This window comes from Oryctolagus cuniculus, chromosome 9 (genome assembly GCF_964237555.1).
Source record: "Oryctolagus cuniculus chromosome 9, mOryCun1.1, whole genome shotgun sequence".
In the NCBI taxonomy this organism is placed as follows: Eukaryota; Metazoa; Chordata; class Mammalia; order Lagomorpha; family Leporidae; genus Oryctolagus; species Oryctolagus cuniculus.
In genome coordinates this window covers 31,903,422-31,975,510 of record NC_091440.1, presented here as the reverse complement: position 1 = coordinate 31,975,510, position 72,089 = coordinate 31,903,422, and the positions used below count along the sequence as shown (strand labels likewise).

Here is a 72,089-nt window from a genome sequence, read left to right as displayed (position 1 = left end):
TATTAAAGTGCCATATAATATAAATGAAAGGCAGTTAGACATTTGGGGAAATATGCACACATGCACACATGATGTGCAACAATTAAAAGGAACCTACTCACTCTAAGATCATAGTAAAACCTACATTTAAGTTGACATTTCCAGGGAGATGTCATGGAAAATGGCAGAGAAGGAAGCTCCAGGGATCAGCCCCTTCATCAAAGTACTAATAAGATGGAAAAAACTATCCAAATTACCTACAAGTAGTGATCCAACAAGAGGAGTGCTGGATAAAGCATGAGATTGGTGGTGGTGGGCCTTGTAGATCAGCAAGTTAAGCTACTACTTTGGATGCCCCCATCACACATTGGAGTGCCTGGGGTAGATTCTTGTCTCTGCTTCCAATCCAGCTTCCAAGTAATGCACCTGGGAGGCAGCAGAGGATAGTCCAAGTGTTTGGGTTCTTGCCACACATGCTGGAGACCTGGATGGAGCTCCTGTCTCCTGGCTTCAGCTTGGCCCAGCCCCAGCTGTTGTGGGCATTTGGAGAGTGAATCAATGCATAGAAGATTCTTTCTGTCTCTCCCTGTCTCTCTGTCACTCTGCCTTTCAGATAAATAGCTTTTTTTTTTCCAAAAAGGGAGAGGATGATGAAATTTTAAGTAACAGAGTTGCCTGCACAAACCAACTACCATTCTCCATTACTCAATCTGCCTCAGGAATGGGATGGCAGCCCATATCCCTAGAGCAGTTGGCTAAGCTGAAATGGACACTAAGAAAGATGCCTGTCTCAAAAAGTACTCCTTTGCCTTTGTGTCATCTCCCACTTCCCAGTAACAGTATCTAGTGGAAGATTTAAAGAGAAACATACTTTTTAAAAATTCAGATATTTAAGCAAATATATGTCAGATCACACGCCGACTGCAGAACTAATAGTACAAAATATTGTATGACCACATGCAACATGGAATACAGACTTTGCAAAAATAGGTTGGAGAAGTTGGTATACAACCTGAGTCCTTAACAAAGAATAAAAGCAACTTGTAAGAGAAAGAGAATTTTCAGACATAACACATTACAATACTCAAGCTATCCAGTTCCCCACAAAAAAATTATAATGCACAGAATGAACCTAGAAAATATGGCTCACTCACAGACAAAAGAGAATTTGACAAATCTCCACAAGGAAGCCTCATCATTGGAACACTAAGAAAAGACACTGAATCAACCATCTCAAGCATGCTTACCTTAGTTAAAAAGAAACCATGGGTAAAGGGAATCAGGAGAACAATATAATGAAAATAGAAAATGTGAGAAAACAGAACCAAATAGCAGCCAAATAGAAATTCTGAAGCAGAAAACTCCAATATCTGAATTTCAAAATTCACAATTAAGAGTTTTTTTAAAGATTTATTTATCTATTTGAAAGGAAGAGTTATAGAAAGGCAAAGAGAGAGAGAGAGAGAGAGAGAGAGAGAGAGAGAGAAGTGTCTTCCATCCGCTGGTTCACTCCCCAAGTGGCTGCAATGGCTGGAGCTGCACCAATCCAAAGCCAGGAGCCAAGAGCCAGGAGCTTCTTCCAGGAATCCCACTGGGTGTAGGTGCCCAAGGACTTGGGCCATCTTCCACTGCTTTCCTAGGCCATAGCAGAGAGCTGGATTGGAAGTGGAGCAGCCAGGGCTCTAACCAGCACCCATATGGGATGCCAGCACTGCAGGCGGTGGCTTTACCTGCCGGCCCCCATAAGTAAGATTTAACATAGTGCCGGCCCCCATAAGTAAGATTTAACAGCAGAGTTAAGCAAGCAAGAGAAAGCTAGCAAGCCTGATAAAAGGAAATTAAAATTACCCAGAGTGAGTAGCAGAAAGAAAAAAGAATGAAGGAAAATGAACAGAATTCCAAGGATCTGTGAGACACACAAACATATGCATCATGCATGTTCCAGAAGGAGAAAGGAGAAAGAAGCAGAAAAATGAAGAAATATGTCTGAAAAACATGAGTGAATATGAATTACATGGTATGAAAAATAGGAATGTCCACATCCAAGAAACTCAACATAACTCCAAACATGATAAACAAAAAAAAAAAAAAAAAAAGTTACATCAAGGCATCAGTTTTAGTTAAACTGTTAAATGTCAAAGGCAAAAAGAGTCTCCTCGAATCACTTGGAGAGAAAGGATTCATCATGTATGAGCAATCACCAATAAAATTAAAGGCTGATTTCCCATAAGAATCATGGAGGCCAAAGGCACTGGGAAAATCTTGTAAGTGTTGAAAGGAAATAAAATTGTCAACCAAGAAGCCTGTGTCTGATAAAACCATCCCTCAAGAATGAAGGACAAATTAAGACATTACCAGATAAAATGAAGTTAGGGGAGTTTGCTACCAGCAGATCTGCCTGACAAGAGATGCTACAGGTAGTCCTTCAGGGTGAAATGAAATGACACTGGAGAGTCATCCGAAGCCATATGACAAAATGCAAAACCCTGGGATTGAGGCAGGTGCTGGCATTGTGGTACAGTGGGTTAAACTGCTGCTTGTGACACAGGCATCTCATATCAGAGTCTGGGTTCCAGTCCCAACTGCTCCGCTTCCCATCCAGCTCCTTGTTAGTGCCTGGGAAGGGAACAGAAAATTATCTAAGTGCTCAAGCCTCTGTCACCTACATGGGACACCTGGATATAGTTTCTGGCTCCTGGCTTTAGCCTGGCCCAGCCCTGCTAGTTGTTTTACATTTGGGGAGTGAACTAGTGGCTGGAAGGTCTCTCTCTCTCTCTCTCTCTCTCTCTCTCTCTCTCTCTCTCTCTCTCTCTCTCTATCTCCCTCCCTCCCTCCATCTCTCTCTTGCATTCTTCCCCTCAAATAAATACAGAAATAAAGAAATCTCTTGGGTCTGATGTTGTGGTATAGTGGGTAAAGCTGCCTCTTGCAATGCCAGCATCCTATATGGGTGCCAATCTGTGTCCCAGCCATGTCACTTCTGATCCAGCTGCCTACTAATGGCCTGGGAAGGTAATAGAAGATGGCCCAGGTGCTTGGGCCCCTGCCACCCATGTGGGAAACCTGGAAGAAGCTCCTGGCTCTTGGTTTCAGTCTGGCTCAGCCCTGGCCATGGCAGTCATTTTGGAGAGTGAACCAACAGAAGGAACATCTCTCTCTCTCTCTCTCTCTCTCTCTCTCTCTCTTTCCTTTTCTATCCATAATTCTTTCAAATAAATAAATGAATCCTTTAAAAGAAAGAAATAAAAAAGAAAAGAAGGAAAGAATTATCTTTTAAAAAGCAGGGTAATGAAAAAATTATCCAACTATATGTTACGTACAACAGACTCACTGTATTGTGTTTTTACTTTTTAAAGATTAATTAATTTTTTTGAAAGGCTGAGCTATAGAAGATATGGGAGATAAAGACAGAGAGACCTTCCACCAATTGGTTTACTTCCACAAATGGCCACAACAGCCAGGGCTGGGCCAGACTGAAATGAGGAGCCTGGTACTCTATCCAGATCTCATAGGTGGGTGCAGAGGCCCAAATACTTGGACCATCTTCCTCTGCTTTCCCAGGCACATTAGCAGGGAACTGGTTTGAAAGTGGAGTAGCCAGGAATCAAACCAGGGCTCCTAAGGGAAGCTGGTAGTGCTGGTCCCAAGAGACTGATTTTAGATACAAAGACACAAAAAGGTTGAAAGTAGAGACATGTAAAATTATATTCCAAGCACATTGCAACCAAAAGAGAGAAAAAATTGCTGTATTATTTTCAAACACAATAGATTTTATGTCAGAAAGGATTAAAAGAGAAAAGGAGGCAGGCATTGCAATGCAGCAGGTGAAGCCCTTGCTGGGGCTGTTCATATCCCATGGCTGAGCACCAGCGTGAACACCAGCTACTCCACTTCTCATCTAGTGCTGGCTAATGTGCCTTGGAAGCAGCAGATGGTAGTCCAAGTAGCTGAGTCCCTGCTATCTGTGTGGGAGACCTGGATAAATCTCCTGGCTCCTGGCTTTAGTCTGGCCCAGCTCTGGCTTGTTGCAGCCATCTGGGAGTGAACCAGTGAGCGAAAGATCTGTGACTTTGTTTCCTTGCCACTCTACGATTCAAATAAATAAATAAATCTTTTTAAAAAAAGATTTATTCTATTTACTTGAAAGGCAGAGTTACAGAGAGAGGGAGAGAAAGAAAGACAGGCAAAATCCACTGGTTTGCTCCTCAGATGCCCACGACTGCCTGGGTTGGGACAGGCCGAAGCCAGCAGTCAGGAGATTCTTCTAGGTCTCCCGCATGGTACATGGGTGCAGGGGCCCAAGCACTTGGGCCATCCACCACCACTTTCCCAGGTGCACTAACAAGGAGCTGGATCAGAAGTGCAGCAGCCGGGACTCGAACCAGCACCTATATGGGATGCTGATGCTGCAGGAGGAGGCCTAACCATCTGAGCCACAGCACTAACCCCAATAAGTAAATCTTAAAAAGCTAAAGACTAAGAATGATATTATATACTGATAAAAGGCAAATTCCATCAAGAAGATATAACAATTGTTTTTAAAAGCCGATTTGTTTTTAAAATTTTGCATTTATTTATTTAAGAGACAGAAAGACAAAGACATTCAATCGGAGAGAACTCTGATCTTCAGATTCACTCCCCAAATGCCCAGGGGTTGGGCCAGGCTGAAACCAGCAGCTAGGAATTTTGTGTGGCTTCCTTGTGGGAGACAGGGATCCAAATACGTTAGTCATCTTCTGCCTCCTCCCAGAGTGTGTAATGGCAGGAAGCTGCAACTGGAAGCAGAGCAGAGATTCAAGCCTAGGTACTCTAATATGGGTTGGCAGGCATTCCAAGCAGTGTCTTACCATTGCACCGAATGTCCACCACAGCAGCCCTGCTTTGAATTGTATGAGGATTTGCTGAGTCTGTTTGTTAGCATAAATTCAAGTATTGTCAAAGATTGTCAAAGAGTCTTTCTGTGATTGTGAATTGGCACTGCTCTCACTCAGGAAAACATGAAGTTTTCAAACTCTGTGCAGAAGTCAGGACAAAGGCCAGATATATGTTTTATTGCACCACACATGTAAGCAAGTACTTTCAACAGTGAAAATTAATTCTCTGGTAGAATCATGTTCAGTGTGTACTGGAACATGAGGAAATACAACCACAAGTGAGGATTTGGGGGACAACCTCATAGAAGTGATGATGTTGCGACAGAAGAAAAAAATGGGAGGAGCTAAAGTTTTTTTGGTCAAAGACATCTGTTCAGCGTTATGAATCTTCATAGATGACGGGTGAAATGAGGACAAGACCTGAAGTTCAAGGAGGTGGAGAGCCTCAGATGAGGCTGGGAGGTAGGTGGTCTCGGGCTGAGATGGTCTCACCATAAGAACAAAGGGATTGGGGTCTTGTTTTAGAACAGTAGGAAGTCTGCTTTGTGAAAAGGAGAGTGTTATTGTGTTTGTTATTTTTACTTTAATTTACTTAGTCTTTATTGTATTTGAAAAGCAGAGAGACAGACAGGCAAAGTGAAGCAAGATCTTCAATCTATTAGTTTACTCCCTAAATGCTGACTGTCGCTCCCCCTCTTCATGGAGGAGCGACACTAGACCCTGCCTAGGTTTCCTATCCGAGTCACGGCACCATTATGTCGCTCCCCCTCTTCGTGGAGGAACGACACAGGACCCTGCATTGTTCTTTCGTCTGCTCGGCCCTTCCCGGGTTTGCTGCTGGTCCTTCCCGGGTTGGCTACCGACCCTTCCACCTCTGTGGAAGGGCGGTTCCCCCTGCCACTTTCCCCACTTCCGCGGGGGAGCGGCACACCGCTGGCCGGCTATCTCGGGGGCTGCACAGGTGTTCCTTCAGATGTTCCTGGTGCATGTTGTCTCTCTCCTCCTTTATAGTCTTCTTCCACCAATCCCAACTCTGCTACCCACACACCGAGTACGCTGCTCTCCTCCAATCAGGAGCAGGATCAGCTCCTGCAGCTCAGTCAATCAAATTGGCGAGAGGCAGCTGTGTAGAAGCTTACTCCTCTCCCAGCGCCATATTGTGGGAGAGCAGATGTATAGAATAAGTCTTAATTCCAGTAACAGTCTAGTCCGAGTTGCTCCCCACACTGACAACAGCTGAGGCTGGGCCATGCTGAAGCTAAGAGATCTCAAATCAATCTTGGTGTTGATTTGGGTGAAAGGGAGAAACTACTTGATCCAACACCTGCTGCCTACCAGGGTGTGCGTTTGTAGGAAGCTAGAATCCAAAATGGAGCCAGGACTAAAACTAAGCACTCCCATATGGGACATAGGCATTTCAACCAGAAGCTTAACCCACTGTGCCACAATATCCCCTGCTCTGTGCACTATCAAACCTTACCCAGGCTCTTAACCTTCTAACCTCACCTGTGCACTTCCTTGAAAAATCCAGTTTTAGTAAGAACTCTGCTGGGTCAGTTTAGCAAGAATCCCCATCTTCTATATCTGGTCAACCTCAGTAACTCATCAGGTCCTCACCTTCCACCATTTTCCTGGTGACATCTTTTACCTTGTCCTGTCTTCAGCAAGAATCCTGTTAGAATCTCCTTCATCCTTGATAGTTCAGACCTCTTAGCAATTTTCCACCTACTGACCCTCACTCTGTTTCTTGGCTAGGAATTCCCACCTGGCCATACCATATTTGGAACTGGGCCTAATCCCTCTCCCCCACTCCATGGTCTCTATGCCTATTGATATGGTTCTGAATGAAATCTGCCTTACTGGGCTCTACAAAGTATCATTGAATAATTTTTCCAAGGCACTTGAAATCATGTACCACTGTCCCTAGGATGGTTTTTGAAAAATGAAACCTATTTTTTAAAAAATGAAAAGTTATTCTGTATCCTTGTTGGTTTCGCTGATGTCTATTCTGGGAGTGAGAATGCATGCTGCTAGGAATCATTCTTTCCATACAGGTACATCCAGGCTGCTGGCTTTCCAATGTTCCTTGCCAAATTCCTGCTGTCATTTCCAAAAAAAATTTTTTGGTGGGGGGATTGGGAGGGAGTAGTTTTGCTTTTATCTAATCTTTTATCTAAACTTCCATGGTCTCTTGTGCATACCTCTGCTGTTTTGCTATTACTCTATGATGGAATTCCTGTGCCCCTCCTCTACTAAACTGCAGTGCTATAAAGGTATAGATTTTCCCAATATGCTGCCTGGCAGGAATCCAGGGCAGACAGGGAAGATCAGGCAAGAAGCACATTTCTTCTTGGTGTTCTTGTGGACTATGTTTGCCAGCTTAACAGGAGACTTCATCCTTCAGCAAGATTTGTTTTCATCTACTGTGAATTCCTGTCTCTGTTATGTACAGTTCACTTCTACTGCAAGGTGAGCCTGTCAAGTATGTTCTTAGGATGAAAATAAACACGGATCCGAAGATAGGTATCACTACATAAAGTTCATAAAACTTCAGAGGAATTGAGAGTAATTAACTGGTATTTTTTGTACTATTAGCAACAAGACGGTAATAACCTTTTTTATATTTTTAAGACTATTGAAAACTTTCTTAGAAGTATTTGTTGTTGCTCTGTCTCTTGGAATTGGCCTGATATCAGGAACAAAATGAGACACAGAGTTCAAGGACATGGCAAGTCACAGAGTATTGGACGGGTCTGCATCAAATAGATGAATGCAAGCTTTGAATGATGATCTTTGCTTTCTGACCTTTTGTTCAAAACTCTGTCTATGAATTTGCCGTATTATAAACGAATGTCTTTTTTCCCAAGATTATTTTGTATTCTCCCTCAGATATTATTAGGATTACATCTCTTTTTTAAAGATTTATTTTATTTATTTGAGAGGCAGATTTACAAAGAGGCAGAGGCAGAGAGAGAGAGAGAGAGAGAGAGAGAGAGTGTTTTCTATCTGCTGGTTCACTCCCCAGATGGCTGCAACTGCTGGAGCTGTGCCAATCTGAAGCCAGGAGACAGGAGCCTCTTCTGGGTCTCCCACATGGGTGCAGGGGTCCAAGGATTTCGGCTGTCTTCCACTGCTTTTCCAGGCCGTAACAGAGAGCTGGATCAGAAGTAGAGCAGCTGGGACTCGAACCGGTGCCCGTATGGGATGCCAGTGCTGCAGGCGGCAGCGTTACACACTATGCCACAGTGTCGGCCCCTTAGGATTACATCTTAATTTTAGTTTACATTGAATGATAGCATTTACTCTGATTTTCAAAAAAAACAGTACACAACAACCTATAAAAATCATTGATCAGGCAAAGCCACTGATAATCTAGGCCTTTACTAGAAAGCTGAATTTGTAAAAAGCTGGAAGAAAAATGAAAATTTCTTGAGTTCACTGGTTAATAACAGAATCTTCAGAGAGAGGTCCCAGCCACTTCTACTGGGCATTTTACACCCTGGTTGGTTCATTAAATGCCAGACTACACATACTAATTATTCATAATGAGGCCATGTGTTTTGCACTGCTATTTACTGGGTAATAAATATACGAGTATATTGTTTTGCTTTACAAGTGGAACACAAGGAGAACTTTTACTTTTTCCTAGTGATGCCCTGAGAAACAGAGTGAAACATCACTAGGCACAAGTAAGTCAGAATATTATTATGTGTAAACTACAAAGACATCTAATAAGATTATTTCAATTTAAATTATTTTCTGTGAATATGTTCTGTTTCCCATATTCTCCCTATGGTAGAGGAGAAAAACCTCTCCTATATTCTACTAACAATTGAGAAAAAAATTCTATCCTTTTGTCTGGGTAAACTATGTAACATTTTCCTCCTGCCAGACCCTACCTCCCAGACAAAAGCAATAAATCTATCCCTTTCATGACTTACGGAGCTCTCTTGAGGTATTCATGTACTTGAAGATCTAATACATCATTATTCTTCAGTGATTATTATAGCCAGTAAATAACTTCCCAAAGTCCACATTTTCACTAACCCTTTTGGTTCTAATGTATGTATCCACAGGAATTTTCATAGGGTGTCCTAATTCTGAAAACTGGGAAGGCTTTTTTAGATGCTCAGCAAGAGGCATTCAAGGTTAAAATTCAGCAAGCCTCTCTCATCGAACCTTGCACCTTCCCTCCCTCTCTCCCCCACCGGCCAAGTACTGGGTTTCCTCCTCTCCCCTCCCCCATAGAAGGAAGCTCATCAACATTAGCACACAAATGCAAAATAACTAACTGAGCTTCTTCCTAGGAATACAAATTAGGGGCAGGTAGTTGGAGAGCTTAGAAAGCTGAACTCGTTCACAAAGGAAGGATGAATAGAAGTGAGAGTGAAAGTGGGGTAAAGTGTTCAGCTTTTGTCATTTAAAGTGATGTCTTTAACTATTTGCCTTCTAGATACTACCCTTCAGCAAATAATAGAGCTTTGCAATCGAGAGTTCCCTGGGCAAAAAAAGGTACCCGACTCCTTTTATAAGGTATAATGATAAAAATGAGATATTGTTTTCACAGGCGCAAAAATACAGTAGAGACCTTGTGGTGTTGAATAATTTATTACCAGATTTTTTTTTAAGGTCCAATTAGCTGACTAGTGCATTTCCCTTTTTTCTTTTGGTCACTACTTTTAGCTAAATGCAAATTGTGTTTTTACTACATTCACAATGGACTAAGTTTTGACTTGGGAGGTGAGTTTGGCTGGAAGCTTGAATCTTATTTTCTAATTAGATCTGTCTTGTCTAGTAATCAATAGCATAGCCTTGTCACAAGTTTTCCTCATAATTGTGGCATCGATGACAAAGTAAATCTTCTAGATTGCCAAAGCTTTGGATATGTAGCTTGTATATCCAGAAAATAGAATTGCAGAGAGAACAACTAGTGATCTGCATGTACTTTCTCAAGCTGAAATCTGAATATTTAAGCATGATGCTGATTGAGTGGTTAAAAGAAGAACTTCAGATTGGACAACGCCTTAATGTCTCATTATAAGACAACAGAGGTACACAAGTAAGTACAAAGTTAACTATTAAAAGCCAGAGTTCCTCATACAGTAGCATGTTTTGAATTAGAACAAAAATTTTGTTTAAATCATTTGTATCGAGGGCATTTCCTAATTTAGAGAAACCAATCATAGCTTTAATACTGGTAGAGATAAAAGATCATATACTATATTTATTAAATACCTTCCATATGCTCTTCAACCAGACATGATCATCTCTTATCCTTAAATCCTTGGTGAGATTAATTTGGATAAAGTGTAGTTGTTCAAGAAGACACAATGTCATTGACAGAGAACAAGAGTATACAAGAACTAAATTCTAAGATACTCACAATGGTCATTTATTTTTTAAAAGATTTATTCATTTATTTGAAAGCAAAGTGACAGGGAAAGATGGAGAGAGAGAGAGAGAGAGAGAGAGAGAGAGAAAGAGAGAGAATCTTCTACTTACTGGTTCATCTGCAATTGGCTACAACAGCCTGATCAGGGCAGGCCAAAATCAGGAGTCCTGAACTCCATCCTGAGGTGGCAGGAACTCAAGCACTTTTGGCCATCATCCACTACCTTTCCAGGTGCATTAGCAGGGAGTTGGATCAGAAGCAGAGTAGCTGGGGCTTCAACCTGCACTTTGATGTGTTTCAATCAGCAGCTTAACTTGCTGCATCATGACACTAGCTCCCTAAGTGGCCATTTATATGAACTATTTAGCAGTAGCTGAGAGATAGACAAGCATATAATGAATTTGTACACATACCATGGCATTGTATTTACAATATTTCCATTGTATAATTCAGGAAGGAGGGCCACACAAAGCTTTTTTTTTTCTTTTACTGTGTTTATTGTACTATTTTTTTTCTTCAGTGAAATGCAATGTTTTGCCTTTCTATTCAAAGTTTCTTGAATAGTACTATTTACAACATTTGAGCTTTAGAAAAAAATAATGATTAGGTTAGGGGTATCATACCAATCTCCTATGTTTCCACAGATAAGAGAGAGGCATTTACTCACTACCTGACATCTTTGATTTCACATACAGGAAACACTGGTAAGTTTATGTCCTGAAATCTATCAACAGTAAAACTCTATGTATTAGATCTAGGAGACAATCATTAATATCAGATAAATAGTTCTAAGAAAGACTGCTTCTGAAAAGTATCATGACTTTCTCAATGGAATTCCCTGGAAGGTGTCCTCTAAGTCTTCGCTTTGGTCTGACATTGGGATTGGAAAGTAGTAGCTTCTCCCCTTCCTCTTTTGTTTTGTTTCTTGTTTGATTATTTTTACACATTTAAAGGAAACCCTGTAAAATCATGGTGAATACAGAGCAGTAGGATGGAAGTTAGGGGATAAAGGTATAAGCTTTGGTATTAGATTAACTTTGAATGGAAGGAGGCTTTGCCATTTTTCATGAGTTGTGTATCCCTGACATCTTTGAACTTTGGTATCTTATCTACAATGTTAGATAATATCTATCTCAAAGCAAGTTGCAAAGGTTAAATGGAATCCTGTTTGTAAGTTTGTGAGCAGGCCTAGTGCCTGCGTGTAATGGCCACTCAATCCATGTTAAGACAATCTCTTTCAGGGAATGTTTAGAATGTGTTTATTTTATAGCCGTGTTATTCAGAGGGAAGATGAGTTGAGGATCTTTGCTTAATATCAACATGAAACTGAACTGTGTTTTGAGGAGGAAGCTGTTGGAAAATACACAGAGAATGCACAGGGTTGATTAGCTTGAATCACAGGCTTCCTGCCAGTGCATCCCTCTCTCAAATGCCCAGGACTGCTTTTCAGTAGGCTACAAACTCACAAAAGTCTTCGTCTCACGCCTGGAGCCTGACTCTTAAACTAAGAGTTTCTGAACTCTACGTGGATGTTCCACATACAACTCAAACTGATCATGTTACAAACTGAATGTGGCCGGCGCTGCGGCTCACTAGGCTAATCCTCTGCCTTGTGGTGCCGGCACACTGGGTTCTAGTCCCAGTCAGGGTGCCGGATTCTGTCCCGGTTGCCCCTCTTCCAGACCAGCTCTCTGCTGTGGCCAGGGAGTGCAGTGGAGGATGGCCCAAGTGCTTGGGCCCTGCACCCCATGGGAGACCAGGAGAAGCACCTGGCTCCTGCCATCAGATCAGCGCGGTGCGCAGGCTGCAGCGTGCCAGCTGCGGCGGCCATTGGAGGGTGAACCAATGGCAAAAGGAAGACCTTTCTCTCTGTCTCTCTCTCTCACTGTCCACTCTGCCTGTCAAAAATAAAAAACAAAGAAACAAACAAACAAACAAACAAAAAAAAAACCACAAAACTGAATGTATGAATTTCTCCATCCAAACCTACTCTGCCTCTTGCATTTGCTAGTACTATGCTTCATGTTATTATCTAAGCTGGAAAGCTGGATTACATCATTGACCTAATCACCAGGTCACATAGGCTCTTCCATCCAAAGTCATTCTTCTCTTTCATCTTTATCATCAGTTTTCCTTAAACCGGTGCCTCGATCCACCCCTCAGCCACTAGACACACAATTCTCTTCATGTGAATCGCCATTCCTCTCCCTTCTCCAACTCTGGAATGACTAGCACTATTTCAAGAAGCAACTCCACTGTCCTTTCTTTTGAGCCTTTGCCAACCCCTGCAGTGGATGGTTGCTCCTGCTCTGATATAGTAGTGTCCATATAAGGACGAAAGTCTTAAGTTTTCCAAAAATGCCTCCATTTTAAATTATAAAATAGAAAAAAAAAGTGCTCACGGTCAAGGATTCAGCAATGTATAATGTATGAAGTGAAGGTTCTGCATATTTATACCTTCAGAGTCATCATTGTTAACAGTTAATTTCCTAAATAAGCAGAGACACACATAAACACATAGCAATACAAACATGCACATCAGTTTAATACACACATATTTGTAAGAGAGTGATTTTAAATGCAGATTAGCCTGTAATCTAGTTTTTGTACTTTATATACTGCTTACTATTATATATCACATGTAACAAGTTTATACCTGGTAGAGCTACTATTCCAAAATATTTTTGCTAGTTTCCTGTTCCTACTTACTAGTCATAGTGAACAAAATTTAATGAAAGGGCACTTTTATTGGAACAGAAATTGAATGATGTTACACGGAGAAAAAATAACTTTGAAAGCATATAGGCTTCTCATTTATAAATATGACATATTTTTCCTATAACTAAATCTACATTTATATTTTTATATAATTTTATTTATATATGCTTTGTATTTTTTATTGTCAATGTCCAATTTCTTTATTGTTGTTGTTGAGGATAGGATATTTTTTCCTTTGCAATGAAGACAGCTATTATAAAATTATAAAGACATCTATTATTCTTCATTGTATTTCTAATATCATGATACTGTTAAAGGAATTTTGTTGTTAGATCTAACAGCTGTTCTTTATACTTTAATTTTCTTCATAAACAATCATATCACCTACAAGTAAATGATATTACCCCACCCCTCCTATTCATTTTTCTTAGCTGAGTACATTGGTTGGATCTCTAGAATAATCCTGGATAACAATGGTTTTCTCAGGGTTCAAGAAGGTAGGTGTATGCTCTGAGTAAGACTCTGCAATGCTGTCCTTAAAGCTCTTTGAACAGATAAGAAAAGGAAACAGGTGTCAAGGAAAGCTCTAGGGCACTATGTGCTCCAGGCAAGAATTTCTATTTCTTGGTCTTGCAGGCATTCTCATTCTAAGGTCATAATCCTGAAGAGTTTTTTTTCCTCAAAGAAACCTTTTATTTAAGGGGTACACATTTCATAAGTACAACTTTAGGAGTATAGTGATTCTTCCAACCATACCCATCTTCCCACCTCACTCCCACCTAACCCCTCCTCCTCCTCCCATTCCCAGACCCATTCTCCATTAAGATTCATTTTCAATTAACTCTATAAACAAAAGACCAACTCTATACTAAGTAAAGATTTCAACAATTTACACACACACACACACACACACACACACATAAACTGTTCAGAACAAGTTTTATAGTTAATTTTCATGATACAACTCATTGAACACAGAGGTCCTGCATGAGAAGTGCACAGTGACTCCAGTTGTTAATTTAATAATTAATACTCTTATGTATGATGTCAGTGATCACCTGAGGCTCTTGACATGAGCTGCCAAAGCTATGGAAGCCTTTTGAATCCACGATCTCTGTCAGTGTTTAGAAAAGGGCATAAGCAAAGTGGAAGTTCTCTCCTCCCTTCAGAGAAAAGTACATCCTTCTTTGATGTCCACTTCTTTCCACTGGGGTCTCACCCACCAAGATCCTTCATGTAGGACATTTTTTGTCACAGTGTCTTGGCTTTCCATGCCTGAAATGCTTTCATGGGCTTTTCAGCCAGACCAGAATACCTTAAGGGATGATTCTGAGGTCAGAGTGCTATTTAAAACTATTGTCATTCTATGAGCCTGCTGTGTGGACTGTTTCCCATGTTGGAACATTCTCTCCTTTTTAATTCTATTATTATTACCAGACACTTATTTATATGATCCCTTTAACACTTAATGCTATCTATATGATAACTTTAACATTTAGTATAATCACTTTAACCTTAGGGAGGCATTTTTACCACTCAGCTTAATGGGATTTGGGGTCCCATGGCAGGTTTTTAAACTGTACCCTTAGAAGTAAGTCTGTAGAAATATATGCAGAACTGTACAGCCTTACAATTATAAGCTTCCTCCTCCCTCTCTTATTTCCACTCTTATTTTTACTGAGATCAATTTTAGTTGACTTTATAAACATATGATTAACTCTGTGTTAAGTAAAGAGTTCAACGAATAGTATGAAGAAGAAAAAAACAACTGTTGACACAAGGGTTGTTCAAGTCATTGCTTCTCAAAATGTCAATTTCAACTCTACAGATTTTCTTTTAGCTGCTCTATTAGTTCTCACAGATCAGGAAGAACATATGGTATTTGTCCCTTTGTGGCTGGCTTATTTCACTAAGTATGATATTTTCCAGATTCATCCATGTTATTGCAAATGACTGGGTTTCATTATTTTTAACACTGTTTAGTATTCTGTAGTGTACATATCCCATAGTTTCTTTATCCAAAATTCAGTTGACTGACATTTAGGTTGATTCCATGTCTTAGCTATTGTGAATAGAGCTGCAATAAATGTGGAGGTACAGATATGGTTTCATTTCCATTGGGTAAATTCCCAGGAGTGGGATGGCTGGGTCATGTGGTAACTAAATATTCAGATTTCTGAGGTATCTCCACACTGTCTTCCATGGTTGTTTTACCTGTTTACATCCCCCCCAACAGTGATTTAGGGCATCTTTTGAGTTTGTTGATTTCTGTATCAAAGCCATTCTAACTTGGGTGAGGTGAAACCCATTGAGGTTTTGGTTTGCATTTCCCTGATGGCTAATGATTCTGAACATTTTTGCATGTGTCGGTTGGCCATTGGATTTACTCTTTTGAAAAATGTCTGTTTGAGTCCTTGGCCCATTTCTTAACTGGGTTGTCTGTATTGTTGTTATGGAGTTTCTTGATCTCTTTGTATATTTTGGTTGTAAATCCTTTATCAGTTGCTTAGTTTGCAAATAATTTCTCCCATTCTGTTGGTTGCCTCTTCACTTTACTGTTTCTTTTACAGTAGAGAAGCTTCTCAATTTGATGCAATCCCATTTGTTAATATTGGCTTTGATTGCCTGTGCCTCTGGAGTGTTTTCCAAGAACTCTTTGTATCAATCTCTTGCAGGGGTTCCCCAATGTTCTCTAATAATTTGATGGTATCAGGTTGTAGATTTAGGTCATTAATCCAGTTTGAATGTATTTTTGTGTAAGGTGAAAGGATTCTGCACGTGGAAATCCAATTTTCCCAGCACCATTTATTGAATAGACTGTCCTTACTCCAGGGGTTGGTTTTAGCTCCTTGGTCAAATATAAGTTGATTGTAGAGGCTTGGATTGATTTCTGGCATTGCTATTCTGTTCCATTGGTCTATCCATCTGTTTTTTACCAGTACCAGGCTATTTTCATTATAACTGCCTTGCAGTATGCCTTGAAATCTGGTATTGTGATGCCTTCAGCAATGTTTTAGTTATACAAGATTGTTTTAGCTATTCAAGGTCTCCTGTCTCCTGTGTTTCCATATGAATTTCAGCATCATTTTTTTTCTAGATCTGAGAAGAATGTCTTTGGTGTATTGATTGGTATCACATTGAATCTATAAATTGCTTTTGGAAGAATGGACAATTTGATATTGATTCCTCCAATCCATACACGTGAAAGATTTTTCTATTTTTTGTATGTTCTTCTATTTATTTATTTAATGTTTTGTGATTCTTATCATAGAGATCTTTGACATCCTTGGTTAGTTTATTCCAAGGTATTTTTTTTTGTAGCTATTGTGAATGGGATTGATCTTAGAAGTTCTTTCTTCAGCAGTGGCATTGTCTGTATATACGAAGGCTGTTGATTGTTGTGTATTGATTTTATATCTTGCTACTTTACCAAACTCTTCTATGAGTTCCAATAGTCTCTTTCTGGAGTATTTTGGATCCCATATATATAGAATCATGTCATCTGCAAATAGGGATGGATAGTTTGACTTTCTCCTTCCCAATTTGTATCCCATTTGATTTCTTTTTCTTGTCTAATGGCTCTGACTAAAACTTCCAGGAATATCTTGAATAGCAGTATTGAGAGTGGGCATCCTTATCTGGTTCTGGATCTCAGTGGGAATGCTTCCAACTTTTCTCAATTCAATATGATGCTGGCCATGGGTTTGTCACAAATTGGCTTGATTGTTTTGAGGAGTGTTCCTTTTTATACACAATTTTCTTAAGGTTTTCAACTTAAAAGTATGTTGTATTTTATCAAATGCTTTCTCTGCATCTATTGAGATAACCATATGGTTTTTCTTCATTTTTTAATGTGATATATCACATTGATTGAGTTGCAAATGTTGAACTTTCCCTGCATACCTGGGATAAATCCCACTTGGTGTGGGTAAATGATCTTTCTGATGTGTTATAGGATTTGATTGGTAGAATTTTGTTGAGGATTTTTGCATCTGTGTTCATCAGGGAAATTGGTCCTTAGTTCTCCTCTGTTGCTTCTTTTTGGGGTTTAGGAATTAAGGTGATGCTGGCTTATATAGAAAGAATTTGGGAGGATTCTCTCCCTTTCTATTGTTTTGAATAACTTGATAATAATTGGAGTTAGTTCTTCTTTAAATGTCTGATAGAATTCAGCAGTGAAGCAATCCAGTCCTGGGCTTTTCTTTGTGGGGAGGGCCTTTATTATGATTGAACTTCCTTCTTGGTAATGGGTAATGGGTCTGTTTAGGTATTCTATGCCATCATGCCTCAATTTAGGTAGGTTTTATGTATCCAGGAATCTATCCATTTCTTCTAGGTTTCCCAGTTTGCTGATATACAACTCTTTGTAGTAATTTCTGGTGATTTTTCTTTGTTTCTGCGGTGTTTGGTGTTGCACTTCCTTTTTCATATGTTTGGAGGTTTTTTCCTTATCTCGGCAGAGACTCAGCTGAGTTCCTCTCCTCAAAGGAGACCAGCACCTGGGTGCTAGCCTCAGTGGGTATATTATTTGTTCACTCTGCCACAGGGACCACACAAAGATATGTTCAGTCCTCAGTGTAAGCTCAGATTCCCTGGCAATGTCCCTCATCAGGTAACCAAGGAGTCCTGAGAGCATGGAGCCTCCCACAGTGACATCCCAAAGTCCCAACCACACCTTGAGTCCTGCCATGAAGCCTCAGTGTTTTCACAGTTCTGGCACAGAAGCCTCCCATAGTCATGAGCACCCAGCCCCCTGTTTGTTCTCCACACCAGGCTTAGGAGTCTCTGCTTGGCTGGTTGTTGTGTGTGGACACAAGCGGGCGCAGCTGTTATATATGTCCAAAATGCCGCCTGTATCAGCTTGTTACAGGATGCCATTGCAGGGTGATCTGGGAGAGAGAAACATGCCCCCCACTTTGTTTTTTCTCCTCTAGTTTGTCAGGTACACTATCCCCCACGGGGCTCCAAGTCAGATTCCCTCCAGGCTCTTCCTGCAGCTTTTCCACCAGCGACTTGGGTTGTTGCAGTCTGGTCTCACCTTACTCTTCAACTGGTGTGGAGGCCCTTGGCTGCTGGCATCCTGAGTTGTGGATGTCCACACCCTCCACATAGGTCCACTGTGTTCCTCTAATTTGTGTAGCATTTCCTCTGCTGTTTTCTCCCTAACTCTTCCCTGAGACTGCACTCTTTCCACATTTTTAAAACTATCTTCCCCTAAACTAGAGCAGTAAGCTCCTTCCCTGCTCTGCCATTGTAATCTCTCCCTATCCTGAAGACGTTTATAAAATACCTTTTCTGATTCCATCTCCTACCACTTTTTCACCATGCCTTTTTTTTTTTTTTTTTTTTTTTTTTTGGACAGGCAGAGTTAGACAGTGAGAGAGAGAGAGACAGAAAGGTCTTCCTTCTGTTGGTTCACCCCCTAAATGGCTGCTACGGCCGGCACACTGTGCCAATCCGAAGCCAAGAGCCAGGAGCTTCCTCCTGGTCTCCCATGCGGGTGCAGGGCCCAAGCACTTGGGCCTTCCTCCACTGCCTCCCCCGGGGTACAGCAGAGAGCTGGATTAGAATAGAAGCAACTGGGACTAGAACCCAGGGTGCCGGCGCCACAGGCAGAGGGTTAGCCTAGTGAGCCGTGGTGCTGACCTCACCATGCCTTTTGAAATTCCTCAAGTTTTCTGTGAAGTTTTTGCCTCCTTACTCTTAAACCTGATCTCATCCCACATCAGTTTCCTAACCTTGCCAGGTGTAGCTGTTTTCTCTCTTTTATCCGTACCATTACTAGGCTTGTTGGTAGATTAGGTATTCTATGCTCTGAAATAGTTTGACATTGGAATTATATTTTAAAAATCATTTTATAGCTAGAATAACTCATAAGTCTATCAGTATGTGATAGTCTTTTTTTTCTTTTTAAGATCAAGATCTATTTATTTATTTGAAAGGCAGAGTGCCAGTGAGAGGGAGAGATGGAAACAGAGATCTTCCAATTGTTAGTTCATTTCCCAAATGGCCACTTCAGCTAGGACTGGGTCTTCCACTTGCATATCAGGAACTCAAGTACTTAAGCCATCATTCACTCCTTCCCAGTAGCAGTGAGCTGGATCTGAAGTGGAGTAGCTGGGACTCAAACCCACCCTCCAATATGGGATGCAGCTGTCCTATCTCTCTCTTTATAGCTTTCAAGTAAAATGAAACTATGTTCATTTTTTAAAAAGAAAATTATTGGGGTATTGCATTGTGGCATAGCAGGTGGAGATGTTGCCTGCATGCAGGCATCTCATATGGGTGCCATTTCAAGTCCTACTTGTTTCACTTCCAATCCAGCTCCCTGCTAAAGCACCTGGGAAAGCAGCAGAAGATGGCCCAAGGACTTGGGCCCTATCCCCATGTTGGAAACCTAAAAGAAGAGCCTGGCTCCTGGCTTTGGCCTGGCTCAACTCTGGCTATTGCAGCCATTTGGGGAGTGAATCAGAGTATGGAAGATCTCTCTCTCCCTCCCTCTTACTCTCTGTAACTCTGCTTTTCAAATAAATAATATTTTCTTAAAAAAGTTTCTAAAAAATTGCTAAACCTCACTATAAGATTATCCTATTCAATGAATATCCAATCAGTATCTACATAAGTGGTTCTATGTTTAGCATTATTTGTCCTTGGGAAGTTACTAATGGAAGCAGGGAAAACTCAGATATATACAATTAGCTAAAAAATGATTTCTTCATCTATAAAATGCTGAGGTAGGGGTAGGGGGATGGAGAAGGGAAATCAGGATAGCTCAAGTGAGCAGGCCAATGATGATTAATGTAACTAACAGTGAATTCGGGCAAAAGAACATGTTGTAATGGAACAATCAGAGGAGTGGTTGAGCTGAAGGTACAAATTTTGAAATCAGTTTCATGTTAGTAATAACGGAAGCCTTGGGGATAGATGACTGGGCCCAGGGAATAACTTTTCAGTAAGATGAGATAAAGAAACAGGCTAGGATCCTGGGGAAAACCCAAGGTCCACCCAAGTTCAAATCAGGCGCTCTGAGAGTTTAAGGAAGGTAGTTCTGTTCTGGCTGAGGCAATCAGAAAAGGTGTGTGGGAGGCAGTGGGTTTCACAGTGGAATTTAAAGGTTCAACTGGGGAGTGCAGTAGAAAAATGGAAATTCCAGGCTGAGAGAGCATTTGCAGTAATGGCTGCTGAATGTTGCTTCAGGAACTTACCGTGTACGCAGGAAGGGTAACAGTGGGGCAAGAAGGAGAGAAAGCAGGCTATGTTAAAGGGTCAGCCCACAGAGGACATGGATTGCCGTGGACACATTTTGAGCAGGGTCTTGCAGTCTGCGTTTCAGAATGAAAGCTCACGGAAGGCCCTCTTGGGGGGAGAAGCTCTGTCCTTGTCTAGGCCAGATCTCCACATGACCACTGTGGGGGGAAAACAGGGAGAGAGGTCCTTAGTCCTTCCCAGGCAGAAAAAGGGAATGGAAGTATATCTTTTCTTTCTCATAGATCCCAGGAAATCTTTTTTTTTTTTTTTTTTTTTTTGACAGGCAGAGTGGACAGTGAGAGAGAGAGGTCTTCCTTTTGCCGTTGGTTCACCCTCCAATGGCCGCCGCGGCAGAGTGGACAGTGAGAGAGAGAGGTCTTCCTTTTGCCGTTGGTTCACCCTCCAATGGCCGCCACGGCTGGCGCGCTGCGGCCGGCGCACCGCGCTGATCCGATGGCAGGAGCCAGGAGCCAGGTGCTTTTCCTGGTCTCCCATGGGGTGCAGGGCCCAAGCACCTGGGCCATCCTCCACTGCACTCCCTGGCCACAGCAGAGGGCTGGCCTGGAAGAGGGGCAACCGGGACAGAATCCGGCGCCCCAACCGGGACTAGAACCCGGTGTGCCGGCGCCGCTAGGCGGAGGATTAGCCTAGTGAGCCGCGGCGCCGGCCCCCCAGGAAATCTTTAACTCAGCCCACTATCTGACCCATGAACTACAGAAACAGACTCATTAATCATCTAATTATGAAAAATCTGGCTTTCAACTTGCATAAATTTACAAACTAGTTATGACAGAATTTCAGAAGAAAAATATCTTTCATCATCCCTGTAAGTTACAGAACAAACCCTTAAATTATATATTATTTACAGTGTTGAAAACTTGGAAATTGTTCAAAAATTTGCCAAAAGGAAGAAATTATTTGTGAATCTATGATTATTTATATTTCAGCTATGATATACTTGTTCTTACAAGCGGATATATTAAAGTTAAAAGTGAGCTTTTACTGGTCCAGGAAGCTCTGTAGCTTCCTTTATTTACGTATCTCAGTGATTTATGAAACACATTTTTATGCTCTATCTTATTTTTCAAAACAGAAGAGAAATGCTTAAGAATTATTGTTATTCCTAGAAAGAGTTCTGTTTATTTAAGGCTAGCAGTTTTCTTAAAGCTGTTTAAAAAGTTTCTTCCATTATCTATTGCTGTCCATTTCATATTTTACGTATTAAAATGCTTTTTGTTGTGAATTTCTAGGAGAATATAGGAATGATATTATTGAAAAGGCATAAAAAAGAATAAAAAGAACCAGAAAAGGTTCCAATGACATTTTAAATATGGATGTTGAAAACTCTTTCATATCCTTTGCTATTTGCAAGAAGGGTTGGAAGTTTTGCTAGCTAATGTCAATAATTGTTTTTTTTTAAAGATTTAGAAGGAGATTGGAAGTGGAGCAGGTATTCCGCAGGGCTGTCTTAAACCTAGAGCACCTGAGTAGGAAATGGAAACACACTCTCTGAGAGAGTGAACAGCAATGTTCAGTACTTGGCAACCTTTCCCTCTCCAGGGAAAGCCCTGGAGAGGCTGTTGCTAACTCTGTACTCAGCAATGTTCACACCTGATTCATGCTTTATATAGGAGAGGTCAGAAAATGTTAAAGTTTATTTATTTTTCACAGCCTAAGAATTTAAACCCACTGGGATTATAATTCCCTCTCACCTCTTGTATGAAGCCACTGTGTTATTATTTGAGTAAGTTAATTTCTGCAAAGCACTACAATAACAAGAAGCACCATGATCGGAATCAGAACTCACTTATTAGATGCATGCTTTCTCTGGGCATGGATCTTGACACTGAGGGTTTCTATCAACCAATTTAAACTTTAATATTCATAACATATATGCAGCAGAATAATATTGACAAGATACACATAACCTGCATTTTTTTATAAAGATGTATTTATTTCTTTGAAAGGCAGATCTATCTTTCTATCTTTCTATCTATATATCTAGAGAAATCTTCAATCTGCTAGTTCACGCCTCAAATGGCCACAACAGTATGGGCTGTGCCACACTGAAACCAGGAGCCTGAAACTTCATCTGGGTCTCCCACGTGGGTGCATTTGGGCCATCTTCCACTGCTTTTCCAGGTGCATTGGCAGAAAGCTGTATTGAAGAGGAGTATCCAAGACTGGAACCAGCACCCATATGGGACACTCCAGCGTTGTAGGTGGTAGTTTAACCTTCTATGCCACAACGCTGGCCCTATATTGGAGATATGTACATGTGTATTCCAGAGATAAAAAGAGGGGAGAAGAAGAGGGGTTAACATGTTCTTTCAAATTCGAGATGAATCAATAGATTTTTCTGTAACAGTGTAAATTCATTGATGATTTTTGAATCCATGTTGCCATGAACCCTTAAGAAAACAGATGCCAAATTTTAACATAGTATTATAGAATAATCACAATTTGCTGAAAATGTTGCTAAAACACTCCTGCTGGGGCCAGTGCTGTGGCATAATATATCAAGCTACTGTCTACAATGCTGGCATCCCATATGGGGGAACTGGTTCAAGTCCTGGCTGCTCCACTCCCCATCCAGCTCCCTGCTAATGTGCCTGGGAAAGCAGCAGAGGATGGGCCCAATGCCTGGGCCACTGCACACACACAGGAGACCCAGATGAAGCTCCTGGCTCCTAGCTTTGGCCTGATCCAGCCCTGGCCATTGTGGCTATTTAAGAAGTAACCCAGCTGATGAAAGATCTCTATCTCTTCTCCTCTGTCTTGAAAACGCTACCTCTCAAATAAATAAAACAATATTTTTTAGAAAGCCTTCTGCTTTCTTAAAATACTTATCTGAGTAAGGCCAGATTTTCTTGTACTGCTTCACCCAAAACCTTTCACAGCAGTCTACATGTAGGAGCATAAGAATCCAACTGTCTGTCATTAAGCCAGACATTAAAGAGATTTAAAAACATGTAAGACAATGCCACTTTTCACTGAATTCCTTTTGTTTGATAAAAGTTTGCATAAAAACACATTAATTAAAATATTAATAAATATTTTATAAAATATTTTTATAAAAGCTATTTTGCTAAAAAAAACAATTTCTGCAGTCAAATGTACTTGAGAAATAAATTAAACAGGTTCATTTCAGAAAGTCTCCAAGTCATTGACAGAGCAAATTGCTTTACAAATCTCCAAGAATAGATAAAATCTGCAGTGTTGTTCAAATGTGTACAAACCAGGAACGTGCCCTGGAACAAAATTTGGGAATAACAGTAAGTGAATAGGTAAATAAAATCTAGCACTTCGCCATGGTGCACACTATGTACTAAGCACTTAAGACAAATATTCAATGTTCACAAAAATCTTGTGGATTAGATATTATAATTATCCCCATTGTATTCATGTAGGTGAAAAATCTGAGATAGTTTCCCAAAGTCACGTAAGTTGTAAAGCATCTTCCTGTGTTGTTTGAAACTTCTCTCTAACTCATTGATAACATACATGTTTGTGAACCTGACAGTAAAATTTGGTGTGTTATATATTAATTTGTAAATATAGGGGGCCCACGCCGTGGTGCAGTAGGTTAATCCTCTACTTGTGGCGCTGGCATCCCACATGGCTACTGGCTCTAGTCCCGGCTGCCCCTCTTCTGGTCCAGCTCTCTGCTGTGGCCTGGGATGGCAGTGGAGGATGGCACAAGTCCTTGGGCCCCTGCACCCACATGGGAGACCAGGAGGAAGCTCCTGGCTCCTGGCTTTGGATCAGCACAGCTCCGGCCATTCTGGCCATTTGGGGAGTGAACCAACGGAGGGAAGACCTTTCTCTCTGTCTCTCCCTCTCACTATCTGTAACTCTACCTCTCAAATAAATGAATAAAATCTTAAAAAATAAATAAAATCTTAAAAAAAATTGATAATATCTGATAGCTCTAAATTTTGGGAAAAAGGTGCCACACTTATATAAAACTATACTATCGATGTGTTCATCGCTAAGGATAATGGATATAAATCTATGTTTCATACATCTCTTCCTTCCTCTATTTCCTCTCAGACTATTGTTCGCCTAGTTTCATGATGAATAAAGAGCATGGCCTGGAGCAGAAATATCAGCTGTCATTTTCTTACTGCTCACTTTGGATTAAGTTATTCAGGCTGTGAATGTGAGATTGCATATACTTACTTAAATTAAATAATATAACAGACCAAACACATCTAGCCAGAACATGTGACAGTCAAATGTGGGTACCTGCTGAAATCAAAGCTCTAGTGCGAGCCATACTCAACTTTCCATTCCTTTCAGAAAATAGCTCACCATACACACATGCCTTGAGCACAGAACAGACTTTGTAGACATTTTGCTGCCTCTTAAAAGTTAACAACACTTGTGAAAAGTAGAGTAGCATTTTATTCAAGATAATTTTATTTTCTATACAAGAATTTGCACTTGAACAAATATCATTTAAATTGATGATTAGTCTGTTTTTACTTTTTAAAAAAATCTCTCATGTAGTGGACTTCACAGGATATTTATTCATTCTGTATTGAAAATTGAATTTACTGGAGCACTGCTTGGCCTAGAGGTTGAGACAGCAGTTAAGATGCCCACATTTCACAGTGTAGTGCCTAGGTTCAAGCCTGACTCCACTCTTGCTTCCAGCTTCCTGCCAGTTCAGACTTCAGGAAGCAGCAGTGATGGTTCAAATAATTGGATCCCTGCCACCTACATGGGAGACCTCAGTTGAAAGCTTCACTCCTGGTTTTGGCCCAGCCCAATCCTGGTCATTGCAGACGTTTGGAGTAACCAGTTGATTGGAGCTGTCTCTGTCTGTCTCTGGCTCTCTGTCTCTCAAATAAATTTAAAAAGAAAGAAAGAAAGAAAATTGAGTTTATTGTGTTCCTAGATAGTGTAGAAGGTTGTCAACACACTTTTGGAAAGATAAGAGTGTTTAAAAGAAAGCAAAGCAGAATACCTTCTTGGTGACTAGATGGGAAAATGATGCAAGTGCTAAGTATTGCCCACTTTTATTTTTCCCTTTGCTAAAACAAGAACCCTTTATTGTTGGAAAGGACTTAAGTGACCATGTAGTACCAGTCCAATTCTACTTCACAGGAGGCAAAAATAAATTAAATGATTTGCCTGTGGTCACACATACAGTGCCAGAATGCCAGAGTCCAGGTCTCCTTATTGTTATTCCACAGTTTCTCACTTATGAAACTCACCCTGCTCATTCACTTTTTAGAGAATAATAGCCGTGCAACCAAGGAACAAACAAGGCAGTTGGGCAGATTAATTAATTTCCATAAATTTATGGTATTAAACATAAACAAAGCACTGATTTGAGCAAGTAAGAAATTTAACAAATGTTTCTGGTTCTATCAGGCAGCCTCTCTTCAAGTAGCATTTATTATCCTCGAATTTTATATGAAAGATATATCTCTGCCAAACTATTGCAGGGAACTCCAAGTGTCTGTGACACACAGCAACCTTACCATTGCTTTCCAAGAGTGAATTTCCTCACAACCATCAGACTCCTACAAGTTATTTAAAAACACAAGCATCTCCAGGGCACAGACACTTCGCTGTCGTGGGGGCTAACCCACATGTTGCACCGGCTGTTCCCCTGGCTGCATCTGGTCGGTGCTGATGATAGATGCAGTTGCTGGGAGACCAGCGACTGCCTGATGCGATCCATTTCCCCCAACCTAGATCCCTAGATGGAGCGCCACCATTAACCTTCATAGGAGTCCTTCCATAGGCTAGACCACGTCCCTGCCTCCCAGATCACCATGAAATATGTTGTGCCTTGCTTTGCTCATTTTAGTATACATTCTACTTTCTGCGTTGGAGTGTAGGCTCCCAGGGGCTCAGTCTGTTTTATTAGCGTGGCTTTGCTGCATCTGAAGCCCAGCCTAACTGGATGCTTCATACGCGGATAACATTGGATAAATTCTGTGACATAAGTAAGTTCAGCTGTTTCTATTTCAATAGCGTTGCATTGCTTCTTGTTTTTATTTGCTTAGTTTTTGACTGTCTAATAAAAAGGAATAAGTAAAAAAAAAAACACAAGCATCAATTCTGGACATGTTCTAGGATGTTCTGATGTTTGGCTCACTCATGTTCCATCAATACAGGGAGGTAATAGTGGCAGAAGCAACATATGTGGGAACATGTAAAGAAATAGGCAAAATCAAGACAGTTATTACAGTTACATTGCATCCTTTCCCATGAGCAGGATGAGAGGGTGTTAGAGTAGGAGGAAAACTGAAAGAAAACCATTCAGCCAGAATGTCTTGCTTAACTAGAAATCTAACGATGACACACCAACACCATGGGTATAAGAAGAGGCACAGGATATCACATCAGAAGAACAGGATTGGGAAATGTGAAAACTGAGAGATATAAAGGAAGTTACATTTATCAACCAACCAGAATTAGGTGCTGTGCTTGGTTGTCTTGAATTCTTGTAATATTGCAAAGAATTACTTTTCTCTTCAAAGGGTGAAGAAACCCACAGAGGCTGACATTCACCTGGCTTTTTCCTGGCATAGTAGGACTCAAATGAGGTAGTGCAGATTTTAGATCCATGTTCTTTCTGGTACAACTGTTCAGTGAACAAGTAGAAAAATAAACTGCATTCCTTATTTTTTGTAGGAAATTAGGCCCATAGTAAACAAATAAACCATTAAATAAAATGACTCAGAAGAATGTTAGTTTTAGGTATGAGCCATACAAGCATGCAAATTCCCTGCAAAGGATCAACCTACATTGATGATGTTGACGTAACCTATGATGACACCTCAATATAACTAGTTCATGGCTATGTAGAGAAACAGGAGTGAAGAGTTCTATCAGTACACAAAGGAGGGAGAAAGAACAAGGCACCTGGGCCTCCCCTCCTATGTCCTTCCTAAGCACTAACTAAGGTGAACTCTCATCCCTTTATGCTCAGAGCAGAGACAGCCATGGGGGCATTGCATGTATGTTCCTCTGTAAGAAAAATTCCCAAGAAATTTACTTTGAACGTTTGCAAGTGAGTTTTTTCGCCCTCTATGTCTAACTTTTCCTTTCAACTATCCTTATTTTACTCCTTTAAAAAATGAACAAATAAGCCATATTTATTATGTAGTAAATGCTTCATTTTAAAAACTATTTATGTAATTGAAAGGCTAAATGATAAAGAAAAACAGAGAGGCAGAAATACCTTCAGTCTGCTGGTTCATTCCCCAAATTTCTGCAACAGCCAGGACTAGACCAGGTAGAAACCAGGAGCTAGGAACTCTATCTGGGTCTCCCAAGTGGGCACCAGGGATTCAAATCTTTGACCATCATCTGCCACCTCCCATGGTATGCCTTAGCAGGAAGCTAGATCAGAAGCAGAGACAAGACACTCTGATATAGGATGAGGCATACCAAGCAGAAGTTTAAACCATGGCCACAATGCTTCATGGTTATTTTTTTAAAATAAATTTCTTTGTTTAAAAAATGTTTGTTAGGGTTGATACTATGGCATAGCATGTTAAGCTACTGCCTGCAATGCCAGTATCCCTTATGGGCACCAGTTCAAGTCCCAGCTGCTCCACTTCTGATCTAGCTGCCTGCCAACAGTCTAGGAAATCAGCAGAGGATGACCCAAATGCTTGGGCCCCTGCAGCCACATGGGAGACCCAGATGAAGCTACTGGCTCCTGGTTTCTGCCTGAATCAGACTTGGTCATTGTGGCCATTTAGAGAGTGAACCAGCAGATGGAAGGCCTCTCTCTCTCTCTCTCTCTCTCTCTGTCTCTCTCCCATCCTCTTCTCTGTAACTGCCTTTCAAATAAATAAATTAATTTTTTAAAAATGTTCAATTACTTTTTAAAATTTATTTGAAAGGCAGAGTGACAGAAAATTAGAGGGAAAGACAGAGAGAGACTAAACAAGAGAGAGGGAGAGATATTTATCTACTAGTTCACTCCCCAAATGTCCATAGAAGTTGGGGCTGAGTCAGTATGAAACCAGGAGCCAGGAAATCCAACCAAATCTCCCACATGAGTGACAGGAACTGGAATACTGGAGCCATCACCTGTTGCCTTTCAGGGTGTGCATTGGCAGAAAGCTGGACTAGAAGTACCAAGTAGCCAGGGTTTGAACTAGGCACCAGGCACCAGGCACCAGAATGAGATGCAAGCATCCCAAGCAGTGCTTTAACCCACTGTGCCACAATGCCTAACTCAGTGCTTCAATGCCTAACTCACTGCTTCAAGTTTTTAACACTTGCAGCCAAAACAGGGGTCAGAGATTCTAGTCAATGTCTGTAGAAGTGATGCTAATTTATATTAGTAGGGAAGGAGATAAAGCAAATACAAGATTTTCTTCCATAAATTTTAATGGTTTAACCTATTTCAAAATTCTGTCACTTTTTTAAAAAATTCAATGAAATACACAATTAGCCAAAAAATTGATAACACTGACCTTCAGATAGTAGTACTCTATCCCACCTCCCTTCCCCACTTTTGTTTAAATTTATACAAATCAGGGTGCAAGATGTGTGAGGATGTTGATGGCAAAGTGAGGAAGATGTGAACTGTCCAGTTACCAGCTGCTTAGAGCACTAAGAATTGCTGAGGCAAGAATCTGAATTCTTATATTTGACAACCATGTGTTTAAAGAAGAGACAAATTATTGTCAACTTAAAACATAAAATGATGATTTAGCATGGTTATGATTGGATTTGGGTAATGAAAATAACTCTTTATTGCAAAAAGAGAAATACAAATTTGAAAGTGGAGTTCATACAAGCTGTTTATGGCAAAAGAGGAGTCTTTTGAAAGGTTGTAGCTACTAATGGAAATTGATTTTATATTTCTAATGAGGCCATGGAGATGAAATCTATTCTTTTTTTTCTTTTTATTATTTCTGAGAGGCAGAAACACACACACACAGAGAGAGAGAGAGAGAGAGAGGGAGGGAGAGAGGGAGAGAGTGAGCTACTACCCACTGGTTCATTTTCAAATGAGCCCAACTGAAGCTGGGAGCCAGGAACTCAATCCAGGTGGATTGCAGGGACCCAACTACTTGAGCCATATCTACAGCTTCCCGGGGTGCACACTAGCAGAAGATTGGAATTGGGAGCCTCAATCAGGACTTGAACTCAGGTACTCTAATATGGGACATGGGTGTCTTCACAGGCATCTTAACCTCTAAACCAAATGCTTTCCCACAAAATCTGTTCTTGAAACATTCCCGTTCTCTTCAGTATTCTCTAAATTATCATTATTCCCTGTACTAATCTCCCTAACTAGCAATCTAATAGCCATTGGCCAAATTCAGATATTCTTGATTGCTACTTAAATTGTAAGCTTTTTTTTCCTTAAATTAGGCAGGTAACCAAAAGAAGGTTTGGTCTTTTTTTTTTTTTTTTTTTTTTTTTTTTGACAGGCGGAGTGGACAGTGAGAGAGAGAGACAGAGAGAGAAAGGTCTTCCTTTGCCGTTGGATCACCCTCCAATGGCCGCCGCTGCAGCCGGCGCACCGCGCTGATCCGATGGCAGGAGCCAGGATCCAGGTGCTTTTCCTGGTCTCCCATGGGGTGCAGGGCCCAAGCACCTGGGCCATCCTCCACTGCACTCCCTGGCCATAGCAGAGAGCTGGCCTGGAAGAGGGGCAACCGGGACAGAATCCGGCGCCCCAACCGGGACTAGAACCCGGTGTGCCGGCGCCGCAAGGTGGAGGATTAGCCTATTGAGCCACGGCGCCGGCTTGAAGGTTTGGTCTTTTAAGTCAAATCCTTGTGTCATTCTTCCTTTAATCTGTGCACAAGAACTTCCCCTGCAAAAAAAAAATACAATATGTAAATTCAAATTTCTGGGAAAGAACATTTGGATTTTTGTTTGGGGTTTAAGGGTATGCATAAGGGATGAGGGGGCATGTGTGTGTCTCAATGTATCTTTCAATCTATATAATTTGGGAAAAGTTTAAATACATATTTTTTCTTTTTTGGCAGCAGATTTACTGATATGACTCTTAGAGTTTAGAAATATGTGAGATAAACAATGTATGAAAATAATAAAAATGGATCTGTCAAATTCAGCAGCTTGGTATTTTTTCCTTTTGATTTTTGATCAGACAGGCAGCCCTGTAAAGTTTGTAGGACAGGTATTATCATTCCTATCTTACATAAGAGGAAATGGAAATTCTTGTGGATGACAGAATTGTTCCAAATCACACAGCAAATGCAAAATTTTTTAAGATTTTTATTTTATTTATTTGAAAAGGTTAATTACAGAGAGAGACAGACAGACAGACAGAAAGAGGGATCTCCCATCTGCTGGTTCACTCTCCAGATGGCTACAAAAACTCGGCCTGAATCAGATCGAAGTCTAGATCCAGGAGCTTAATCTGAGTCTCCTATTGAATGCAGGGGCCCAAAGAGTCAGCTGAATGCTCTCCAGGAATGAAGGGGTTACAAAGGGACCTTTGATTAAACTACTAACACGGGTTCAAGAAATTCATCATCGGGCTGGTGCTGTGGGGTAACAGGTAAAGCCGCTGCGGCTGCCTGAAGTGCTGGCGTCCCATATGGGCACTGAAATATTTCCAAACATACACATATAGCCAGGAAACTAGCTTTCTACTTCCTGATATTTTATTGTGTTTGGAGCATACCAATCCCTTTCTTCTAGTTCTTTACAGAATGTATTACACATTATTGTGAACTATGGTCACTCTACTTGTGCCATGGAACTCTAGAACTTGTCCTATCTGTGTTTCAGTACCAATATCCAATTTCTCTCCATCCTCCACCCTCCAAAGTTCACATTTCTGTTCGGATTTATGAAGTCAACACAGAGGCTCCCTTAGCTGAAAGGAAAAATTCTATAAATATCTAAGATTTTATATACACACACATAACACACAGAAATATATTTTATAAATATATTTTATTTCTATTTTATACATAAAATGGCGGTAGACCAATCTCTGTGTAACAGTTAGATTATGGTTCATAGTATCCCATTCATTCAAATGTGACATGTAGGGAGCATCAATCTTGCATGGGGCATTGTAGAAAGCTCTGGAGACATCAAGAAGTACTCATCTCTGTCTTTATAAAGCTTGCAATGAAGTCCAGTTCCACTGGAAAGCAAGAAGTAAAACAAACAATCCTATAGCTAATTCTATAACTGCATTGATAATAAACACTTTGAAAGAAGGAGACTAAATAATACGACAGCAAATCATAAGGGAACTCACCTGGACTACAGGTGTGAAACAGCACCTTTGGGGAGGTGACATTTTTCTCTTGGCTTTAAGAATGAGTACAAAGTTTTCAGCAGAATGGACATGAGATTATGGTCAAGGACAAGGAAATTTCATGTTAAGATAATAGTCTCTGTAAAGGATTAGGGAAGGGCCTCTCAAATAAATAAACCTTCCTAAAAAATGAAAGTGTACCGTAACCACCTTGATCCTTTCAAAAACATATTTGATGAGTTTTTTTGTTTCTTGAACAAAATTTCTGTTCTTTCAAGATGCTGAGGTTAAGCTACTGTCTGCAGTGCTAGCATCCTGTATGGGAACATGTTCAAATCCTGGCTGGTCTGCTTCTGATCCAGCTCCCTGCTAATGCACCTGGGAAAGCATCAGAAGATGGCTCAAGTCCTTGTGTGGCTGCCACCCATGTGGGAGTCCTGGACGGAATTCCTGGCTCCTGCCCATTGTGGTCATTTGGAGAATGAACAAATAGAAGATTCTCTCTCTCATTCCCTCCACCCACCATGTAACTCTGCCTTTCAATAAATAAATAAATCTTAAAAAAAATTAAAAATTGGTTTTGGGAGCACACATTATGATAACATGCACGTTCTTCAGTCTGAAATTCAGCTTCCTCAGAACTGAAGACAAATCTACGTTTCTCATCTCCTGTTTCATTTCTATCTTATATACATATGCATTTCAACCAGATTATTCTGTTACTTGTCTCCTGATCAGGATTTCATTCAGCCTTGATTTGGCTTCCTACAATACCTCATCACTAACCTATTTTTCAAGATCCAGGAAAAATTTCATCAGTCCTCAGTATTCTTGTTGGCTTTGACTGTCTCTAACATCAAAAATGACAACTGGGGGCCAGCGCTGTGGCGCAGCGGGTTAATGCCCTGGCCTGAAGTGCCAGCATCCAATACAGGATATGGTTCGAGACCTAGCTGTTCCACTTCTTATCCAGCTCTCTGCTATGGCCTGGGAAAACAGTAGAAGATGGCTCAAGTCCTTGGGCCTTTGCACCCATGTTGGAGACCTGGAAAAAGCTCCTGGCTCCTGGTTTCGGATCAGCTCAGCTCCAGCCGTTGCAGCCAACTGGGGAGTGAACCAACAGATGGAAGACCTCTCTCTCTCTCTCTCTCTCTCTCTCTCTCTGCCTCTCCTCTTTTGTGTAATTCTCACTTATAAATAAATCCTTTTTTAAAAAAGGACAACTGAAAATTTAAGACATTATTGACTGTAAGAGACACTATTATTTTTAAACCATGGAAAAAATAAAAGTACAACTGATAACATCATTCCAAAATCTTAAAGTTAGCCATTTGAGATACATAAATTGGTCATACTATATTCATTGCTTTGAAATATCTTTTTCTGAAGTTTATTTATTCAGTTTATTTGAAAAACAGAATAACAGAAAGAGACATAGAAAGAGAGATCTTCCACCTTTTGGTTCACTGTGCAAATACCCTTAATAGCCATGGCTGAGCCAGGCAAAGCCTGGAGCCAGGAACTCTATCTAGGTTTCCATTGTGGGTGGCAAGAATCCAAGTGTTTGTGACATCATCTGCTGCCTCTCAGGGTTCTCAATAGTAGGAAATTGGAAGCAGAAGACAGATTTTATCCCAGGCACTTTGTAAAGGGATGAGGGACTCACAAGCAGCAGCTCTAGTGTACCACACTGTCTGCCCCACTTGGAATTTTTCTTATCTACGTATAGGTTTCTCCCTTTCCAGGTACTATAAAGCACTTTATTCTTTTCAAGAAAATTGGATTATAAGTATTTCACCAATAACAAGTATTTGTTCCCTTAAAATTAACTTTAAACCCAATAATACAATATTTAGTATTAAGGGCTTTGATGTGTATCACTTTAAAATTTTTTGCTGTGGGCCAGTGCTGTGGCACAGCAAGTTAATGCCCTGGCCTGAAGCACAGGCATCCTATATGGGTGCTGGTTCTAGTCCTGGCTGCTCTTCTTCTGATCCAGCTCTCTGCTGTGGACTGGGATAGCAGTAGAAGATGGCCCAAGTCCTTGAGCCTCTGCAACCACATGGCAGACCCAGAAGAAGCTCCTGGCTCCTGGCTTCGGATCAGCGCAGCTCTAGCCGTTGCGGCCATCTGGGGAGTGAACCAGTGGATGGAAGACCTTTCTCTCTGTCTCTACCTCTCTCTGTAACTCTGTCTTTCAAAAAAAATCTTTAAAAATTTTTTTTTGCTGTTTCATGAAGGCATTTCAAGAATTAACCTTAAAATATGTACAATGTATAGGAACTCAAAGTAGAGAACTGCTATCATGTTCAAGTACAGTATACCATGAAAAGTGTATTGTGACTGGTGCCTGGTCAATGGCAGTTGAAAATACCATTGAGTGTAACATTCATCCTGATTTCAGAGATGCATAAAAGAAAACAGATGTTCATTTTAGAAATGAGTAACTATACTGAATCCCTGTATTTTGATAAATATTATTGCTATTCCTTTTTTCATGACATTCTCAGTGTGACTTTACTTTCCACTGAATTAATTTATTCATTCATTCATCAGATGCTCATTTGACCATATCCTATGTACCAGGTTGTAGAGTTCTGCCCAAATGAACAAATGCCAAAGGCCCCTGTTCCTCCAATTCCCTAAGTTGGAGGCATTGACAGAAATCTAATTAGGAAGTTATCATTTTATAGATGTAGTATTTGGGATTATGAATGAATTCCTAAAGTCCTTTTTTTCTGAGATTGTCCTCACAATAGATTAACAGTGGATAAAATTTAAGTCTATAAGTCCATTAACATGACTGTTTTAGTAGAAACATTGTAAAAATTTATATGTACACAAAAGTATACATATACATGTATTCATTCTTTTGAAGAAATAATAGCAAACTGATTGACAGTTAAATATTTTACAAATGTAAGGCAGTTTTCCAAAAGTTTTCAGAGGTTTGTCATTAAGGATGGAAATTCCAAAGTTAAAGTCAAAGGAATCTCAACATGTCCTTTGATCTCATTCTCCCTCCCACAGCTGACAGCTTTCCTTGTCTCAGAAGGATACATTAGATTCTCTCTACTACTCTCCCAGCTTCCTCTCTTAGCAGAGTTTCCTAAGATTGGCATTACTGGCATACGGAGCTGGATAATTCTTTGTCATTGTGGGCTGTACTGAGCATGGTAGGATGTTTAGCAGCATCTCTGGCCTCTACCCACTCAATATAAGGAGCTTCTGCCACCCACCCCAAGTAGCGAAAACTAAAAATTTCTCCAGACCTTGCTAAATATTCCCAAACTTTTCAGAGTATTAAGTGGAAAATGTTACAAGTCAATTTCTATGAATTAGTATTTAAACCCTGGACTCCAAATAGCTATGGGCAGTCAGTCTTTAATCCCCTCCCTCTCACCATAACATCTTCTGCACTGAAGATATACAGCAAGTATGAATCAGTGATGAGTAATTGTAATTTGGGCGAGTAGTTTTGATCGTTTATATAGAAGAACAAAGACTCAAAGATGTCTTTTCACAGATTATCACACTCTAACCAATGGTTCGTAAATGAGTTCATATTCTCAGTATTTCCAAAGTTTAAGCTTATAGTGCTAACAAGACTGAAAGTAAAAGTAAAATAGTGTTGTAGTCACACACACACACAAACCCACTAAAATCAATTAGACTGTATTCTAATGGTGTAGATTAGTGTCCAGGTGACATCTGCCCTAAATGCAGATTATGAAGTTGCTCATTCTATTAAACAGTTTTCCACTACTTCAATGAAATAGCTGAGGTAACTAATTTTATAAAGAGAAAAAGGTTTACTTAGTTCAAAGCTTTGGCGGTTCAAGTCCGTGATTGCACAGCACTACAAGTTTGGTCTCTGTGAAGGTGATAAATGGCAATGGCAGACCATGTTGGGGAAGGGCATGTGGTGAGCCAGGAAATAGCAGCTGGGCTCAACACAGGCTTTGATAACCTACCTTCTCAGGAGAGCAGCCCTTCCCAATGGCATGCCCCCAGTGACCCAAGAACCTCTCACTAGACGCACCTCCTAAATACCTTAATTGGATTTAGTTTCCACCCTTAGTACTATTAACTATGATGTCAGGTTTTAAACGTCAGCATGAGTTTGGGGGTGAAACCATTTCCAAACGATAGCACCCATGCTCCCAGAGCCATCTGTCCACGAGAGGGGCCATGGATCATTCAAAGATCTCTTGGCGCATCCTAGCTCTTAGTCTTTCCCCCAGAGTTGGTACTGCATTTACCCCAAGGCTCTGTATGTGCTATTGCTTGATGCATGTAAGCTTCATAAGTTGCTTTTATAATATTTACATTATGACTGCTAGATATTGACATCCTTTAGTAATTCCCAAACTTAAAAAAAATTTTTTTTGAACAAGAAGGAATCTCAGAAAAAGTTTTTTAGTGTTAGCAGCCAAAGATATCACTGCTACTTTGTGCCTACCTGAGTGCAAGTTGGGTCTGGAGTCAGTCAGAATCTGGAGAAGGGGCCGGTGCTGTGGCATAGCAGGTAAAGCCGCCGCCTGCAGCATGGGCATCCTATATGGTTGCCAGTTTGAGTCCTGGCTGCTCCTCTTTTGATCCAGCTCTCTGCTTGAGGCCTGGTGAAGCAGTGGAAGATGGCCCATGTGCTTGGATCTCTTCCCCATGTGGGAGACCCAGCGGAAGCTCCTGGCTACTGGCTTTGGATTGGCCCAGCTTCAGCTGTTGTGGCCAAATGGGGAGTGAGCCAGCACATGGAAGATCTCTGTCTCTCTACCTCGGCCTCTCTGTAAATCTGCCTTTCAATTAAATAAATAAATAATTTTTTAAAAAATATCAGGAGAAATGATACAAATATACTATTTATCAGAACTCTTTGATGCAAGTAGAATATTGCATGCAATATTGATGTAAGTAGATATAGCAAATGTCATTGGAAGCAAAAAGTTCTTCAAAAATGGAGACTGAGGGGCCAATGCTGTGGGGTAGGGAGTAAAGCCACTGCCTGCAGTGCCAGCATCCCATATGGGTGCCGGTTCAAGTCTTGGCTACTCCACTTCCCATTCAGCTCTCTGCTATGGCCTGGAAAAGCAGTGGAAGATGGCCCAAGTCCTTGGGCCCCTGCACCCATGTGAGAGAGCCAAAAGAAGCTCCTGGCTCCTGGCTTCAGATCGGCGCAGCTCTAGCCACTGCGGCCATTTGGGGAGTGAACCAGAAAATGGAAGACCTCTCTCTGCCTCTGTAACTCTGCCTGTCAAATAAATAAGTAATTTTTTTTTTTTAACAGGCAGAGTGGACAGTGAGAGAGACAGAGAAAGGTCTTCCTTTTCCCTCAATGGCCGCTGCGGCCAGTGCGCTGCAGCTGGCGCACCGCGCTGATCTGAAGCCAGGAGCCAAGTGCTTCTCCTGGTATCCCAGGCAGGTGCAGGGCCCAAGGACTTGGGCCATCCTCCACTGCACTCCCTGGCCACAGCAGAGAGCTGGACTAGAAGAGGAGCAACCGGGACAGAATCCAGCGCCCCGACTGGGACTAGAACTCGGTGTGCCGGCGCTGCAGGCAGAGGATTAGCCTATTGAGCCACAGCGCTGGCCATAAATAAATCTTTAAAAAAAAAAATGGAGACTGCATTAGCTTAGGTACTGGAGGTGGTCATCTAGGTTTTGAGAGAAACCTGGGAACCTGAGTAGTCAGGTGTCAAGTGCTGTTTTTGGCAAGGTCAGAAATTGCTCTAAAAGCCAATAGCTTTTTTTTTTTTTTTTTTTTTTGACAGGCAGAGTGGACAGTGAGAGAGACAGAGAGAAAGGTCTTCCTTTTGCTGTTGGTTCACCCTCCAATGGCCGCCACGGCTGGCGCGCTGCGGCCTGCGCACCGCGCTGATCCGAAGGCAGGAGCCAGGTGCTGATCCTGGTCTCCCATGGGGTGCAGGGCCCAAGCACTTGGGCCATCCTCCACTGCACTCCCTGGCCACAGCAGAGAGCTGGCCTGGAAGAGAGGCAACCGGGACAGAATCCGGTGCCCCGACTGGGACTAGAACCCGGTGTGCCGGCGCCGCAGGCAGAGGATTAGCCTATTGAGCCACGGCGCTGGCTGCCAATAGCTTCTTTTCACACCATCACCTACACTTTTCTCCCCATCCACCACCTGGCCGCAGCTTGATTATTGCCAATTCATTCTATTTTTTTAAAAAGATTTATTTATTTATTTGAAAGTCAGAGTTACACAGAGAGCCAGAGAGAGATGGAGAGAAGTCTTCCATCCGCTGGTCACTCCCCAACTGGCCACAATGGCCAGAGCTGTGCTAATCTGAAGCCAGGAGCTTCTTCCGGGTCTCCCATGCAGGTGCAGGGGTCCAAGGACCTGGGCCACCTTCTGCTGCTTTCCCAGGCCACATCAGAGAGCTGGATCAGAACTGGAGCAGCTGGGACTTAAACTGGTGCCCATATGGGATGCCCACACTGCAGGCGGTGGTTTAACCCGCTATGCCACAGTGCCAGCCCTGCCAATTCATTATAGGTATTCATCATTTTCTAAGTACAGAAGTGAGAGAAAATTATGGGTTAATGACAAGAGGTACATTCCAGCAAGAACTGGAAGAGCAAGAATAGACGAATCTTTTCAACTTAATTCTTAGTTATATATTTTGAAAATGTATTTTTTAAATTTGTATTTTGGTAAAGAAAGGTTTTAGTGATTCATACATCTCAAAGTTAAGCATAAACAACATAGCAGAAAGCTTGTCCAAATATTCATCATACACCTCTACATTTCACTAGGATACAGGATATGAGCATGGTGAAGAGTTTATGTAATGAGTGATGCAAATTCTGTTGCAACTGCCTTACAAAAATTCTGGTTGTTTAAATATCTGCAACCATGCAAAGGCATGGAGACTAAACCCACTATCATCAAAGCTTCTCCCAATTCATGTATTTTTACAGCACCTTGCTTGTGCTCTTACTGTATGCCCTGTCTTTTGTGAGAATTGTTAACCCTTCCTTTTGCTTTGGAGCAAATAACACCATGATTTCTAAGCTGTGGACACTCAAAAACACTCGACAAGCCAAATTATTGTGGTACTCAAATTCCATTAGAAGTGGATCCAAGAATTATTGATTCTTCTGTATATTAGCAACTGTATTGAGAAATAAACTACTTTAGGGTATACTGAAGCTTTACATGCCCCATCTAGCCAAGCCAGAGGCCAAGACTTCATTCTAATCTCCTTTCAAAGTTTGTGTAAAGTTGCCAAAAGGGTTTTTACAATTTTTACATCAATTAAGATGTAGAATTAAAAATGTGGAACACTTGCTAGGCACGGGATAGAAGTTTAAGTGCTAGGGGCCGGTGCTGTGGCACACCAGGTTAAAGCTCTGGCCTGCAGCACTGGTATCTCATATGGGTGCCGGTTCCAGTTCCAGTTCTGGCTGCTCCACTTGCAACCTAGCTCCCTGCTAATGTGTCTGGGAAAGCAGTGGAGGATGGCCTAAGTCCATGGGCCCCTGCACCCATGTGGGAGACCCAGAAGAGGCTCCTGGCTCCAGATCAGCCCAGCTCCAGTTGTCATGGCCATTTGGGGATTACACAAGCAGATGGAAGATCTCTCTCTCTCTCTCTCTCTCTCTCTGTCTCAATATCTCTCAAGTAAGTGAAATAAATCCTTAAAAAAAAGTTTAAGTGCTAATGCTTTTTTTCATTTGAAGTTAATTTCCCTTTTTTCTGATTATAAGCTAAATGAATATTTTAATTCTGATGATAGATGCAACATCATTGGTGGTCTTTCATGGGGAAGTGGCATTCAAACAAAATCCAGAATGTAGAGTATACACATTTTGACTACCCTCCTGTGAATGGCCGAACCGGTAACGAAATGTGTCACCTGTAAAGCTTCACTTGATGAAGCTTTAGGCCAAATCAGAAGGGCCTGGTGAAGATTCTGTCTGGTCTTCACTCAATAAATAATGAGTGAAGCATGTCACAGAGAAGTGAAGCAATGGCTCAAAGCGAAACAGAAATTTTAATGACTTTTGCCTTAGTATAGATTGCAAACAAAGACTAAATATTGATACAATATTGACATGAATCCTTAATAACTTACTTTTTAATTTACTAAAATAATGTAAAATATTCTCCACAGGGTGACAAACTTGTTTTTGACCTACAGAGGTTAACCCATTTTCAAAGTTGAGACTTTTGCACCCATACCCTTTTGCACATTTGGGAGAGGAAAGCGTACACCCACTTGCGAATAGAGCTGCAAGTAAAACTCTAAACCCATTACATTTTTGAAAATAAAAGCAAACAAATGACTCCAAATCCATCAACTGCATAGAAAGTACTGCAGAGTGCAGTGGGAAGAGGTAATTCATTTATCTGACATTATCAATACCTTGTAGTCCTTGAGACAGAGTGTATTACAGAATGAAGTTATGCAAAAAGTTTGGTTGGGATTGCTTCCCTGGGCTTCGGATTTTTTCTCTTTCAGATGATCCCCAGAGCATGCTCTAACATGGCAGAAAATTTGGCAGGGCCTTAAACTCTCCTCCAACCTCATAAATGAGTGTTTTAAGTAACAACAATCAAGTTGTCATTCTTAAATGAATCTCAAATACACAGCAGGCATAGGTCTTGAAAAAAAGAATTCTAAAAATTTCCCTGACTATTTACCAGTCACATTTGCCATTACTACTATATTTTTGATCTATCACATCAAAATTATAGCCATCAGGTTACAAATTCATCATCTATGTGATTTTCATAAGCTTTGTTAACCGACTAAAAATTTGAAGTGATTTTCTTCCATATTTGTTCTCAAGTGAGAAAACTTGCAGTATTTAAAAAACACTTTTAGCACACCGAATGAGACCACCAGCTGTTTTCAATCAGTTTAGATATAAGCATTTCATTTTCCATATTCTGAAAATGAATTCTATAGTGGTTTATGGACAAACTCAACTTTTAATAGGTTAAAAACTTCTTGAGGAATTCAGTTTTTCTCATTATCTTTCAACAAGTTATTGTCATCAGGGCTTATATCGAACCTCTTCTAACTTCAGTTGACTATATCTTATTATGCTCTATATTCAAAACAGTGAGTTATACTTTACCAAAAGTAAAGCATTTTAAAAGAAAGCACTTTCTAGGTCAGCAGCTCTCAAGTGGAACGGTTAAAAATGCAAATTCCCTCACCACATCATTAGAGATTCTAAATCAACAACCATGACAATGGTTCTTATTCTACCTTTTCAATAAACACCCAATGGCATCTGAGGTGATTTGTCTATAAAACTTTGAAAACTGCTTATGAGGGGAAAGATGATAGTTAATTCTATTTCTATTCCAAAAATCTATATCAGTGCATGTGGAAGTTTTTGATGAACAAAGGTTATCTGTCAAAATTTTGGGGCTTTACAAATGTTGAAAACTATAAAATAAGAAGTATGACTCTATTTTTCTGACACTTTAATTCACCAGGGTGAAATTTAAGAGTATGCATTAGAATCAAAACATGCAGTATTCCAAAGCAAAAAGTTAGTGGTAAACAATTTCTAAGTTAATTTAACCTTGTGTTTCTTGGACGAAGTTCAGAGAAACTGAAGAGCCAAAGAGTAAACATCTGATTTGGGGGGATGATATAGTTCCTGGAAAGCCAATTTTAAAACACAAAACAAAACAGAAGACAACCTGTTCTAAGACCTCTTAAACCAAGAGGAGCTTCAGAACAGGAAACAAGAGATTAAACAATAATGACAGGTAAATCATTTCCTAGACTTCCGGTTATTCTTGGCAGAATTTCTGCTTTTGGAAAAAAAGTCAGCCACGAAGTGACTAATCAAGTGACTTAAGGACATTGGTCATTTTGGCCTTCCAGCATTTTTTACAGCCTTTTACTGGTAACAGTACCTCACTTTCCTTTTGGATTCCATCTTCTGCTTGGGAATGAAATGTGTGACACAGGCTTGGCTGCAAATTCCTCCCCATAGGACACAGTCTTTGGTTTGGATATCAAAAGGTGATCTAATAGGGCTCATTTAGCATCTCAGGGCTTGGCCAGACTTAATAGGAAGAAATACTGTTTATTTTTTCATTGATTTTAAAGCTGAGCAGAACTGGATTCTTGTGGAAGATGAGAATAAAGTCAACACAGCAAAAATGACAACTGAGATTTGGAAGGTGATCAAACTTGAAGATACTATTGGAACAACTTCTTTAAGCCATATCTGAGCCGGCGCCACGGCTCACTAGGCTAATCCTCCGCCTTGCGGCGCCGGCACACCGGGTTCTAGTCCCGGTCGGGGCGCCGGATTCTGTCCCGGTTGCCCCTCTTCCAGGCCAGCTCTCTGCTGTGGCCAGGGAGTGCAGTGGAGGATGGCCCAAGTGCTTGGGCCCTGCACCCCATGGGAGACCAGGATCAGCACCTGGCTCCTGCCATCGGATCAGCGCGGTGCGCTGGCCGCGGCGGCCATTGGAGGGTGAACCAACGGCAAAGGAAGACCTTTCTCTCTGTCTCTCTCTCTCTCACTGTCCACTCTGCCTGTCAAAAAAAAAAAAAAAAACAAAAAAAAACAACAAGCCATATCTGAAACTTGAAGTATGTGTGGATTTTTATATCCCAGTAATCAATAAATTTCTTTTTTGTCATTAGCTTTAGTAAAAAAAAAAAAAATAAATAAAACCTAATATTTGTCAAAATAGGCTTGTAGTAGCTTGCTGTGTCTGTGTTCTCAAAGGACAATTCCAAATACAGTGATATTTTGCCATAATGTATCTTCCACTCAGCGTAAAATCTAACAGTTTTCCAGGTTACTTGATTACATCAGTCAGGGCTAAGTTGGCCTACTTGGGCTTGAATTACAAGACTGGTATAGGATGAAAGTTCATGATAACAAATACCTGAATTGCAGCAAGTTATAATTTTTCTTGTCTTTTCTAATAGGAAATTTGAGGTGATGGTAATGACTTGCAGAGTCTAAAGTCAAATCAATCAGAAAAAACAGGGACATAAATAGTTGTCAGGAAACCCATTTTTGCCTCAATTAAAAGACTTGATTTCTCTATATGCTAAATGTTGACAAACGGGCAACATTTAGTAAATGTTCATTGAATTAAACATGTTCCTCTGTTTTGAGTTATCTCCACAGCATTCATTCTTATTTCTGTCTATGGGGTGCAAGTCTGATTGTTAATCTTTTAGGAAAGGCTCATGAATAAATCAGTTCAAGGTTTCCATCTGCAAAACAAAGAAAAGTCAGAAAATCTGAAAAACAAAGGGAGTACCAGGAGGGAAAATATAGCCAAAATAAGCTCTCATGTGATTAATACAAGCGAGTCAAACGTTGAGTTCTATTTCGATTGAAAAAAAACTTTAAAGCAGCAATCCCAAGACAAAAACAGCCCTATGGATAGATAAGTGAAACTATTTCACTAACATGCCAGCCTTAACATTCATTCTTGCACTTTGCAGAAAGAAAAGGTATTACAATAAGACAAAACAGCTCAGTTTAATTTCAAACGTTAATATATTTTCTATTTTATATTGAACATATGCATCTGTAACCCCTCATTTGCAGCAACAATCACATCCTCATAAAAGGGGCAAAATTTGTAAGATGCCTCTTAAAATAAATATTCTTTTTTATAAAATAATAAAACTTCAAATAAATATTCTTTACACTAAACAATATGTTGAAAAAATTAGAAAATAAAGGTTGAATTTTACTGTAACTGTACAATATACATGAAGTCCAAAGGGAAATCAAAGTCTTACAATAAAGGCTTTCTGTAAGGCAAAATACAATCTAAAAACATACTGATTGATTCACATTCTTCCGAATGTACAACATATTAGTATAATATTTTGTGACTGTGCCATGTATGGCACAACTTGTTTTTCACAGTTGCAAATATTACTGTATATACAAAAATATAGCACATTATCTCTGGAGAAGACAATGGAAAAAAGGTCATTTGCTAATTTACAAATTTTGCAAGTACTATTCACAAACAAAAACTTCTGCCTAGGAGTGTCTGTGTTGCTTTAGCTTATGCAATGTGTGGGTCACCCAGTTTTGTATCCCATTCTTTGAGCTCCATTAGCTGAGTTCTACCAAGCATATCAGTTAAAATGGCACATTGGACAAAACACTTCTCACTGCAAACAGCAAAGAATATGCCAACTCTCTATTAACAGTGCCAATATTGTAACTGTTTAGTTGGTTGCATATGTATGTTAAAAAGAAAAGGGGTAGGGAGAGACACAATCCTTATTATTGTAATATTCCTGATTAAGGGTGCTATGTTGGCTTTTCAAAGTTCCTGGGGGGGACGGTGGGAACTTTGCAGCAAACTGTGTTTGAGTTTTTACAACGGCATCCAGGCCTGTTCACCCGGTCATAACACCCCTGGCACAATTTAAGGCAACCCTTGGCTGGAAGGTAACACCATAAACAAGGCAGAAAGAGAGACATAACACCCATGGCTGACCATCGCGTACAACAGTGAGACTGGCTGCAAGAACAAGGGTTGTCTGCACAGTTGTCCTCATCATCATTAGAACAGTGATAGAAGAGACCTTTCACACAGCACACACAAGTCCCATAGTCAATCACGTTCTGGGCCGAGCAAAGGCACTGCTTGTCGCAGATCCAGTCTGATGGCAGAGGCCTTGGGTAGGTGCACTCCTTACATTTGCACTTGCCACAGTCCTCACACCTGTAGGCGTGCAGGCCCAAATCTTCCTTGCTCAGTGGCTTAAGCTCACCTGGCTTGAGCTCAGATTTGGGCTGCACCCGGATTATGCCATCAGCAACCAGCCCCGAGGAGAAGGAAGATCCTAACAGTCTGTGTTCAGAGGAGCTGCTGCTGGTACTCGTCCTGGTACTGCTCCGCGACCCTGAGCTGACGGTGCTAATGGACCTGGACAGAGGGGCCCGTGCAGAAGAATGGACCTGTGAGTGCTGGGCCCTGGGAGGCTGGCGGTGCTCAGGCAGACCATGGAGTCTCTCATGTTTGTGCTGAGTGGAGGGGCGAGGAGCAGGCTTGAGCCCAGGTCTTGGCACCACAGTCGGCCCCTCTGTGTACTCATTGGTGTTTCGGATGGCTCTGATCTGATCCAGGGACAACACGTGTACCTGCTGGCTGAGGGCGTCTCTGGGGTCCAGTTCCCCACGCTGTCTGCCACCGTCACGGGACTCCTGCAGCAAGGGCTGGGACCCGTTGCCACTTTGAGCTCTGGCCTCCATCAGGTCTTGAAAGTGTGGTCACTCCAGCAGGCTTAGAACACATCTGAACTCCTGCAGAAGCCAAGAGGAAAGACAATGGTTTACACTTGGAAGACTCTCCACCCACAACTTCTCACCTGTTCTAGAGAAACAGGGTTTGAAAAGGAGTTGTGGTGGGGAGGTATTGTAACAGCCATAAGACTAATGCACAAAACAAAAAGCAAGAATTATGGCTGGGTACTGACAATTCTGTAATCCTGTGAAATGCGCTGACACAAAGCTGACCTTTGTTTGAATCACTTAAGTAACAATCCCTTATTCAAATAAACACACAATTTGCAAGGTTCAGGTTCAATGTAAAAATTGCAAGAAAGTAACATTGGATTATAACATTGCTACCAACATTTGCAAAAGCTGAATGCCTTTTCAAATTCTGAAATAGGCTTAAATTTGTCATGGCTATTTTTTTTTTTTTGCCTTAAACATCAATAAATGCAGCAGAGAAAATTCCCTCTTGGTTTTTACTTCAAAGCTGTTTTTACATCAGACACGTGCAGTATGATTTAGCCAATATTCTGTGACCTTTTCAGTCCTGCAGGATGAAGATGACATGCAAAAAAAGCAAACGTCCCAAGAACAGTCACAAATTTAACAACAATGTGCCATTTTTATTAACTACCTAGAAGGGCAAGCTACAGAACTAAAAACAAATCAAATCAAACGCTGTTAGGTGCCAGGAACAGATCACAGCAGAGGTACACAACGAGGAACAAGAAAGACAGGGACTTATTCTCAAGTTCTCAGCAACCTGGGGCTCATTTTACAGCCTGATAGCCCGGAACACCTCAGGGTCTGCAGCTAAAGGCTGTTCTCCCCGTTTTAGGCATAAAATGTGTCAAAATCTTAACTTTTCTCCTCTCGGAAAGTTAACAGTCGAGAGCATAAACCCACCGTTAGTACAGGAAACGTGTTTTAAAAACCCAAGCGCCACATCTCAAACCCAGCATTCTGTCCAGCAAACCCGTGGCTCGCAGCCCCTTTTAAGTCTCAAAACTACCATCCCCGTTCCCAACACTACACGAACATTAAAAAGTCAAAACGGGCAAAAGTGCATGTTTCCCCAACCTCCGCTTTTTACAAAAGGCAGCGCCGCGGTGAGCGAGGCAGGTGACAATCGCCTCCCAGCTCGCGACCAGGCAGCGCCTGGAAACCGGATCTCCTCACCTCTAGCAGGACAAGCACACAGGACAACGCGGCGCTCGGCTTCCCCTCGGTCTATCGGCTCTATCTGCGCCCAGACACCGTCCCCGGCAGGTGGGACACAGCCGGAGCCCGGGGGACTTTTCTCCAGGCTGACTGACGCTGTCCAGGGGCCAGGGGGCCCCCAGCCCCGCCGCGCCGGGGCCGAGACGCACCGACCGGCGGGGGGCGCGGGCGCCTCGGAAGGGGACGTGTCATGAAACGCACGAGCACACTTCCCCCGCCTGCCCCTCCCCAGCTCCCGAGAACCGCCTGCCAGCCCCAAGAGGGAGCCGCGCACCAGCAGGCAGAGGTCACGCAGCCCACGACGCGTCTGCAGGGGTCCGCGAACGTGGAGCTCAGGTTTCCAATGGAGCCCGGGGAGTCTGACCCACGCGCACGCGGCCACTGCACGCCGCACCGACTGAAGCGGGCATGGCTTGTAGCGCGCACGCCGGTCTCCTGGGTCGAGGGGAAGGGAAACAGGAATGATCTGTTTCTTAAAGTTTAATTAAAAAAAAAAAAAAAAATAACCCGTCCCCCTCCCCCAGGGCCCAGAGCCTACGCCAGGCGTGCAGGATCCAGTCCCTGGGTTGGAAACTTTAGAGGTAGATTTGCATACAGTGTAAAGTAGCATCTTTGGGAAGCGGAAAAAAAAAAGTGATTTCTGCCGATCCCCGGCCTCCTCCTTGCAGCCCCCCCTTTCCCCCTCGGCTCTCTCCCCGTCTCCCCGGTCCCCCCTCCCTCTCGAAGTGCTTTGAAAACCCCATTAAGAACAGTGTGTGATCAGACTGAGGATTAGGGGGGGAAAGGACTTCAGCACTTAGGGTGGGGCAAACCGACACAGAAACCGCTTTGTAAAAAAAAAAAGTGCACAAGATCCCAAATTAAACGACAGCGACTACAACATAAACCGGAGAACTTACAAACGAGCCTCATCTGCCACCTACTTTCAGGTCATGCAAAACGATCGCACACACTCGATGACTTTCCTAATGTACTAGGTCAACCCAAGCTCTCCCCTCCACCCCCCCCCCCCCAAAAAAAGCGTGACCCAGGCCGATCACGGGGAACGGAAAAAGGAGAAAGCTGCACTTCCGAACCGCAGAGCCTCGGCGCCAGGCTGGGCGACGCTCCCACCCTCAGTGGGCCAGACTGTCCACAGAGGGCAGCGGCGGGGGCTGCCTGCACCACGCACCCTCGCCCCTTTTCCACCCGCGGGGCCTACTGCCCGCGTGGGGCGAGCACCCCACGCACCCCGGCCCCACCGGCGCCCCCGCCCCGGGACAGGCTCCCCCAGAAAACTTTGCCTCGCAAGGAGGGAGGAACAGGTTAGAAATGCTAGCGCCCGCAACGGCGGCCAGAGAAGCACAAAGTGCTTTCCCTCCGTCTCCCGCTCTCAGCGCCGAATTCGCGGTCGACGCAGGGCTGGGAACAGACCAGGGGAGAGCCGTCCTCCGACCCAAGCCCACAGCGCGCGGGAGCGCAGGGTCGCCGGCTGGGGGACATCGCTCGGGGCGCACACTGCAGCCCCCTCCCAGGCAGGCCGAGCCCAGGTCCTCGGCCAGGGAAATCTGCCGGCAGCTCGCCGGCAACCTGCGGGGTTTGAGAAAGCGAGGCTCGGGGGAGAGGCAGACCCCACTCCCGGTCCAACTGCACCTACTCCATGTTGCCCACACCGCGCCAGCCACGGCGCCAGCAGAGGAAGAGCGAAACGCGCCTCACCGTGATCGCGGCTTTGCACCAACCCCTCTCCCTTGGAGTCTCTTCTTTCTGCGATGTGCAAATAAATCCAGCCCCGATGCAAACTTTTTTTCCCCCCTTTTTTTCCAAACTTTGCTTCAGTCCAACTTTCGAGCAATCGGCGGGAGGAAACAAAACAAAACAGAAAAATACGAGCGAAAAATTCGGAGCCAAGTCCCTCGCCGATGAACAACTCCGGGTTTCAGGGCTGGAGGCGAGCCCCCTTGCAGAAGCGCACGCGGAGTATTTCCTTTTTTTTTTTTTTTTTTCTCAATGAACAAGAGGCCGAAGCGCCAACAGCGAGTCCCCGTTCTTGGCAGATGAGCGAATGAGAAAATAAAGTGGCCTTACAGAAAGACCCTAGAAGCCAGATCGCCAAGGCGTGCGGCCCCGGCCGCGTCGGCGCAGCGGTGGCACGGAGGCGCGGGCGGCCGCGAGCCGGGCCGGGCGGGCGCGGGGGCCTGGGCGCTGCGCGCTCCGCCGGCCCCTCTCCTCCGCTCGCGCTGCGGCGCGCAGCTCTGGGCGGTGCAGACTGGGCGTTGTGGAGGCTCGGCAGCGAGGCCGAGGCGGGGGCGGTGGGTGCCGAGGAGGAGGAGGAAGAGGAGGAGGAGGAGGGGGAGGCGGAGGAGGAGGAGGCGGAGGAGGAGGGGGGTCTGGGGCCCGGCCGGGGGGGCTCGCTGTTGGCCTGCGCCCTCGCCTTTCCGGAGGAGGCAGGGAGTTCTGCGGCGGCCGCGGCAGCAGTAAATGGCGTCATGTGGATCCGAGGCGGAACAGAGCAGTTGTTGTCCCAGAGGATATATCGCATCCGGTCCCAGCTCATTGGCTCCGCGGGGCTACATTCACTCACACTCCAGCGCCCGCCAGCGCGCCGAGCCGCAGGAGGCATTCAAAAGGGCAACCGCGCCGCCCCGCGCGTCCCCGGGCCGCTCCTGCCGTCCCGCGGGGCGCCCGCGGAGCCCGGCTGCGCGCGACGGGGTCGGTTTATCCAGCTTCAAGGAAACACTGACCTTAAGGCCCCCCCCAACCCCCACCCCTGACACCCCCCGAGGCCAGGAGGATGAGCCGGAGGCTCGGACTGATTTATGGAACTTTCTCTCGCCGCCAGAGAGACTGATCGGGGCCGTGCCGCGTTAGCAATGAAAAACAAGTTGCAGGTTTTTAAGACTTCATCCGGAATCCATTTCGAGTCTGCTCGCCCCTCGGCTGCTCCCCCTCTACACGGTGGGGGTGGGGGAAGGGGAGCGGGAAGTGCGGTGGGAGGGCTATTGGTTTATTCTTTGTCTCCCGGATTAACCCGATTATACACCAGGCACCGGCCCCAGCCGCGCCTCCCCCACCTCCGAGCCTTGTACGAGAGGAGCGGAATGCAGATTCGGGTTTCAAGTACCTCCTGCTCAGGCTGGATTGTGGCGACTGGGAGTTTATTAGAATTTTCGTGTTTTAAGGGAGACAGACGGTGGCTGCAGGGAGAGCTCTCTGCGTCGCCGGACGCAGCAGCCGAGGGAGAGGCTGCAGCCTTGCTCTTCAAAGTCAGCTCGGCGATCTCGGGGCGCTGTCGTGGGCTTCCGAGATGGGGGTGGGGGGAGGGCGCTCCCGGCGCGGGTCTCTCCGCGGCCCGGTCAGCAGTCATCTGTCCCTTCCCACCCTTCTCCGGAAGCCCCCACGGCCCGTGCTGAAGGCATTCAGTAGAAAGTCCTATACATATGCACGTGCATTTGCTCAGAAACGTGCCTGCACGTGGGAGCCCCGGTGGCGGATCGAAATGCGCGCACGCACACCTCTAACCGCGCATTCTGAGGACTTAAAGGCGGGGAAGCAGTTGCCTGCTAGGTCGCAGGTCCCGAGCAGCACCTGCACAGCTCTGCCCCACACGGGGGTCCACCATGGCGCTTCGTTCCTCCACGCGACCCCGGGTTCCTGCTGCAGAATGTCCCTGGCGCTCTCCCTGCCTTCTCCATGTTTCTCTAGGGCTCCCTTCCTTCCTCCCCTGGGATTTGGAACCAGAGATGGGCAAGGGCAGGCGCCTACGTCCCCCAACTGCTCTGGGAAGGTCGGACGAGGTTATGTCTGCCCGCGACGCGGCGTCCTTGGGGCCGCGGGGGTGCGACAGCCGGGCCTCTGGCCCGGGCCGCTCGCCACTTGTCCGAGTCTATCCAGTCTGCGGGGAAGAGTGGCGCCTCTGCGCGTGTGGCTCGTCCGGCCACCAGGGGGCGCTCGCCCGGTGCCGGGCCAGGCTCTTTTTTTTCCCCAGAAGTTGTCCGCTGGCGGGGTTGCCTTCCGAAATGCGCATTAGACCTGCTGGTTTAAAAGGAATAAAAAAAAAAAAAAGGTATTTATCCTGTAAACGCCGCTCACGGTGGCTTTCCCTGCGATTCCCTTGGATGCACTCCGTTTTCAGTGTGAGATGAGTTGTCTTGGTTCCGAGAACTGCAGCTGAAACCTAGGGAAAGGGAGCCTGGTTGTGCAAGGCTTGTGTGGGACGAGCAGTCGGTGGCCGGGCCAGCAGATCTGGGGAGCAGAGCAGGTGGCAGAAGCGCCCTCTACGTCTCTGCAAACCCCGGCACCCCGCTAGCGGCTTCTTGGGAGGCGTTTCTGCCCTTGATGTGTTCTCCCAGAGCTGCAGGAACTTTGCGAAGAAGCAGAGTAGTTGCGGATCAAAGCCTTAACACTGAATTTATTCGGACTGGATAGAACACCTTAAGTTTTTATTGAGTCAATAAGGAATAAACTAGGAATTTGTATTTGTCGTGCATAACAAGAGGGAATCCCATGTCATCTAGGTCTCTTTTTCTCCCTCCAACAATCTCCAGTTTGCTGTCGGGGAACTGTTTAACCAATAATGTAAGCACAAGGTAAACACAAGAAACTGTCTAATTGAAAACAAAAAGGAATCTGTTGGACTCTTTCTAATTTGTTCCCTCGTTTTTCAGTGGCATGTAAAAGTATAATGCTAGCATGCCATTCCTCACATTATACTTTCAAAGTTTACATAGGGAGTTACAATCCCAAAGAGGAATTATGGTTGTGTGTAGGCACAATGAAATGTTTAATGCAGCTATTGTGATGTGTTCCTAAATTGATTCTCCCATTACATTCCAAGATTACAACTGAGATTGATTTTGAAAGATACTCCAGAATTATGATAGGATGTTAGGCAAAACCTTAATGCAGCCCATTTTCAAATGTGGACTGTTCTGGAGAGGCGATCTGATGCATGAACAGGTGTTAAAGCTGAGTAGTATCGAATTCGTGAAGATCCATGCTGCACAAATACCTCCAAGTTCTTAGAACTCACCAAATAACATTCTTTGCCAGTCCTAGCTTTGTGTCGCACACTGGGGCTCTCTCACCTTTGACTTTATTTTCTGTAGTGATTTATTTATTTTATAACTAAAACCTCCCACGGCATTTTTTCTGAGGCAGTGTAGAAACATGTGAAGGTCTCCTCTTCCCATTATTGGTAAAAGTGTTGATAGAGACACTGTAATTATGGTACTTTGCCAGGAGGTGCAGTGCAGCTGGGTGAGTTGAAGTCAGATGGTTTAAAGATTGCACTTGCTTGCCACTCTAAGCTGTGGATATAGGTTATGGTACAAGACACCTTCAAAAAGTTAATGGAAACCTGCATTCTTTTTAGTTTTTATAATTAGTTTATTGTTCATCGTATCTTCATTTTTTCACTATTTTTATTTATTCATTCATTTGAAATACAGAGCAACAGAGATGGTGGGGCTAAGGAAGAATCTTCCTCTTGCTGGTTTACTCCCTAAATGCCTGCAACACTCAGGTATGGGACAGACCAAAGCCAGGAGTCTGGATCTCCATCCAGGTCTCTCCTATATGGGTGGGTGGATGAGTGGCAGAGACCCAAGTATTTGTGCCATCACCCGCAGCCTCCTAGGGTGCACGTTATCAGGAACCTGGATCAGAAGAGAGGTAGCAGGGATTCAAACCGGGCACCCTGATATGGAATGGTGATAGTGTAACCTGCTGAGCACAATGCTCACCCCTCCAGGATCTATCAATTCCACTTTCCCACAAAGTTTTTGAAGCCCCTTTCTGATGGGAGAATGGAGCTTTAACAACTGTAGTTCCATGTGGCCATAGAAGGGTTCAATCTTAGTTTTGATAACCAATCAAAGGAAATCTGCCAATGATACTATTTTCTGAGAAAGAATTAAGAGCCCCTTGGTTATTAGTTTGGTTAGGAAGGTGAATCTGTGTATTCACATGTAAAGACACACAACATTGTGCTGCTTTCAGAGGTCACAGTTTGGAGTTTTCAACAATGATTTCTCTTTCTAGGTCAGTTATAGTAGTGAGGTGAATTTATGTGTGGAGTCCAAAAGGACCTTCTGGAGACAAAGGGCTTTACAAAGATGGACCTTTTGATATGGCAGCCAGGACATTTGTCATTTCACTTTTCAAATTACTTCGATTTCCCCAATTCTGTTGATATTGCCTCTAGGAAGGAATTGCAAGTGGCTGTAATAAAAGATGCAAAGGAATTCAAAGTAGACCACTTGAATTCTTATCTAGATTGCTTGGAGGACTAGAAACCGGTTATCTCTGTATCTGCCCTGCTTTGGAAATGTCCTTTATCCTTAACTAAACTGCAGGAAAGATGTGGGGTCTTGGTGAGTGACCTTGAGCTGGAGGCTCCTGCGGGTCTGGGCTTTTTCAGAGCTTGTGTGTTTAACCGGAATCTACCTGGCGGTTTCTACTGGTTAATTAATGAATATTCCTGCAAGATTGAAGTGCTTTATCAGTACAATTTATGCAAAGTCAGATGCCAGCTGAAATTCTGTAACAAGGTGGAAACACAATTTCTCTGCTGGCCAATATGGATTTTTTCTTTTTCTTTTTCTTTTTCTTTTTTTTTTTAGTATAATTGTTCCTAGACCTGAAGATCAAACTCCTTTTGTAGGGTTAATGTGTGCAGAGAAAATCTAATCAGAGAAGACACTGCATTCTTGCTTTGCTTTTCCCTGAATAGCCTTAGGTTTATTTGTTCTTCTGTTTGTTTTGAACATTTGATACCCTTTGTTCCGGAATCTTTTTAACCCAGATGCTAAGGCTTTAGAGAAATGGAAATCATGAACTGAAATTAGTCTTTGGATATTACTGGCTAGGTTTAGTAGCAATAGAAAGATTTTTAACCTCTGAATAAATAGGAGGTTTTAGCTTTATACTTCCCATTATGTGAGCACTTGATCAAAAGGGGATGGAAAGCCCAATGTGTTTTCTAAGAAAGATGTAGTCAAACAGATTTTCCTAAAACCGTGCTTGTGGTCCAGATGCTGTGATATCAAGGCTGATAGCCAGCTCTGTATTAAGCTCAGCGAACAGATCAAATCTAGAAACGTTCAGTTTGATACACAGAGTATGACCGTACACATTTAGTGTTCCTTTGAATAGGAGTGTTTTAAAGTTGCTGAGAGGCATTTGAGAATTTTGTGAGGTTATATAAAATCACCGCTTCATACTCATTCTAGGTTGAAGGTAACCAAGAGTTACTCCAAGAATCTGAGGAGTCCATCAGAGCTGTTTGAATTGCCTTATATACAGATTTCTTTACTATCTGATTCTTTTTTTAAAAAATGAATTTTGGGGGATGGTGCCATGGTGCAGTAGGTTAATCCTCCGCCTGCGGCGCCCACATCCCATATGGGTGCTGGTTCTAGTCCCAGCTGCTGCTCTTCTGATCCAGCTTTCTGCTATGGCCTGGGAAAGCAGTGGAGGCTGGCCCAAGTCCTTGGGCCCCTGCACCGGTGTGGGAGACCTGGAAGATGCTCCTGGCTTTGGATTGCACAGCTCCAGCCGTTGCGGCCATTTGGGGAGTGAACCAATGGACAGAAGACCTTAATCTGTTTCTCCCTCTCACCTTCTGTAACTCTACCTCTCAAATAGGTAAATAAAATCTTAAAAAAAAATGAATTTTATTTATTGTTTTGAAAGGGAGAGTGACAGATGGAGACAGATTTCCCTTCCTCTGGTTCTCTCCCCAAATGCGTGCAATAGCCAGAGCTGAGCCACTCTGAAGCTGGGAATCCAGAACTCAGTCATCTCCCACAAGAGTGGCAGGTACTTGAGCCATCACCTGCTGCTCACCAGGATGAGCATTAATAGGGAGCTGGAATCAGGATGAGTTGCAACTTGAACAGAGGAACTTGACTATGAGACCACTAAGACAAACATCCAGCCCCACCATCTCATATTAACCATTTTTATTTAAAAACTATTCTTGAAGATCTATTTATTTGAAAAGGAGAGAGAGAAGACGAGAGGGAGAGTGATAACTTCATTCCTCAAATGCCCAGAACACAAGGCTACTGAAAGCAGGAGCCCAAAACTCCCTCCAGCTCTCCTTACATGGTGACAGGGAACTAAAGATTTAGGCCATCATCTAGCAGGAAGCTGGATCAGAAACAGAGCAGCCAACACTGGAATCAGTACTCCAATATGGAATGTAGGTATCTCAAGCTTATGCTACTGCACCACAACACTCACATCAACATATCTGAATTTTTTAATGAAAGAATTTTTTTTTTTTTTACCAGTTAGAAATCCTTTTAGGGTATACAAACTTTATGAGTTTCATATGCAAATTTAGGAACATAGTGATTCTTCCCACCTTTCCCTCCCTTCTGCATGCACTCCTACCTTTCTTCCTCCTCCTTCTCCTATTCCCATTCTTATTTTTTGCAAAGATCTATTTGCAGTTAACTTTATACTCAACAGGACCAACCCTAATCTATGTAAAGAGTTCAACAAATAGTATGAAAAAAAACCTGTTCTTCAATAGTTGAGACAAGGACTGTTCAAAATCATCACTCTCAAAGTGTCAGTTTTACTTCTGCAGATTACCTTTTAGGTATTCTGTTAGTTACCACAGATCAATGAGAACATATGGTATTTGTCTTTTGGGGACTGGCTTATTTTACTAAATATAATGGTTTCCAGTTGCCTCCATTTTGTCGCAAATGACAGGATTTCATTTTTTTTTACCACTGTGTAGCATTCCATAGTATATATGTGTATATACCATAATTTCTTTATCCAGTCTTCAGTTGGTGGACATCTGGGTTGATTCCATATCATAGCTATTGTGAATTGAGCTGCAATGAACATGGGGACACAGAGTACTCTTTCACTTGCTGATTTCTTTTGGTTTGGTAAGTTCTCAGGTTGGTTCATATGGTAGGTCTATATTCAGATTTCTGAGGTATCTCTATACTGCTATGACAGAATTTAAGAGTCATTCTGCTACAGTGAAGATTATCAAGTGGTTTGCATAACTATCAAGAAATGACTGAAGCAGGTTTGTTAGGTTTGTAATTTTTAAAAGGAGAGCTAGTTAATATTTATTAAGTTAAAAATAAATGTTGATGGAAATTTCATATAATTGAAAAGAAGGCTATAATAAGGAAACTAGCAAATAGGCTAGTGATGGGTGGGTAGAGAATGTAGGTGAAGGCAAACTCACAAATTGACTTACTGCATTTGGCAGTAAGCATGATTATATTAATAATTTAAAAGTACAGTATTAAATTTTTCATTTCAAATTAAGAAGTTAGCACTTTATTAATTTTTAAGAGCATATGTTAAAAATGGTTGCAAAGAAACACCAAATAGTGCATGTTTTTGGATGAAAATGTTCTCAATGAAAGTGTCCTTCTTCTCAGGCAGCACATAAATACTTTTATTATTTCATAATAGTTGTTAAGATTGTGTAAGCTCAAAATTAGAAATTAAATCTTCAAAATCGTTGTCATTTTCTTTAAGAAAAATGATAAAAAGAAAATGAATCTACTCTTAAATATTGCAGTGGATTCCAGAGGCTCTGAGAGTCGAAGAGATCTAGACTTGGGTTCAATTGAGGTTACTTTTGGCAAATCTAGTCACAATCTCCTGTTGCTCACACATTCCTTCCTGGCTTCACATTGCTTCTGGGATAAAGACTCAACTCCTTACACAAGTTCAAAGTTCTAATGAATCAGGTCCCTCTCCTTCCTCATCCTCCAGTTACAGCATATTTCCCTGAAAGCTGTCAAGCCTACTTCACAGTTACTCCACAGTACCTTTTTCGTACAGCAGGGACTTAGTATCTGCTGTCCCCTGAGGTTCCTTTCTGGATAGTCTCTTGCCTTTTAGCTACTACTTACCTTTCAAATCCCGTTGTCATATTCTCAGGAAAGCTTACTTCAACTTTCCTGACCATGCCAGCTCTTCCCTTTATTTTCCCTCTCATGACTTTCCCCCATATGACTATATGTGTAATTGAAAGATAGTTTCATTAACAACCATCTCCTTCACTGTACATTAGGGTCCATGAGGGTTGTAATCCAAGGCTGGTTTTGTTAGCCATTTTATCACCAGAATTTAAGGACCTGATACAGATAAGGAACTAAAATGTTACTTTTAAGTAGAGCAAAGGAATAAATGAATGAAATAATTGGCCTTAGTTCTCGCCTGTAAAAGGGGTCAAAGTGTTGTTGTGAGGATGGGATGGCATTTGGTATCTATAAAACCCGCATATGGGAAGTTCTCAATAAGCAGCAATGCTAAATTGGATTTGAGATCTTATTTGATGCAATTAGCTGTTTTGCCCCTGTACTTCCAAGAAGCTTTAAACATGGTAAGCACATTACTATTTATTTTTTTATTTAGTTTTAAAATTTTCTTCATGTTTTTAAAATTTTCCTGTGTATTTAAATTTTTTTATTTTTAACATTTTCATGCTTTTTAATTTTAATTAGTTTTTAACAGATTCATTATGATTAGTAGATATAATTTTTTTAGAGCTTCAGAGAGATGAAGGCAGAGGCAGACAGAGAAAGAGGTCCTCCATCTGCTGGTTCACTCCCTAGATGGCTGCAATAGGAGCCTCTTCCAGGTCTCCCATGTGGGTGCAGGGGCTCAAGGACTTGGCCATTTTCTACTGCTTCTCCAGGTCATAGCAGAGAGCTGGATCAGAAGTGGAGCAGCCGGGACTCGAATCGGCACCCATATGGGATGCTGTCAGTGCGGCAGCAGCTTTACCTGCTATGCCACAGCACCGGCCCCTAGATATAATTCTAAGAGAATAATGATAATCCCTTCCTCCACCCCCCCACCCCACCCTCTTTCATTTTCTCTTTCATTTTTTTATTTTAGTTTTTGAGATAACTTACTTAAAATTACATTACAATAAAAAGGCTTAATACTTCGTGGAACAAGAAATTTAACCAGTAAAAAAGAAAAAAGACCCCAGTTTAGTAGGAATATAGACAATGGCCAAATACAATAATTGAATGGAAAAATGGCCATTTCACCCATACACAGTAAATTTTAAAGTAATCACAGATCATTAAAATTTTAGTAATATAACATTCTTAACCGTTGGCTTGACTAAGTTATAAAACAAAGTTTTACAAAACTATATTTTTATGGGTACACGTTGCAATCCTGGCTGCTCTACTTCCGATTCTGCTCCCTGCTAATGGCCTGGAAAAGTAGTGGGAGATGATCCAAGTCCTTGGGCCCCTGCACCCAAGTGGGAGATCTGGAAGAAGCTCCTGACTTCTGGCTTTGGATTGGCCCAACTCCTGCTGTTGTGGCCATTTGGGGAGTGAATCAGCAGGTGGAAGACCTCTCTCTGTGTCTCTCCCTCTCTCTGTCTATAACTCTGCCTCTCAAAAAAAAAAAAAAAAAAAAAAAAAAACCTTAAAAGAACCACTATATTTTTAAAACCAAGTTTTACAAAAACTGTGTTTGCCACTGATACATACAGACATTTCTTTCTTTTTTCTTCCTTTTTTTTTTAAATTTTAGCTTTTACGTATAAGGGAGAACATGTCTTTCTGGGTCTGGCTTATTTTGCTCAACATGATGTCCTCCAGTTGTGTCTATTTTGCTGAAAATGGTAGAATTTCATTCTTTTTCTAGCTGAATAATATTCCATTGTGTATATATACTACATTTGCTTTATCCATTCATCTGAGGGTGGACACCTTGGTTGGATCTAAATTTTGGCTATTGTGAATAGTGCTGCTATAAAAGTGCTGGTGCAGTTATCTCTTTGATACATTGTTTTCAAGTCTTTTGGGTTTATATCCAGTAATGAGATTGCTGGATCTCATGGAAAGTCTATTTGTAGATTTAAAAAAAAAATCTCCATACTGTTTTCCATAGTATTTCCCACCAACAGTGTAGAAGTGTTCCCCTTTCTCCACATCCTTGCCAGCATTTGTTACTCTCTGTGTTTTGGATTTTAGCAATTCTGACAGGGGTGAGGTGATATCTCATTGTTGTTTTAAATCGCATCTCCGTGTTGGCTAGTGATGTTGGGCATTTTTTCATATATTTGTTGGCCATTTGTATTTCTTCTTTTGAGTATTGAAGTTTTTAAAATTAATTAATTTTACTTCTTTGAAAGTCAGGAAGAGATCTCCTTTCTGCTCATTCTACTCCCCAAATGTCCACAACAGCCAGGGAAGTGCTGTGCTAGAACCAGCAGTCAGGAGCTCCATCCTGCTCTCACTTGGGTAACCAGGACCCAGGTACTTGAAACATTACCCCTGCCTCCTGGAATGTGCATTAGTAAAAAACCAGAATGGAATGTGGCGCTGAGATGAACCCAGATGCTCTGATATGGGATGTGTGCTTCCCTATCATCATCTTAACTTCTGTGCCAAACACCTGCCCTTAGAACAAGTTTTAATGATTGTTCTTAGCGATATTCAGTTATTAATAATATTTCTATAGAAACCTTAGCCTTATGTTGACTTTTTTCATGTATGACTTTTCAAAGAAAGTAAAGCACTTTAAGCATGAGGGGACCTGTTTAGTTGATGTGGTTGTTTCTGAGTGGAATGTCTTCTTACTGAATTACTTTTTCAAGGAGTCTGGGGGCTGAGAATATGAATTCCCTCTTATTTGGAAGTGGTCTCAGCCTTTGGACTATTATTGAATTCTATATTTGACTGTATGTTTGGGGGATACAACCCTGTGTCTGAAATGGTGTTGAAGCTGTGTTCCCTGTAGAAAGATGTATGTTCACTTATATTCCAGCTTGTGTGACAAAGGTATTTGCTCTATACTAAAATGTGGTGACATTTCATTTTAGGTTAGTAAGGTCCTGTAAATGTGAATCTGCATATAATTAGAATAACAATAATAATCAAACACAATTCTTGGCCTTAGGGTCTTATACTGTATTACAAGTCATATTTTCTAACATGCTGGGCAAAGCATATATCAAGTACTCCTTCTTAACACCAGTCTCAGGTGGCCTTCTAAGGGCAGAATTCCCATGTTCATTGTTCTGACCTGTTTACTACTGGTTCCATGTCTTTGTTCAGAGGATCTGAGATGAGGAATAGGTAATTTTCTCTGCTTGTTTCTCATCTTTGCTGCCTAAAAGACAAACAGATTTGTCTTATTTTTAAAACTTGCAAGCTCACTGGAGGAATAAAATGTAATAATTCATAAAACTATAAAAGCAAAAATCATACTTATCGCCAACATGGTGAATATTTATTTAAAAAATTCTCTACCCCTGATGATTAGATTACAGTTACTGGGAGTCTGGGAACAGTTTGTTTTGCTTGAATAAACAGTGCTGCTGTGGCACAGCAGGTTAAGCCTATCTGGGAGCACCAGTTCAAGTCCCTCCTAGCTGCTCCACTTCAGAACCAGCTCTATGTTAATGCACCTGGGAAAGCATAGGGATGCCGGCACTGCAGGCGGCAGCTTTACCCCATACGCCACAGCGCCGGCCCCAAAGTTAAACATTTATTTGCTTGTTTGACACGCAGTGACAGAGAGAGAAAGGGAGGGAGACAGATGGAGAGAATGAGCTCTCCCATTCTCTGGTTCCCTTTTCAAATGGTTACAACAGACAGGACTGGGCCAAGCCAAAGCCAGAAGCCAAGAACTCCATCCAAATCTCCCACATGGATGATAGAGGCCCAAGAGTTTGAGTATCTTCTGCCGCTTTTCCTGATCTAGACTCCAAGCCGAGCAGCAGGGACTTACTTCGGCACTCCAATGTGGGACGCAGGCAATGCCAGCACCAGCTTAACCCACCGGCACCATAAAGACAGCCTCCAAAATAAGCATATTTTAATTCCATTTTTCACAGACTTTTTGAAATACCCTTATATATTGACTTTCATTTGTTGGATAGTTATTGCATCTCAGCTCTCTTCTAAATCATTCATTATGGTTTTAATTCTCAAAATGATGCTGTGATATAAGTAATATTTTTATCTTGATTTCACAGGTAAAAAAACTAAGGCACTGAAAGATTCAACTATTTATAAAAGGCTTCTTCCTAGATCAACCTAAATCAGATTCTGTGCAAAAATTCTTGCCACCAGATTTTTTTTTTTTTAAGTTTATTTATGTTCATCTATTTGAAAGGAAGAGAGAGATGTCCTCCATCCAATGGTGTACTTCCCAGATGCCCGCAACAACCAGGGCTGGGTCAGGCTGAAGCCAGGAATCAAAAATTCTATCCATGTCTCCCATATGGGTGACAGGGGCTCATGCACTTGAGACATAATCCACTGCCTCCCAGGAAGCTGGACCAGAAACAGAGTGGCCACTACTCAAACTGGTTTTCTCATGCAGGACTCAAAGGTTACTGAGAACAAGAATAGACAATAGAGGAGACATTAAATAAAGTATGGATAGATGAATGTGGGTACCAGCACAGGCTCACAGCTGCTTGCAAGAGCTGGTTATGCATATTTTTTCCTCATCTCCTTATTTAGTGATGTCAGATTAGAGAATTAGCCATGGTGAGCATATTTATGACACATACAACACCCAATGCTCAAACCAGGTGCTTCCTCTATCCCTCAAGAGAACATTACCATCACCACATGAGAGGACAGAAGCAGTGGACAGGGAAGGCTAAAAAACATTCAAATACAACCTTTCTCTATGATTTGGCCTTGGCTAGAACCTGGCCAGACATGGTCTCCATCATTCATGGGACCAAGTCCCAAGGGGTGGCAGAAGGAAGGCCATGTTGGGCTTCTCCTGGCTTTAAATATAGAATGCCCAGATGTGTTTGAGCTAGAACCGATCCTAGCTCTCAACCTTGGGGAAAGTTATTTCATCCTTGTCTCCAAAGCTGATGCTTTGTACCGTATGCCAGGAGACACAGAAATCTGCAAGATAAACATGGTTGGAGCTGGCGCTGTGGCGCATTGGGTTAAAGCCCCAGCCTGCAGTGCTGGCATCTCACATGAGCACCAGTTCAAGTCTTGGCTGCTCCATTTCTGATCCAGCTCCCTCCTAATGTGCCTGGGAAAGCAGCAGAGGATGGCCCAGGCCCTTGGGCCCCTGCGCCCACATGGGAGACCTGGAAGAAGCTCCTGGCTCCTGGCTTTGCATTGGCTCAGCTCTGGCTATTGAAGCCCTTTGGGGAGTGAACTAGCGGTTGGAAGACCTCTCTCTCTCTCTCTTCTGTAACTCTTCCAAATAAATAAATATTTTTTAAAAAAAGATAAACAGATCCACTCAACTCTATTCCAATTTATGGACATGCTTAAAGCATAGACCAAAAATAAACAGTCTCCACCCTGAGGCTCAGTGGTCAGTTTTGGAACACTTCAGGAGTCTCTTCATGGCTTTGGCCTTGGAAGAGAACTCAGGTGGAAATGGATCCAAAGTATTAGAGTGCCTACATCCACATTTGTCTCTCCTCCCTGATCAGAATGGGATGGTTATCTGGATGAAATGAAATAATGAATGGTAACCAAGAAGTAATTGCAGTTAGCTTTTCATTTTTTTTTAAGTTTTTTAATTTATTTGAGAGACAGAGAGAGATAAGGAGAGACAGACAGACACATAGAATTCTCATCTGCTGGTTCACACTCAAATGCTTCTAACAGTCAGGGCCAGGCGAGAGTTGAAGACAGGAGCTGGGAGATCAGTTCAGGTCTCCCAACATGGGTAGCAGGAAACCAGTTTATTGAGCTATCACTTATGCCTCTAAGGATCTGCATGGGTGGGAAGCTGAAGTCACAAGCAATCAATCCAGGAGCCCTGATGTAGGACATGGGCGTCTGAACTGACAGACAATATACCTACCTTGAGTCTCTCAGATTCTAAGAATGTTTATGGCCTAGGACCTTAGAGATAACTAAGTACCCAAGCCAGAGTCTGAACTTTGACCTCAGGTTTCAGTTATCCTATGAGCTCCCTAGAATGCTAGTCCTAATATTGATTGAGTGTCCCTTATCTGAAAGGCATGGGACCGGAAATGTTTTAGATTTCAGAGGTTTTTTTTTCCCCTCAGAGTGATCATTTAACCTAGTAGTGAATACACCCATGTCCCACATCAGAGTACCTGGGTTTGATTCCTGGCTCCATGCTGATCCTGGGAAGTAGTCGTGATGGCTCAAGTAATTGGGTTTCTGCTACCCCCAAGGGAGACGTGCATTGGGTTCCTGGTTCCAGACTTGGGTCCCAACACACCCTGGCTATTAAAAGCATTTAGGTAGTGAACTAACAGTTGGAGGTCTCCTTCTCTGACTCCCCTTTCTGCTTCTCAAATACATAAATAATTTTTTTGTTTCTAAATTTTGAAATATTTGCATAGACTTCACTGGTTGAGCATCCTGAGTCAGAAAGTTTTCAGATTAGGAATGCTCAATTTGTAAATTAAGCATAGAGCTAGAGTGTCCCAGGGGCTGAAATTTTCTTTTTGCTGATCCCTACAAATACTGGTTTGTAATTATTCAATTTTACCTTTCTTTGACATGTTTAGCACAGAAACAGCAAACATTTCTAAACATGATTGAAATGTTCACATTGGTTTTGAAAAAAAAGCTAGTATTATTTCACTAATTCATAATAGATTAACATGTTATTTTGGATTATTGCCTATAAATCAATTGAAAAATCATACACTTTAAAAAACTCCAACATGGTACTTTGAGTTTCTTTATTAAAATCACCAAACTAACCCCCCAAAATAAAACCCCAAATCACAATTTTACTATTTCAACAAGAAGAGTAAGTCCCATAATACTTAGAGATATAGTTAGATTCAACCAGAAATTTACATCGTTCTGAATTTGTTTCCTTGGAAGTCAAATCACTACATATTGTGTTCATGCTGCATGCATATAAAATGGACCAGAGAAAGAGCACCAGAGGAAGCTCCTTGCATCCCAGACTTAGTTGTCAAGCTGAGTACCCCTGACAGACAAACCCTCTTTGTCTTAATATGTGAAAGGTACCAAAAGAGAGTGAAAAACAGTTTTCCCTTTTTTGCTTTTTTTGTTTGTGTAGGAGAACCAGCAGTGGAAGAAAAGATCACTTCCTCTGTAGGCTCTTTATGGGTTTCGAATTCTGTAAACTCTGGCATGTAACCTCACCCCAAAGTTAATGAAGCTCTGTTCGGCTCTCCCGGCCACCCTTCCTGCTTCCACCTTTTGATTGTCTCACCTTTTTAAAACTCGATTTGGGTTTGTGTCCGTGTGTGATCTACACGTCACTGGCTGGCTTTTTTCCTGGGCACTTTTCACCTACATCCTCTCTTTTCCTCCTTTGGCAGCCGCTTGGGCTTCTTCCTGCCTTGAATACTACGTTCCCTACTTATTCAAGTTCAGTCATTAGCACCCTGGCCCCTACTAAAATTATGAATGAAAAGCCTTGTTGTTCTTTACAAATAACTCAGGCTGCCTCAGTCAGTCAAATTCGAATGGAAGTGACTGCCAGACAAAGGGGCTGCGTGATGGACAGTGCTCACAGCAAGTCATCAATGCCCACAGGAAGTTTTTTAAGCCACAATATAGGTAGCGGGGCTTGGGCATTCCCGGAGGAGAAGCCTGCAGAAGCGGGCTGGGAGCAGGCAAGCTCCTTTGTCTGTTCGGATCTTAGAAAAAAACTTTCAGGAAGCTCACAGATAACAATGTACAGAGTCAGTTTTGCCCTAGCGAGATGTTAAAAATCCACCCATGGAGACATCCACACCTTGCAGCCATTCTGGTTTCGACTGACACACACAGACAAAAGTGAAGGCACCAACCATTTACTGGGTTTTGAATGCTGAGCTGTGCAAGAGTGGGTTACAGACTTGGAGCTGCACAGCTCCCTGCTGAGAAGTTGCATTGTCCTGGGCCCCTCTTTCACAACAGGGGAAAAGGTAATTGACAGCCCGATTGTTCGGCGGGGACCCCTGCTGTTTTAAAATCCTGGAAGGCCCCAGTCACACGTTGTCAATAACAGCCGTCCGAGGTGAGGAGTGAAGAAGGGCTGTTCAGGAAACAGTTTGAGCCCTTCAAGTGGACAGGCCTCAGTGACTTCTGCACTCTGGCTGCCACAGGCAGCTCATTCAAAAATAACCTTAAAGTCATAAATCAAACTTGTTTCCTGAACTATACAAGGAACAGCTGGTTATTTTTCCTCACTTTTTTTTTTCAAAGTAAAAAAAAAAAGAGAGAGAGAGAGAGAGAGAGAGGAGATTTTTACTACAGGAAACCAAGCATGTCAAAATTTGGCAAAGCAATTTGGATGATTTAACAGTTAAACACTTCTCTTTTTAATGTTGTGCTTTCATCAGTCTTTTTTTATGTAGGCTTTTCATTTTTGCATTCTGCGTGCTGCAGTTGGTGTCCCTTATCTGTTTTCTCCCTCCTTTTGGAAGGAAAATGAGTCTAGTATCGTGTCCTTAGAGTATTTGCTGTGTGATTTCTGGTGTACTGGTTGAGTGGCTCAAGTTATTTTACAGGTAAAATTTGTTTTCTTCCACAGAGAGAGTTTGGATTTAAATCTATGGCTCCCCATATTTCCTTCTCCTGAGATCCATATATTTTGGAGTTCTGATGACAAGGCAGTTTTTCTTCAGTTCTGTTGATTTAGGAATCCCCAGCTAGTGCATATGCTGTAACTGAAAGAAGTTTGGTATTTTAAGAAAGGACAGTTTGCAACTTTTCTGTCTCTTTGCGTCTGTCTTTGTGTCTTTCTTTGGGTGTCTCTCTCTCTTTTTAAATATATTTTCCCTCCAAATTCTGGGAGGGCCTCTGATTGACTTTACCAGTACTAAGAATGCAAGCATGAATAAATAACATAAACAATTCCTTTCTGTGGTGTGTACTGTTTGTCTTTATTTTAGAAATTCCTGATACTTTGAACAGAAGTCCATTTTAAATGTAGATGTACTCAATCAGAGTATGTATTAACAATCAGCTTTGTGTAACTGTGGACATTTAGAATTAAGAAACGAATGTCTTCCAGGATGTGTCAGATTTTAGAACACTTTGTCCAGCTCAATCAATTTAATAAAATTAAAAGTAAGTCTTAAATTAGGTTTAAAGTTATGATTAAAGAGTATCTCTTTGTACATGATAGTTTGGTCCCTAATAAATTTAAAAAAGAATTATTGGTCACCATATAGCAGTATAGGAGAAATTATAAATTATATTTTCCTACATGTAAGATATATTTGTTTTTCTCCATTTTGTTAAAGAGATTATGCGTCTGAAATAAAACACTTGTAAGGAAAGGTATGTTTACAGGAAGATAATAACGAAATCTAATTTACAGTAGAATCAGCTCAAGGAAAGTTTCATTTTCTTTTGTTATTGCAGTAAACAGCAATGTACAAATAAATTCTTTGTGCTCTATGTTTAGAATAACAAGCTTTGTACATGTATAATGTGTTGGCCCATACAACTGTGAATTCAGCAGTGGGTGTGGTTTCCACATGAATGCTTCTTCCATATATGGTTGATATTCATACTGAACCTGTTTTGATGCAACATTTCTTCACTTTCAGTATTTTAAGCTTCAAACATGTGATACGTGCCTAGATGGGTTGCCTCGAGGAGTGTATTAACATGTTTCTAAGAGTTGAATTCACAGAGGTTAGGGCCACGTCAGAAAAGAGTGTTCTTTGAAAACCTGGCACAGTAATTATATGTACACTTCATAAACCACTATATAATTCAGATGTGAATGATCAAGGAAAATATTGTATTTAAAAAATGCAAAATACCCAGTTCTATAGGTGATTCCATGCTCGGGGTGGGGGTGGGGTCCCAGCCTTTTGATTTTGCTCAGAGATGCTCAGGAACTGACCAGTTCAGTGGACTTTAAACCTGCTAATACCCTCCTACAGCCCCAGCACTCCTTCTCTTGGCCCTGGAGACTCTGGGCCACAGTAGGGGTGAGATAGCGAGTGTAGACTGAAAGTGCTCTGTGCTGACTTGCTCTCTGGCCTCCTGTTCAGCTGCCAGTCTCACAGCTTGCCCTGAGCATGGACTTCCTGTGCTGTCATTTACACTCAGTATCACACTAAGCGCTCTTTGTCACTCAGCCTTTGAGACAGAAGGGGGCAAGATAACAAATCTAGACTGCTTGTGTTGACTTTGTGGATAAAGTAAAGGGCTGGAGTCAAGAACCCGAGGTCTTATCCCCACTCTGCTGCTGCCTTTCCTGTGACGTTGAGCCAGGCTGTTGCCTCTCCATTCCTGAGCTCTCCTCTTCTAAGGAATGAGGATCACTATGCGCTCTTATTTTATCACAAAGTTGTGGTTACAGAAGGATTTCCTAAATGTTGAAAGCATCAAGCAAAGAAACAAACAAACCCAGATACAAGGGATGTTTATCTGCTCTACAGGAGATGCCAAGGACACTGCAGCTGATTAATCATTCCCCACTCCCAGAAATAATTTACAACTTTTCTCATCATTTCCTCTTTCTCTCTATTCTCTCTCCAGTGTTTCCTTTCTTTCTGTGTATGGCACCACAACTCCATGCGATGCTGTCAAGATCTATGGACATCAGTATCCATGAACAATACTTCCATAGTGCATGTGCAGAAACAGGGAACAAAACTGGGGAGGGCTACACTGGGGAGTCACAGTAAAGGTTGGGAAGGCAAATTTATTGAGCCAGAAAGATAGATAAATGCACAGAGAAAGCTACCACTTGTCTAGATGGCTCTCTGAACTCTGGTGGGTCTCTGAGTCCTGGGATCACTTATTTAAAAGGATCTCTTTGCAAAGAGATGAAGTTGGACAAGGGATATAAACTGCAGTGAAATTCAGGAGTTTGCTCTATGGAATAAAATGGGATGTCTCTTTTGGTGACAGCTACAGATACACACTTTTTCTTTTCTACTTTAATTAAGCAAATAGAAGGAATGTAGTTTTGAGTGGAATGGGATATGACTCCCAGTTCAGTGAGAATTTGTAAAATATTGTGCTTTGTTTCTCTTTCCTTAATTTTTTATTTTCACTTTATTTGAAAGCCAGAATGAAAGGGAGGGAGAGAGAGGAATCTTCCATTTCCTGATTCGTTCATTAAATGAGCTAGAGCTGGGCCAGGACTGAAGTTAAGAGCCTGGAACTCAATCTGAGTCTCCCACATGGGTGGCAAGCCAGGGCCCAAGAATTTGAGCCTTCAGCAACCATCTCCCAGGGTGTACATTAGCAAGATGTTGCAACAGAAAGCAGAACCAGGACTCAGATGCAGGTACTCTGCAGTGAAATGTGCATGTCCCAAGCCGTGTCTTCACAGCTGCACTGAAATGCCTACCCTATATTGTGAGCACTAAAGTATGCATATTTATACAATTTGCTCTTTAAACAATCTTGAATGGTTTACTTTTTTTTGCTGTTGCTTTGTTTCGATTTTGCTTTGAAGAGGTGAGCAATGTAAATCATAAAAGAAAAATTAAGTCACCTGGTATGCCTCATGGTATGTGAAGAATGGGGTTATATATTTTAGGTTGTTAATTTTCTTGTAGATCCACACATTCACTAATATATGTTTAGAATTTTCCTTTGGAAAACAGTGATATCATTATAGTATCATGTGCTTTTGGTGTATTCAAGGCTATTACATGGTAGAGCACTGTGTTTATTTCGCATTTCCTAGTGAACACACTGTATTCACAGATGTTTCACGCTTGTTGTTTTGTCAATGGATAGGTTTGTTCATGAGCATAAGTATGATCTCATTTTAAAACAAACATGTAAATAAAAAACATGGGAAGATATTATATATGTATTATATACGCACATATATTTTGTTTTTATGAGAATAGTATGAAAAGATTCATACCAGTCTGTAATATGAGTTTAACAGAAAAACAGATTATTTATTTTTTAACTTTCTTTGCTTTACTTTGTATGACAAACGTATTACTTATTTAATCAAAACACAAAGCAAAATACTTAGATACTGATTTATAATAAAAGCAATTAGAAAATTTGGCAATGACAAATAATTGAAGTTTCTAAGAATTTTGTCAGTCCTGGTAAAGTATCTAGAAATCCATCAGGAAAGACAGTCCCTTTGTTTTTAAGAGCACACATACAAAAAACAATGGTGTTGCTCCCTCTGCTGGTTTCTTTGCAATAGTCAGCAGAATGCTTTGGGAGAATGAAGAGGCAGCAAGGAAAATTAGGTTTCTTTGGTTTTTAAACACCATTTGTGGTTACAAGTTTTTATCTGTGATTGGCAGGCAGCAAATGTCAATGTACTAGAGTTTTTTTAAGATTAAATAATGATATGGACACTGGGCTCATTATAAACCTTCTACAATGACTTTCTCCTTTTTCATATTACAAACTCGGATATAAAACAGCCATTTTTAGTTTATTGGGAATTTTTGGTTGGGAGCTACTCTTACATAACTAACTCCCAGCAATGAGATCTAATAGTTAAGGTGACTGAACATCAAGTTCCCACTAGGAGACAACATTAATGGTAGGGGTGACAGTATCACTGTACATTTTTTAATTAAGACCTTCTAATATTGTTATTTTAGTGTACATCATTTTATAGAAGATATATTTGGAAATTTTTTAGTTAATTTAATTTATTTTCGTATCTAAATAGGATTAAAAATTCTTAAAATTCACAGAATTACTAGTTTGTTCTTTGGGCAGCCTAACTTTCATGGAACAGAGTGTGTTGATACATATATATTGCTCATTTAAGACATGCTTATAATAAATCACTCTCTTGGGGCTGGCACTGTGGTGCAGAGGGTTAACAACCTGGCCTGAAACACCGGCATCCCATATGGGCACTGGTTCGAGACCCGGCTGCTCCAGTTCTGATCCAGCTCTCAAGCTATGGCCTGGAAAAGCAGTAAAAGATGGCCCAAGACCTTGGGCCCCTGCACCCACGTGGGTGACCTGGAAGAAGCTCCTGGCTCCTGGCTTCAGATTGGCGCAGCTCTGGCTGCTGCGGCCAATTGGGGAGTGAACTAGCAGATGGAAGACCTCTCTCTCTCTCTCTCTCTGCCGCTCCTCTCTCTGTGTAACTCTGACTTCCAAATAAATAAAAAAAAAATTAAAAAAAAATCACTCTTATACCTTTATCATATTTTATGTTGTAAAGGTTCTTAATGTGATTAAGTATTATATATTCTACTCTATGTCTTACAGGTGCTTAATGTGAAGATTCTTTCTTTTATATTTTAACTTCTACTAACTTCACCCTTTGGGTTAATGTCAGTAAAGGTATTAGGGAAAATGTATTAGGGAAATATGCATTCAACAGGAAACTTTGAAGACTCCATAAGACATTCCAGGGAGAGGACTAGTAGATAAAGTAGACAGATGATTCCAACACTTGAAAATACTAAGTATAGGCTAAGGTAAGTGACAGTAAATGTAAGAGAATGTCAATTTCAAATAGAAGAGATCCAGCCATTGGTATGGAAGTACAGGGGTGGGATTTTGAGGCTCAAGAATGACTTGGGGGAAGGGTATTGAGGGGACAAAAATTCTAGGATTTCCATCAGTGAGGATTTGGAGTAACAGGCAATGAATCAAAGCAAAGGCAGAGTTCCTGTGGGGTTGGTCCTGAGCGTCACGAGCACTTCCAGTGGGATCTGTGCTCGGAAGGTGGGATGTGAGTGTTCACTGTCAAGGCTGATTTGATGCTGACCCAAATGTACTGCTACATTCCTAAATCTTGGGTCTGGTGAGGGTTGCACAAATGGGACATGCTTAGTCAGGACCTAGAAGTCACCCATATACCTGTATCAAAGAGATTTTAGGAGATCTTCATGGTGGTCTTGCCCCATAATGGTCAACCATTATGTAAGGGCTAATGCTTATTTAGCCTACTCATAAAGTCATTCTACATTAGAAGTTAGAGATTAAAGAGGACAGAACACTGCTTTAAGCAACTATATATTTAACATCAGTGCCAAATAATTGTTCTCTAATTTTTTATTCGTTTGTTTTCAAGCCTGTCTCTTCAGATGATGTATTTATTTTATTTTATTTTTTTGTTCTCGGATAGAGGATGTATCAGATATTAAACTGATAAGAACAGATACTACACTTGATCTTAGCCAAACGGCCGAGAAGCGAAGATGATGTATTTCTTAAACACAAGACTTTTTTCAGATCATCTGCACTTCCCTAAGTGCTTAACTTAGTTTTCTACTCAGATTATTCAAGATAATAGGTTTATTATGGGGTGCTTTTTTCAATGACCACTGAATTTCCACTGGGGACAGGGGAGAGGGTGTTTTCTTTGATGTGCCATATTTTGCTTTTGTGTAATATTTCTCTTGAACAAAGACTTGTCTGAAAAATTTCAGAAAACCATGAAAATACTCTGTTGATGATGACCTAGCTGATACTAAGGAGCAATTAAATATACGGAAATTTTCACTGGAGGTTTATACTTCTTTTTTTTCTTTACTTTTTGTTTTTAAATGTGATTCTTCTGTTTCTTTTCTTTTTTTTTAATTTTTAAAGATGCAATAATTTATTTTATTTTTCCCCCCAATGTAATCTTTTATTTAATGAATACAAACTTCATGCATTTCATAAGTACAACTTTAGGAATATAGTAATTCTTCCTACCATACCCACCCTCCCACCCACTCTCCCACATTCCTCCCACCTCCTCCTCCTCCCTCTCCTATTCCCAGTCCCATTCTCCTCTAAGATCCATTTTCAATTAACTTTATACACAGAAGACTAACTTTATGCTAAGTAAAGAGTTCTACAATTTGCATGAAAAAAAAAAACAAAACAAAAAAGCTGTTTCTCAATAGTTGAGACAAGGACTGTTCAAAGTTATTGCATCTTGAAGTTAATTTCACTTCTTCTTCTTCTTTTTTTTTAAAGAAACTTAATTAGTTTCAAAGAAGCACCCAAGAATGATACATCTTTTGTCAACACTTAGACATAATTATAATATAACTCTTTGAGGACAGAGGTCTTGCATAGGAAGTTAGTGCACAGTGACTCTTGTTGTTAATTTAACAATTAACACTCTTATGTATGATGTCAGTGACCACCCAAGGCTCTTGACATGAGCTGCCTAAGCTATGGAAGCCTTTTGAATCCATAATCTCCTTCAATATTTAGACAAGGTCATAAGCAAAGTGGAAGTTCTCGCCTCCCTTCAGAGAAAAGTACCTTCTTTTTTGATGACCACTTCTTTCCACTGGGGTCTCACCCACTGAGGTCCTTCATATAGGACATTTTTTGCCACAGTGTCTTAACTTTCCATTGGAGGCCTATATTCCTAAGATAGGTTCTTTATTAACTGATTTCTTAATAAAGAAATTATTTATGAATTTATTGTGTCTATTTGAGGCAACTGAAAGTTAAATTCATTTCTTTTTCTAACTTTGCTTATAGTTTATTTGCATATTTATCCTTATTTATTTGAAAGGCATAGTAACAGAGATCTTTTATCTACTGGTTCATCCCCCTGATGCCTGCCACAGTCAGGGCTCTGCCAGGTGGAAGCCAGGAGCCAAGAACTCTGGCCAGGCCTCCCACATGAGTAGCAGTGACTAAAGTAGTTTGTGCACTAGCAGGAAGCTGGACTGGAAGCAGAGGTGGCACTTGATACCAGGCACTCAGATATGGAATGTGGGAATCTCAAATGGTATATTAACCCACTGTACCACATTGCCCATTCCTAAAGCTATTTTTAAACCTGTTTCTCTTATTGTTAGAGTAACTATTAGTAAAAGGATTGTTTGTATATTTATAGGACTGATAGTTTCAGAGAAGCAGTTTGGAGCAGAAACATCTCCTCCCTATTCCCTAGCTGTGCCACATAGAATAGATGATAAGTTTAGATGGATGCATGTCACCCTAACCTCCTTGGGCCACATCAAATCTTACATTAAATAAAGCATTAATGTAAAATGGGGTTAGCAAGCAGATACATTCTGGTGGATTTATTTCAAACACTTTTTTAAAGGTTTTATTTATTTTGAATGTCATAATTACAACAGGAGAGAAAGAGAAAGAGAGAGATATCCTGGTTCACTCCCCAGATGGCTGCAATGGCCAGCACTGGGCCAGTCTGAAGCCAAGAGCTTTATCTGGGTGTCCCACATGGGCCTTAGGGGCACAAATGCTTGGGCAACTTCCTGCTGTTTTTCCCAGGCCATCAGTAGAGAGCTGGATTGGAAGCAGAACAGCCAGGACACAAACTGTCACCC

The 72,089-nt window shown here is 41.8% G+C and overlaps 1 protein-coding gene and 1 pseudogene across 2 annotated transcripts; both read right to left on the bottom strand.

Annotated features, from left to right (window-relative positions):
• Nucleotides 1-42,942: 42,942 nt before the first annotated feature.
• SPRY2 (sprouty RTK signaling antagonist 2) lies at nucleotides 42,943-48,304 on the bottom strand. Of its 2 annotated transcripts, none has more exons than XM_051849997.2 (2): nucleotides 47,627-48,304; nucleotides 42,943-44,734 (listed from the first exon to the last, which is right to left on the bottom strand). In XM_051849997.2, the coding sequence occupies exon 2, from the start codon at nucleotides 44,681-44,683 to the stop codon at nucleotides 43,736-43,738; it is 948 nt and encodes a 315-aa protein (XP_051705957.2). In that variant the 5' UTR covers nucleotides 44,684-44,734; nucleotides 47,627-48,304; the 3' UTR covers nucleotides 42,943-43,735. The 2 variants fall into 2 exon arrangements, with proteins under 2 accessions (XP_051705957.2, XP_069904494.1); XM_070048393.1 differs by lacking the exon at nucleotides 47,627-48,304 and adding an exon at nucleotides 45,887-46,573.
• Nucleotides 48,305-69,872: 21,568 nt separating this feature from the next.
• LOC127489631 (U2 spliceosomal RNA) lies at nucleotides 69,873-69,985 on the bottom strand (annotated as a pseudogene).
• Nucleotides 69,986-72,089: the final 2,104 nt, after the last annotated feature.

Coding starts and splice junctions, on each gene's coding strand:
- SPRY2 (XM_051849997.2), bottom strand. CDS start 44,683: ATGGAGGCCAGAGCTCAAAGTGGCAACGGGTCCCAGCCCTTGCTGCAG.